General features: G+C 42.3%; 4 protein-coding genes across 4 annotated transcripts; 2 read left to right on the plus strand and 2 right to left on the minus strand.

Annotated features, from left to right (window-relative positions):
• Positions 1–4,135: 4,135 nt before the first annotated feature.
• On the plus strand, positions 4,136–30,416 carry LOC134291561 (cytosolic carboxypeptidase 6-like). The gene is made up of 6 exons (XM_062859481.1): positions 4,136–4,330; positions 4,453–4,518; positions 28,315–28,808; positions 28,865–29,233; positions 29,289–29,604; positions 29,699–30,416. Exons 1-6 carry the CDS (start codon positions 4,270–4,272, stop codon positions 30,286–30,288), a joined length of 1,896 nt encoding a protein of 631 aa, XP_062715465.1. The 5' UTR covers positions 4,136–4,269; the 3' UTR covers positions 30,289–30,416.
• Positions 30,417–31,202: 786 nt separating this feature from the next.
• Positions 31,203–32,666, plus strand: LOC134291559 (uncharacterized). The gene is made up of 3 exons (XM_062859479.1): positions 31,203–31,338; positions 31,909–32,124; positions 32,482–32,666. The coding sequence occupies exons 1-3, from the start codon at positions 31,254–31,256 to the stop codon at positions 32,556–32,558; spliced, it is 378 nt and encodes a 125-aa protein (XP_062715463.1). The 5' UTR covers positions 31,203–31,253; the 3' UTR covers positions 32,559–32,666.
• Positions 32,577–33,678, minus strand: LOC134291558 (RNA transcription, translation and transport factor protein-like). The gene is made up of 3 exons (XM_062859477.1): positions 33,520–33,678; positions 33,120–33,452; positions 32,577–33,063 (listed from the first exon to the last, which is right to left on the minus strand). Exons 1-3 carry the CDS (start codon positions 33,578–33,580, stop codon positions 32,705–32,707), a joined length of 753 nt encoding a protein of 250 aa, XP_062715461.1. The 5' UTR covers positions 33,581–33,678; the 3' UTR covers positions 32,577–32,704.
• Positions 33,679–39,274: 5,596 nt separating this feature from the next.
• On the minus strand, positions 39,275–52,849 carry LOC134291557 (uncharacterized). The gene is made up of 2 exons (XM_062859476.1): positions 52,240–52,849; positions 39,275–39,668 (listed from the first exon to the last, which is right to left on the minus strand). The coding sequence occupies exons 1-2, from the start codon at positions 52,802–52,804 to the stop codon at positions 39,460–39,462; spliced, it is 774 nt and encodes a 257-aa protein (XP_062715460.1). The 5' UTR covers positions 52,805–52,849; the 3' UTR covers positions 39,275–39,459.
• Between the last annotated feature and the right edge of the window lie 18,958 nt (positions 52,850–71,807).

Here is a 71,807-nt window from a genome sequence, read left to right on the forward strand (position 1 = left end):
TGAACACGCGACAGGATCGGAGTACGGGAACCCCCCCATCTGGCAGGCAGCGAATGGGCCCCAACGCGACTACACTTCACACTGTAAGTAGATTGTAACGGTAGGATCTAGCTAGGGAGTCAGGTTGTTAGGGCTGGTTAGGAAACCTTGCAATAAAAGTGCCATCAACTTAATTCTCTGTGGTTTTCCCTCTTATACGCGAATCTCTTCATGGCTAGGAATTGTGCCGACCCTGAGTATTCCTAAAGTCTAGTGCGTATTTAGCGGGCTGTGTAAAACGAAAGTTACACAGTGCTGAATTATTGAATTATCTTATATCACCTTTTTTAAGGGCCCATATAGCCGAAGCGGTAAACGCACGGGTATTCAGCATGACCATGCTGAGGGTGACGGGTTCGATTCCCGGTCGGTCCAGGATCTTTTCGTGATGGAAAATTCCTTGACTTCCTTGGGCATAGAGTATCTTCGTGCCTGTCACACGATATACACATGCAAAATGGTCATTGGCAGAGGAAGCTCTCAGTTAATAACTGTGGAAGTGCTCATAGAACACTAAACTGAGAAGCAGGCTTTGTCCCAGTGAGGACGTTACGCCAAGAAGAGGAGGAGGATATCACCTTTTAATGCACCCTAATGTAAAGAAAAATCTAATGCATCATTACATAGATAATGCCAACCTAAAGGATTATTGCATGACTAGTGTGGAATTACAGCATTTCGCATTGCAAAGGTTGATATTCAGTCTAATTCGTGCAATGATATAATACTTGTGGTTACTTGGGTAGAGCTTGGGACGACTAGCTTACTATTCTCAATGTACACAGTTCGAGAGCTCTTGACTGTAGTAAAGTCAATAACGGCGCCGGCCACGTCCTTGCGGTCATTGAGGATGGAAGGGAATGTTACCCGAGCAAAGGCGGATAACAAAATGATAACAAGTTCTGTTACCTGGTTATCATTCGTTTGATAATTGAGTTTGTTATCATTTAGGTTGAATTAAGAGCCAACATAACAAAAATGATAACTCAAATTTACTCCACGAATACCAAAATGATAAGAAGTTAAGTTATCATTGAGTTCAAGTTGATAACTAATTGTGTTATACAATATTTTATTCAATATTACATTTAGTTATCAACATGAAAAAATACAGCTGATTGATAACAGGTTTTGTTATCATTTAGTTATCATTCCGAGCTATTTTATCGACGAAAATAGTAAAAATCTACTCTACCGACATGGTTAGCAGTTGAAAAAAGTTTCGTATAACTATAACCCGTGTTTTCAACTATTGCGCCCAGTGGGTCTCGAACCCTGATCGAGTGATTATCGGTCGCAGCTGATAGCCCCTATACCAACGGGACTCAGTGAGAGGGAGAGTGGTTGAAGGCTACGCTTTCGTACTGCAGTCGCATTGAAGATGGAAAGCGGAATCTATTTTTAGATTCGAGGTCCGCCAGACCCTCAGTTCTGGGAAAGCTTTGAAATGTGCGTTTGAAACTGATAACATATTTTGTTATTATTTAGTATTTTTATGTTATCGTGATAGACCAAAATTATTGATAACTAAATTTGTTATCATTTGATTATCATCAATTGGAAAAGATGATAACAAAAATAACAAGATGATAATACCGATAACATGCTTTATTATCAAAGTGATATCACTTAGTTATCCGCCTTTGCTCGGGTAGTGAGACAAACGTTGTTATAAAGACCGCGAATCGCTGCATCTTCACGTTTGTCTCAGAAAGGAAGTTTTGTTAGTAGGGTAGGGTACATTGTCAATGTGGGAGTCACCTATGGTTGGTGATTTGATTTGACAATGAATCAATAAACCCTAACTTTCGCGCACAATCGTCCACTTTCTATACCAAAACATATATAATAAAAGAAATCCTGTCGCGCGTCTCCACCCCATCAGGGAGTAGAAACTTTAAGCCCATTTCACGCAGGAATGAACTAAACGCAACAAAGGACACATCAGTAAACCAAAGCATATGCATTCACAACATGGTGCATTGTAAACACTAAACACCCGCGTATCTAATGTTTTCGGTTTCGCGCGAGACCATAGCGAACGCGATCGATTATGCTGAGATACTCACCCCTTACAGGAGCGATGCGTGCACAGCAAAGAACAACACGATACTCTCGACCATTTTTCCTCAACAATCCAGAAATAAAATCTTATCGCGCATCTCCACCCCAATATGAAGTAGAAGCCTTTAGTTCAATCCACACAGGAATGAATTGAACGCGACGCTTAGTTTGGGAAAGAAAGTTTCGTAGGATCATAGTTCACTTAGGTTAAATAACTTTTTGATTTTGAATCATACCGTGAAGACTTTTGCACTATTGTTCACTTCACGCGGAAAGCAAACAATGGATCATGCATGTCAGATGATCGGTCAATGTTTCTTCTCAAAACATAATCAAGTCTGCGAAAAAAAAGAGTCAGTGCCGTTACTTGGCGTGATGGACTATGCGAAGTGTGGTTTAGAAAATACAAAAAAAAAAGTCTACGACTATCTTAATTATGTTATTTTACAACGAATATTCACAATAAAATAATAGCATGAAACGAGCTCACCCATTTATGTGTCTCCATCGCTGGTTGTCTGTGTATCTCGACGTCGAACAAAGCACAAAAGCAAGCGCGCACTAAATTGATTAGCTGCAAAGCTACCGCACAACTCCGATCTTAGGCTACCGTACGATCGAACCACTCCCAACGGAACCAATTTCGTCTCCAACCCACGCGTGCCATATACAAGCTGTATATGTAGGGTATCGCGCCACTTGGGCGGTGGTTCTATATTCGTCTGTTTGCCACCATAACTCAGTCAATTTTGAACCAATTGACTTGAAATGTTGTACACGGGTAGATACTATACCTATCTCACCACATTCCAAAAGTTGTGCCAATCGGTTCAAATTTGACTGAGTTATAGTGGAAAACAGACGAATATAGAACCACCGCCCAAGTGGCGCGATTCCCTAATGTATCCTTATATTTGCACCTACGCGTGTCGACCGGGTGGCTTGACAAAACTGACTTCAGCTGGAGAAGAATGAACACACGCGCGCCGACAGAGTGGCTTTACGAAACTCGTCGAAGCCCAGCAAAGCGAAGAAAGAAAAAAAATTACAAAAATCAAGCAAAGCCAGCGCGCGAGGCTTTGCTGCTGTCAAACTACCGCACACTAAGACTCGTTACGATAACCTATTTAACACACATTCTAGCATAATCTCATCATCAAAATTGTTATCCTAATCTGGTACAAAATCTTCAAACATAATTTAGCACATCATTTTTCACCGATAGAATCGTGATTTTTCTGAACGATTAGATAATAAACTAGTCTTACACTAGGGACCCGTCTATAAACTACCTAGAGTCTTAGGGAGAGGGAAACAGTCGATGTAATACCAGCCTTGAAAGTATACAACGGTATGGAAGTTGTTGAGAACTACTGGTCTAGTTAAACGGAAAGTTCATACTTTTTCAATTGCTGTTTATCCTTTCTACTACGCAGTGGTCCTAAAATGGAAAAGATTAGATACCAAAGCTACTCCATTGCTATGTTAAGACTGGAAACTGAATATGTAACATGTTATTCAAAGGATTACTGTGAATAACACCTACAAAATAGTAAGATGTTACTAGCTTGATGACATGTTTGTTGGTGATGTTATTCAGATTGCAGTGTGAACAAAACATATGCCTCTATATAACAATCACTCTTTTGAGCTAGGATAGAGGTGTACGTTTTTCCTTAGACTGATATGCTATGATTTAAATGGAAATTTTAAAACCAGCACCACATCCATCCATCCAGGACCACTTTACGCCTAGCTCTTCCTTCGGTTTCCTCAACATGATCCAGCTGCCACCGCAATTGAATTCACGTTACGCTAGCTACACAAAACCTCGACATCTAATCAACTGCTACCGGTCGTCGTCGGTGGTGTGGTGCAACAGAATTAAGTACCCTCCTCCGCACACAGTTTTCTCGCCTCTAGAAGAGGTTCCTCAATGATGATGATTTAGCAGGTAGGTACCTAGAACTGCAGCTTAGATGGCGGGGGCCCATATGTGCGGTTACTTGCCATCAGACCGCGATCTGTATCGGTTCGGTTGGATTTGCGATACACGAACACGGAGCGTAGGAATAATCTGATATTTCGGTGCATCCCTTGGAAGACCAATTCGTTGGTCAATCGAGATTGAATCTATTGGTTGTGTGTGGTCAGTAATCTGCGAAAATGTTCAAGGAAGCATGTGATCCGTTGAAGCATACAAGCATGTATCAGAGGGCGGAAGAAGGTCGCGTTTTTTATTATAAATAGTGTATAGGAATGTTATATCTACAAAAAAAAAACTACCCTTTATTCACAATATGTGTTGACAGAAGTACTAATTGAGTGCCCAAATCTGTTTTGTTGCAGACAGTGAGGATAGCGATGGAGAAGGAGGACTTGGTAATGTCAGCCGAGTTATCATTAGGCCTCCAGGTAAGTTTGTATTTCTTTTATTAAGCCACGGATTAAACCCTCTGAGCAACTTGCAAAAATATTGAAAAATAATGTTGTTTAGGGCAAGCTAAAATAAGAAATATGTTAAAACGGAGGCTTAAAAGCGGTCCGTGTATTTAGTTTTTTTATCCCAAAAAAATCGTGACAATACCCAAGTATAGCAAAATTAATTACATAACGTTCTTCAACGTTTTTCAACATTTCTACTTTAAAACAAACTTAGAACTAATTGATCTACATTACTAACCGTTAGCTACAGATACTTAAACGACTACTACGCAGCCATACCGGCTCCCAATTATTCTCGGGAACAAGCTCAGTAGCATAGGACCCATCGAGTTGGGTTTCAGGGACGGTATGCTACTTGGTACGGAGGGACTTCGCGGAAAAACGTCTAAGAAAGTTCACATTTTCAACAATTTACAGGGGATAGACAAAATGATCGGGACAGGCAAAATTTTCACTTTTCAAAAAATGTTCAAATAGCTGTAACTTTTTGAAAAGTGCATCGAAAAATCTGAAATTTTTACTGTAAGTTGATCGATTAGTTGTGTATTGATGGTCCAATTTTGGAAAAGAACGGGCTATTCTTTTTTTTTTTTTTTTAAAAAAAGACACTACACCGTCTTCAACCAGAGGTTGCACAGACTGAACAATCACTAACATTAGGCAACGGACAACACGGAACACCCAGTGGACCAGTGAAGAATTTTTCGTTTGACGAAAAGTTTCCTCCGACTGGAGCGGGAATCGAACCCTCACTCCGTGGCACTCACAATGCGCCTAAACGACTGACGCCGCACGGCCACGAAGCCCACATTCTGTACGAAGCTATAAAGATTCTAGGAAAAGGTATAATGATCCGATAGCCAACTTTGAGCTGTTATATCTCCGGATGCAATAAACCGAATGCAATGAAATTTTGACCATTTATGACTTACATAATGAGCTTTGAAAAACGTTTGACTTAACTTGAAATTATTAACAAGAGACAAAGTTATAGCGATTTCATTTATTTTATGATTTTTCAGAAAATTGGTCTATTTTTAATATGCATCCCATTACTTTTTCAATTCATTACCGGTTATGTTGTTAATTTCCATCAAAACATATTTATATACAAGTCAATTTAAGGGAATTTAATTGAGCTATAATTAGAATCTTAAATTTTGAAACGATGTTGAAGTTTTGGAAAATTTGGTGTTTTATTAGAAAAATAGTCTAATTGTTATAATTTTCTTCCGTGTGAACAATTTTAGGTTATGTAAAAGTTTTTCAAAGCTCATCATATAAGTCATAAACGCTCAAAATTTCATTATATTTGATTCATTGAATCCGGAGATATAACAGTTCAAAGTTAGCTATCGAATATTTTTGATTTTTTCTAGAATCTTTATAGCTTCGTACAGGATAGCCCGATCTTTTCCAAAATTGAACCATCGATACACAACTAATTGATCAACTTACAGTAAAAATTTCAGATTTTTCGATGCACCTTTCAAAAAAGTTACAGCTATTTGAACATTTTTTGAAAAGTGAAAATTTTGCCTGTCCCGATCATTTTGTCTATCCCCTGTATGTTAATTCATGGTCACTACTCGGGCGACGGATTCAGCGGATATTGTTGGGCTAGAACCACTGGCGTAGCTCAGGAAGAGGGGGGTTACGGTTAACTTGACCAATTGAATAGAAATCATTTTGAAAAGAGGCAGTTTCTTGGACGAAGCGCAACTTCAACTCTGCCATTTCGCTGCGAGATCGGCTGGAGAGCAGAAGTGCGCGAATTTAGAAAAAGTTTAGTTCCGTTTAGTTTTTAGTTGGATTTAGGGTTCGCAGTACCGACAACTTTTGGTGAGTACCGGTATTTCGGTACTAAGACTTACAGTACCGGTAGTACCGGTAAAATACCGGTACTGGAAAATTTTCACTAAAATTAAGAGTAATCTACTTTGCACAGTAAGTGTACAATTTACCAGACATTTTTTTTCATCTGTATTAACGAGATTTTTGGCCTTAAGAACCAGACATTTGTGAGTTCCGGTTTTCAGGGATGTTAAAAAATTTAACCAGAAAATCCTCAAATAAACAAAAAATATAGAAAGAAATTACATAGTTGTATGAAACTGTTTTTGAAGCTATTATTTAGATTCTGTCACATTCGTCCGAATCACAAACGCCCGAATTCCAATCGCCCGAAAAGACCATTCGCCCGAAAGACCATTCGCCCGAAAGTCATCCACCGATTCCATGCAATTTCTTTGAACAAGTTTTTTTCCTAGTTTGCCATGATGAAAGTTTGAGGACAGATGCATGGTGTACTTTGTATCCCACCAATCGCAAGAACAGAACTATATTGCTGAAAATGTTTTTAACAGTATACGTCTTATAACAGACTGTGTTCAAAGAAAGCAATATGCGTGAATAACGCCTGAATTGATTTCAGAAAAGTATTTCCTAGATTATTATGGTTTTTGGGCGAATGGTCTTTCGGGTGAATGGTCTTTTCGGGCGAATGGTCTATTCGGGCGAATGACTTTCGGGCGTTTGTTACATTCGGGCGTTTGTCATTCGGGCATTTGGAATTCGGGCGAATGTGACAGAACCATTATTTAGCTTCTGCGCAGTTTCACAGGGTAGTATCGTGGTCAGTCTAAAATAAAACAGCACCAACCTTACATGTACCAAAATCAGATAGATAACTGCTAGGTAAAGTCAGAAGAAGATTTAACTGATTTTTCCTTGATGATGCAATCACTGGATTCTAAAAACTGAAAAAGTAAGCAGAAACTCTGACCAAACAACTTTTATTATTTTCATATTCCATTTCCAAAATCAAAGTTCATTAGACGACCCTTTGCTATTATATCCTGGCCCTGGGGTTGCAGAAGTGGTGCATATTTGAAATGTTTGTATGTCAAAGTACTTGGTTTAATATGTTTTCGTTTATTTCCTTTGAATATCATCTGAAGTAATAATCAACTTTCAGCAATTCGGAAGAAATTTTCTGGTACCGAAAGTACCGGCACCAAGGTACAATCAGTACCGGTATTTCGGTACCAAAAATTGGTCGGTAATACCGGGATTTTCGGTACCGGTATTACCGGTACTACATCCCTAGTTGGATTTGTGTTGTTTTTTTTTTTTTTTGAAATAAAGGTAAAGAGTTTAGTGAGTGAATTTATTTCAAGTAGTGTTAAACGTTTTTGTCCGTTTTTACCCTTGTTACACCCATAAGAAGGGTATAAATACCGCTCGAAAAACCGACTTTCGATCCGAGGCCCGCAGGGCCGAGTCTCATATACCAATCAACTCAGCTCGACGAACTGAGCAAATGTGTGTGTGTATGTATGTGTGTGTGTGTGTGTGTGTGTGTGTTTTTTTTCCTTCTAAACCATAGGGGGATAAATCTGCTCATCAGACACCCTAACAGGAAGGTTAGGGTAGTGTGGGGTTAAGGCCGTCTTCTACAATGCCGGTAGAAGCCAGGACTACTCTCTCCTCGACCCACTAAAACACATTCCTATGGTCGCCAAACCCTACGTCTCTCCGGAACCACCAATAAGGTATTGCTTCAGAGAGGGGCTAGTGCATATCGCACCCTCAAGGTTAGCTGCCGTAGCCTAGCAGCAACGAACATCGATGACTCGCTCTGGAGAGTCCATCACGGTAGCGTGCTGGCGCTTAGCCAGTTTCCCGAGTGGTCCTCGCCACTCCCTTTGTCCTCGAAAGGCCGGCAAGGTCAACCCCGCCCGCGCCCTACTGCTGAGCGGACATCAAGAACTGATGCCCACATGCAACCCGATCTGACCTGCCCGCAAAGGAAGGGTATTACTATCCTTCAGGCCCTATCAGATGCATTCGTAGGTTGCTGACGGCAGGGTCTCCACCTGCCCCGACCCTTGCCGGGGACCCCTTTCCAACCGCGGGCTTGGATCCAACCCAGTAGACCGACGCCACGACAGCACCGCTACCGGGACTTCCTCTCCGCGGCCACTTAATCGCTGTAAGGGTCGATCTCGACCGCAGGGCACCGGTATGACCTACGAAGCCGACTCCGAACCCCTGAACCACCTCTTGTACTGCATCTGGACTAGCCATTCTCCGAGTCCACGCGCCACCGCCTCTGTAGCTCCCCCTACACATCCTCTGGACCAAGTTGTCCGGAGTTGTGTCCTCTCCGCATGTGGCAAGCATGCGGTCACGCATTGTGCGAAAACGCGGGCACACGAACAAAACGTGTTCCGCCGTTTCCTCTAAACCATTGCACACTGGGCATTCGGGAGAATCCGCATGCCCGAAACGGTGTAGATACTGTCGGAAGCAACCATGACCTGTAAGGACCTGTGTCAGGTGGAATGTAACTTCCCCATGGCGCCTATTAATCCAACTATCTACCCTCGGTATCAACCTATGGGTCCACCTTCCTTTGGTGGAACTGTCCCACGCGCGCTGCCATTTGACCATAGAGGCCATCCTGACAGTCTTGCGTATGCCTCTTGTGCCGCGCATTTCGAAGCACTCCTTGTCCTCACTGATAAGAATGCTGATAGGCACCATACCAGTAATGACACAGAGAGCGTCGTGTGACACGGTACGGTACGCGCTTGCAACCCTCAGACACATAAGCCTGTAAGTACTTTCCAGCTTCCGTCGGTAGCATTTAGTACTTAGCGCGGTGCCCCACGCCGGGCCGCCATACCTAAGTATGGACGTAGCAACACTAGCCAGAAGCTTGCGCTTACTGGCGTACACCGCAGAGTTATTGGACATCATCCGGGACAGTGCCGCAATAGCTGTGGAGGCTCTTTTACAGGCATAATCGACGTGGCTACCGAAGGTAAGCTTATCGTCGATCATCACGCCCAAGTGTTTGACGGAGCGCTTTGACAGGATAGTACACTCTCCTACACTGATCTCCGTCTGCTGCTCCGACTTCAGGTTGTTAACAACCGTCACCTCTGTCTTGTGGTGAGCCAGCTCCAGTTTCCTGGACCGCATCCACGCCTCCACAACCTTGATCGAGTGGTTGGTAGTCAACTTTACCTCCTCGATCGTTTCACCGTAGACTTCGAGCGTAATGTCGTCGGCAAATCCGACAATCACCACTCCCACTGGATACTCCAACCTCAACACCTCGTCGTACATGACATTCCATAACACCGGACCCAGGATGGAACCTTGCCGGACTCCTGAGGTTATGTGAAAGCACTTCCGACCCACCTCCGTGTCGTAGACTAGTACACGATTCTGAAAGTAACTTCCGAGAATCTTGTACAGGTACTCCGGTATCCCCAGACGCAAGAGCGCATCGGCAATAGCAGACCAACTGGCGCTATTAAACGCATTCCTTACATCCAGAGTCACTACCGCGCAAAAGCGAATTCCCCTCCTCTTAGGCTCGAGTGCTTTCTCGGCGGTTTTTGTAACCGACAAGATAGCGTCTACGGTGGACCTCCCCTTCCGGAAGCCGTACTGGTTACTCGAAAGACCATTTTCGCCCTCGGTGAACCGCAACATTCTATTGAGGATGATCTTTTCGAGCACCTTCCCCGCCGTGTCAATCAAGCATATTGGTCTATATGCCGACGGGTCTCCGGGTGGTTTCCCCGCCTTTGGCAATAGTACCAGGCTCTGCCTCTTCCAAGCTTCTGGGAAAACTCCCTCGTCCAAGCATTTCTGCATAGCAGACCTGAACATCTCGGGAGCCTCTGCAATAGCTACTTTTAAGGCCAGGTTCGGAACTCCGTCCGGACCTGGGGCCTTACCTACGCTAAGGGACTTAGCTATCCCCGCAAGTTCCACATCGGTGACCCTCTCCTCATCGCCAGCCCCAGTCCCCGGCTGTCCTACGAAAAAAGGCCAAGGACTAGGATCATGACGCGGAAAAAGTCCTCCAATGATCCCCTCCAACATCTCTGGAGATTGCTCTGTAGGAGCCATTACCCCTCTCGTCTTGGCCATAACGATCCTGTAAGCGTCACCCCACGGGTTCGTATTGGCACTCTGACAGAGACCCTCGAAGCAGGCCTTTTTGCTTGCTCTTATCTCGGTCTTGAGCGCGGCTTTTGCAGCGGCGAACACCACCCGCCGTTCGTTTCGCTCTTCCTCTGATCGTGCTCGCTGCATCCGCCGCCTAGCCCGTAGGCAGGCGCGGCGCAGGTCCGCAATCGCGTCGGTCCACCAGTAAGCCGGTGGCCTCCCATTTCTAGGGTGGACTCGCCTAGGCATGGTCGCATCACACGCACGTGAGAGCACCGCTACCAGCTCGTCGCCGTCTAAACCGATTAAGTTTCGCTCACGGCGGAGCGCTTCCCTAAATACCTCTTCGTCGAAGTATGATGTCTTCCACCTACGAGGGCTTGGCCTTGGCCTAGCCGCCTCTTCTTCTATCCGTTGTCTGCTGTTGTTGTAGTCGATACTGTAGCGAACCGCCAGGTGATCGCTGTGAGTGTAGCCATCATCTACTCTCCAGTTCGAACTACTTGTTAGGCCAGGACTACAAAAGGTCACGTCAATAATTGACTCCGCTCCGTTTCGACTAAAGGTACTCTTGGTACCGACATTAGCCAAGTCGACATCTAAGATGGCCAGTGTTTCTAGCAGGATCTGACCCCGCTGGTTCGTGAAACGGCTTCCCCATTCCACGGCCCAGGCATTAAAGTCGCCACCACCGGCCTTCGCCCTGTTAGCACGGTCGTTAATCGGTCCAGCATTTGCGTGAACTGCTCGATCGGCCACCGCGGAGGCGCATAACAGCTGCAGAAGAAGACCCCGTTTACTTTGGCGACCACGAAGCCCTCATAGGTAGTAGACACCAACTCCTGAATGGGGTATTTACCCGTCGTCCATATCGCCGCCATTTTTCTGGTCCCATCCGCGACCCAGTTGCCGTTGCCGGCGGGTACTCGGTATGGGTCCGATATGATGGCGATATCCGTCTCCCACTCAGAAACTGCCTGACAAAGCAGTTGCTGAGCCGCATCACAGTGGTTCAGGTTCAGCTGCGTTACCTGCACTGTGATTTGTTGTTCACTGCGGCTTTCTTGAAGGCCGGGCACCTTGGACCACCCATCGGATGTCTGTTGTTCGAGGATTTCCCGGTACAGATCATGCAGATGGGCGGACTCGTGCAGCTTTGGGCCTTATGACCTTCAGCGCCGCATCGCCTGCACAGTTTGCGCCTGTCGGGGCCTTTGCAGTCCCACGACTTGTGTCCTGGTTCCAGACACCTAAAGCAAACCTCTGGTGGCTCGTGGAATGTCAGAGGACATACGCACCAGCCCACCTTTATCCGCCCTACTTTAACGGACTTTTTAACGTCCGCCACAGGTAGCTGAACCAGAGCTATCTGTGTCCCTGCTGGCCCCTTCCGCAGCCTGATGGCTGTGGCGGCCACCTGAACATCGCACTGTTGCCGCAGTGCCGTGACGAGCTCTCCCGCTTCGGTGATCTCGTCTAGGTCTTTGACCTTCAGAGTCGCCTCATGCGTAAGAGCCCTCACCTCCACTCCATCACCAAGGACCTCTTCTGCCAGCCTCTTGTAGGCGGCGCCCTTGTGATCCTTCTGGCGCTTCAGCTCCAAGATCATTTCGCCCGTACGAGTACGTCTGATACTGCGTACGTCGGCTCCAAGACCCTCAAGCTTGGCGTCGCACCATCGCCTTCAAGACGTCCGAGTATTTCGACTGTTCAGTCTTGATGACGAGCGCGTCACCTTCTCGCGCTTGGCACGTACCCTCCTGCGCCTTGGCTTGGCGTCCTGCTCTTCTACCGGCGGATTCTTCCTCTTCTTCTTCTTCCGCTCTACCTTTGTCCAAGGAGGGTCCTCTCCTGGGATCGCCCTGTTCTGTGGCTGCTGAGGGCCCACCAATGGTCGCAACCCCTTGTTCCCATCGTTCCGGGACGGGCCAGCCTTTTCGGGCCCACCCTTCCCAGCTTTCCGGGAACCCTGGCTGGGATCCGACTTTCCGGCATTATTACCGACTTTCGGGGTTATTATACGCCTGGCCTTGCGGGCACCGCCAGACAGCTCCTCACCTGACGGCTGCCTCGCCCGCTTCTGCGAATGCTTGTCACGTTTGTCACGAGCATTCGCTTCCACTCTCTTCGGACTACCTGCGAAGGAGAAGGCCTCCGTTTGGGTAAACTTCGGCACTTTCTCATTTGCAGGCTCCGCTGCTGCAACAGTCAGCAACGCGAGTGCCGCGTGCTCCTGCTTGGCATCGTCGATCGACGCCCTAAGTCGAAGCAAGGCCGTTTTCAGGTCCTTGCTTATGTTCGACTTAGTGGACGCAAAGTCGATGATTTTGCCAAGCTGCTGCTCAGCCACTTCTATTGCGGACCGTCCTTTGGATTTTCGGTTGACGGCCCTCATCAACCACGCTCCATCCATAACCTCCACCGGCTGGCTTGCCGGGAAGTGGACTGGAGCACCCACGCTTGAGCTGCGTACGCAACTCCCAGCGCCTATCTCCTCACTTCTCCTTGTCGGAGATCTCATCAACCCGCTTCTTGCCAGAGCTATCTGTGTCCCTGCTGGCCCCTTCCGCAGCCTGATGGCTGTGGCGGCCACCTGAACATCGCACTGTTGCCGCAGTGCCGTGACGAGCTCTCCCGCTTCGGTGATCCCGTCTAGGTCTTTGACCTTCAGAGTCGCCTCATGCGTAAGAGCCCTCACCTCCACTCCATCACCAAGGACCTCTTCTGCCAGCCTCTTGTAGGCGGCGCCCTTGTGATCCTTCTGGCGCTTCAGCTCCAAGATCATTTCGCCCGTACGAGTACGTCTGATACTGCGTACGTCGGCTCCAAGACCCTCAAGCTTGGCGTCGCACCATCGCCTTCAAGACGTCCGAGTATTTCGACTGTTCAGTCTTGATGACGAGCGCGTCACCTTCTCGCGGTTGGCACGTACCCTCCTGCGCCTTGGCTTGGCGTCCTGCTCTTCTACCGGCGGATTCTTCCTCTTCTTCTTCTTCCGCTCTACCTTTGTCCAAGGAGGGTCCTCTCCTTGGATCGCCCTGTTCTGTGGCTGCTGAGGGCCCACCAATGGTCGCAACCCCTTGTTCCCATCGTTCCGGGACGGGCCAGCCTTTTCGGGCCCACCCTTCCCAGCTTTCCGGGAACCCTGGCTGGGATCCGACTTTCCGGCATTATTACCGACTTTCGGGGTTATTATACGCCTGGCCTTGCGGGCACCGCCAGACAGCTCCTCACCTGACGACTGCCTCGCCCGCTTCTGCGAATGCTTGTCACGTTTGTCACGAGCATTCGCTTCCACTCTCTTCGGACTACCTGCGAAGGAGAAGGCCTCCGTTTGGGTAAACTTCGGCACTTTCTCATTTGCAGGCTCCGCTGCTGCAACAGTCAGCAACGCGAGTGCCGCGTGCTCCTGCTTGGCATCGTCGATCGACGCCCTAAGTCGAAGCAAGGCCATTTTCAGGTCCTTGCTTATGTTCGACTTAGTGGACGCAAAGTCGATGATTTTGCCAAGCTGCTGCTCAGCCACTTCTATTGCGGACCGTCCTTTGGATTTTCGGTTGACGGCCCTCAACAACCACGCTCCATCCATAACCTCCACCGGCTGGCTTGCCGGGAAGTGGACTGGAGCACCCACGCTTGAGCTGCGTACGCAACTCCCAGCGCCTATCTCCTCACTTCTCCTTGTCGGAGATCTCATCAACCCGCTTCTTGCGAAGGGGTTGATCCCACCACTACTTCCACCTAGATATTGATTTTGTTTATTTGACTTCATGATTAAATCCCACGAGTAGCACGGGAAAGAATGTCCACCACGCCAGAGCCCTGCATTAACGCGGTAAGGGACAGCTTACTGTGGGGGGTGCCCAGGTACCCCACAGGCTCCGTTAAAGATCGATCATCTTTTTCGCCCCCTCGATCACTCATTCCTCAGCACGGGTCGCTTGACACCTTGAATTGGGGTTAGTAGTCCTATTCTTAGCCGGGGACTACGCGGCTGACTCGCAAGCGGGGGGGTGCGTCAGGCCCCAGGACTTTCGTCCCTGCTTTTTTTTTTTTTTTCCTCCCAACCTCCCAAGCAGAGAAAACCGATTGGAAAAACTCTGCTACACCTTGACGCCTCGATCCCCCTGGTACCACTGATATGCGACTGCTTCAGGGGGGGCAATGCGCTCATGCGCTCTTCTGCTCTTGTGCTCATGCACTTTTTGTCGCTTCTAAATTTGTTATTCTAGTCGTTCTCGTTTTCGTACCTAACCTATCGCCATTCAGCGACACAGTTAGTACAAACATACACCAAATTTGCTATTCTAAAATTAAATTTGTTATTCTAGTCGTTCTCGTGTTCGTACCTAACCTATCGCCATTCAGCGACACAGTTAGCACAAACATACACCAAATTTGTTATTCTAATACCACCAGCAAGTACTTCGGATCATACTGAGTTTCTCCGAGGAACGGTGCCGTTTTAGCACTCCAGTTTTTCGCGCACGACTCGGATAGTCCCCGACGGTGGATCTACCCTACGCCGACAAAGACTTCCCCGGCAGTGGAACATCTTCCGAAACCGTTTCTTCCCGGACAGGTGCCGAGGTCTCTCCTGCGAATCCGGTTGGAGACTGGCTTCCGGTTCACAGGCGCCCCGACGACCAAGTTCCGGTGCTTCTCCGCGATATACTCGGTCTAGTCCCCGGCGGTGGACGGACCTAGCCTACTCCGACAGAGAAAGACCCCGACGGTGGAAGTTCTCTCGACACCGATGTTTTCATCCCGACCAGTAAGGTGCCGAAGTCGGCCCGGCGATTCCGGTTGGTGGTAGACTTCCGGTTCACCGGCGCTCCGACGACCAAAAACCGGTACTACGCAACGGACGACTCAGTCATGTCCCCGGCGGTGGATCAAGCCTACTCCGATCGCGTTCCGGCGCTCTCTGGTCTTCGCGCCACTTCCTTTGCAGCGCGGACAGCATCCTCGTTACTGCTCTGTCGACAGCGTTCCACGTAGCTTCGTCGCGACACATTTCTTCGACAATGTTGTCGACTGTCAGGCCGCGCATATCCCTGCGCATCTCCGAGAACCTAGGGCATTCGAAGACGACGTGCGCCGGTGTTTCCTCCACGTTCACACACTCCGGACACAGAGGGGAAGACGCGTGACCGAATCGAAACAGGTACTTCCGGAAACAGCCGTGCCCGGACAGAAACTGCGTCAGATGAAAGTTCACCTCCCCATGCTTCCTGTTCACCCACGCCGACACATTTGGGATCAGTCGGTGGGTCCACCTTCCGTTCGCCGCATTGTCCCACTCTTGTTGCCACTTCACCAGCGAGTCCATTCTAGCAGCTGCTCTCGCATTCCTTACGTTACTCCGCCGATAGCACTCGACGTCTTCCTCTAGGGTGATGCAGATGGGCATCATCCCAGCGATAACGCATACAGCCTCCGACGAGATTGTTCTGTAGGCACTCGCGACTCTCATAGCCATGAGCCGGAACACACTGCCCAGCCTTCCACGGTTTCTCCTCGTTTTTAGCGCCGGAGCCCAGGCTGGCACTCCATACCTAAGTATTGAGGTTGCAACATTTGCCAAGAGGCGCCTCCTACTGCTTCTTGGACCGCCCGCGTTTGGCATAATCCTCGCTACTGTGTTAACCGCCTTCGCCGCCTTTTCGCAGGCGTAGTCAACGTGCGCGTTAAAGTTTAAGCGGTCGTCGACCATCACGCCCAGGTGCTTCAACGCGCGCTGCGATGAAATTCTCTCCTCTCCGATCGTGATCTCCAACCTTTGCACTGCTTTGCGGTTACTGACTACGAGCACTTCTGTCTTGTGATGGGCTATCTGCAGCTTCACTCCATTCATCCATCTTTCCACTGTGTCGATTGCCTCCGATACCAGCACTTCGACTTCATCGATTGATTCGCCAGATACCGCTAATACAACGTCGTCTGCGAACCCCACGATAATGACACCTGCCGGAAGCTTCAGTGTTAACACACCGTTGTACATTGCGTTCCAGAGCGTAGGGCCAAGTATTGACCCTTGTGGAACACCTGCTGTCACTCTAAACGACCTCTGCCCTACGTTGGTTTCGTACACAAGGACTCTATTCTGGAAGTAGTTCCTTATAATCCTACACAGATAGTCGGGGACCCGCATATTATGCAGGGCTACGGCGATAGCTTCCCAACTGGCGCTGTTAAACGCGTTTTTAACGTCTATCGTTACCACGGCGCAGTAGCGATCTCCTCTCCGCTTTTGTAAGGATGCTTTTTCCGCCATCTCAACGACGGTCCGAATTGCGTCAACCGTCGATTTTCCCTTGCGGAAGCCGAACTGCATCGTGGACAGCCCTCTAACACTTTCGGTATACTCGGTCAGCCTGTTAAGGATAATCCTCTCCAGGAGTTTTCCGAGCGTATCCAACAGACAGATGCTGTATCTCCCGGCTGCTTTCCTGTTTTTGGCAGCAGCACTAGTTTTTGGACCTTCCATATATCCGGAAAGATGCCTTCCTCCAGGCATTTCTGCAACACTGACCTGAACATATCGGGATACTCCAGGATCGCTGCTTTCAACGCCACGTTGGGGATTCCATCCGGACCGGGAGCCTTCTTCACCTTCAATGCTTTCGCCACGGCAACGAGCTCGTCGTTGGAGACCAGTCGGTTTACGTCAAATTCCGCATCGCCCTCGCTGTACGGCGTAGGTGGCCACGTTGTTGTATCGTGTTTTGGAAACAAACCCTCCACGATACCCTTCAGTTTGTCTGGGCACATTACGACTGGCGTCATTGGGCCCTTCAGCTTTGCCATTATGATGCGGTAGGCATTTCCCCAGGGGTTAGCGTCGGCTTCCTGACATAGCTCCTTGTAACAGTTCGCCTTGCTCTGCTTGATAGCTCGTTTGAAGGCAGCTCTAGCTTCACGGAACGCAACCTTGCGCTCTTCTCTATCGGCCGCAGTTCTTGCCCTCTGAACTCGTCTCCTAGTTCGGAGGCAAGTCGCACGAAGGGTGCTGAGCGTCGCATTCCACCAGTACGCTGGGCGTCTAGCGTTCCTAGGTTCAATCTTCCTCGGCATTGCTGCATCACATGCCGTTGCTAGCGCTTCCGTCAACCACCCTGGGTCGAGGTTTGCCGCATCGCTATTTGGCCGACGTGCCTCGATAAAAGTCTCCTTGTCGAAGTCCTTCGTCTTCCACTTCCGCTCATAAGTTCTAGTTCTCTGTATGGACGTAGGAGCTCTCTGGCCTATCTTGTAGAGGATCGCCTGGTGGTCGCTGTGCGAGTACTCCTCACTCACCCTCCAGTCCATGTCTTCCATCAACGATGGACTACAAAATGTAATGTCGATGATGGATTCACGACCGTCTTTGCGGAATGTGCTGACTGTTCCTACATTGCACAGCTTTACGTCCAGCTTCGCCAGAGCTTCAAGTAGACTATATCCTCTTGCATTGGTTTGCCGGCTGCCCCACTCAACGGCCCAGGCGTTGAAATCACCGCCGATGACTACTGGCCTACGTCCTACCAGCGTGTCAGTGAGTGCATCCAACATCCGTTTGTATTGCTCCTCGGTCCATCTTGGAGGCGCATAGCAGCATACGAAGACACCGTTAACTTTGGCGATCACGAAACCTTCGTAAGAGTTTTCCACCACTTCCTCTATAGGGAATCTGCCCATAACTTGTATAGCTGCCAATCCTGCTATATCCGCTACCCAATTGCCGTTCTCAGGAGGAACCCGATACGGCTCTGCGATGATCGCAACATCGCACTTCGTCTCTGTTGTCGACTGCCACAACAGTTGCTGTGCGATGTCGCAATGATTCAGATTAATTTGCGTTATCTGCATCATTGTTGGCCTGCCTTCGCCTTTTTGTAGGCCGGGCATTTATAGCCTCCCGTCCGGTGGCCATTTCCTTCCTCCGACTTGCACAGCATGCACTTGGGTTGCTTCGTGCAGTCTCGAGCAACGTGTCCGTTTTCGCCGCAGTTCCAGCACCGTTTGGACCTATCTGGACCCTTGCAGTGTCTTGACTGGTGACCAAATTCCATGCACCTGAAACACCTCTCCATTTTCTTGGTGACTCGGGGAGCCAGTCGCAGCGGGCACACCGCCCATCCGACCTTGATCTTGCCGGCTACCGCAATCTTGTTGGCCGCATCTACTGGTAGTCGGATTGCCGCCGTCTGGGTACCTGCAAACGATCTCCTGATTCGGATTGTCACCGGTACAGTCATACCTCGATATAACGTAACTGCAATTTTATTTTCGTTACGTTATATCGAAGTTACGTTATATCGAAGCAAAAAATTTTTTTTCACGAATTTCGTTTTAAATACATATTTTGAAAAGAAAATTACCAAAAAGATTATATTAATCACCCAACAGTGATTTCCAGCCTTTCTTGTGTATTTTTTTTATCATTGAATTTTACATATTTTTAAAAGTTTGTAAGATCATACATAAGTCGAATACTTAGCATGTCTCTTTATATTTAACTATTTAAGCCAATGTCACATAAATCAGGATTCTTCTCCTTTTTCGCATCTAGAACTGGTCAAACGTCAAGCGTTATCTATTGGTGTGATTATAAGTAAGAAATCTATGTGACGCATGCAAAATTATAATCCAATGATGCCTCCAGGAATTCCTCTTGGGATTCCTCTAGAAATAATTCGGGAACTCACCCAGGAGTTCCTGGTTGAGTGCCTCATAAAATACCTCATGTGATTCTAAAGATATTTATCCAAGGATCCTTCAACCTTCTATGATTTCTCCATAAATTCTAACTGAGTTTTATATCTGCTATGATATCTTTAGGAACGCCTCCCTTAATTGCTCCAGATGTTCTTGATATGATTCCTCCACGAATTTTCCCTGTGGTTTCTCAAGGAGTTTCTGTAGGATTCCTTAAAGAGATTTGCTTTTCAAGATTTATACTGTCCAAGATTTTTCCAAGGTTTAATTCTGTCGTTCCTCTTAAAATTCCTACTAGGATTTCTTCAGTCACTCCTGCAAGGATCCTCCAAAAAGTTCCAATATTTCAACAATTCCTGTTCGAAGAGTCCAAAGTAACACATTTGTCGCAGAAGACTCACGGCGGCGCAGGTTTTGTTGCACAGGAGTCACTGTGACTTACTTCTAACAAATGAAATTTACTTCCTAAAAGTAAATCGCAGTGACTTCTGCGTCATGAAAACCTGCGCCACTGTGACTCTTCTATGACAAGTGTGTTACTTGGGGTATTTGCCAAGATTCACTCAGGTATTCTTGCTGCAACTCATCCAGCATAATTTGATGGAGTTTCCAAAAGATTTCCTCTTCAGATTCAGCTAGAAAAACCTCTGTGATTTCTCCAGAAGTTTCTCCAGAGATTCCTTGGAAATTTCTTTCTGAGATACAAAAGTAATTCTTTAAAAAAAATATTGTAAGGATTTCTCCAAGAATAACAGATAGAATTCCACTAGAAATTTCTTCAAAGATTCCTCCAGATATTTCTTATTTGATTTTTCCAGGAATTCTTCCTAGAATGCATCCAGGATTTTTGTAAATTACTTCAGGAATTTTGATGATGATGATAATGGTCCCGCCACATACCCCTACAAAGGTTTGAGCTAGACTATATATCTTTGAGAAAATTATTAATTATGATCAATGAAATCAGATTTGCAAGCTAAATACGGTCTAATTCTTTTCACAGATATAAACAACATTATAATTTGTCATACTGTACAGCAAAAACATAAATTTCGAAATACTGCTGCTCTCATCTACAGATGTTTGCAAGCGTTACTAGTGATCATGAAAGACCAGAAAAACAAAAATATTGCGAGGATTGATAACGTTCGCGCGATGTCAAAACAGTCGGCAATATTCTCAACAGGTCTGAGTTTTTTTTTATGGATTCTCGCTGTGACCCTTCTTGAAAATCCAACTAGGATTCCACCAGTGCACGAATTTCTTTAGAAGTTCCTGCTGAGATTTATACAGAAGTTCCTTATGTAATTAAAGAGTGCCCCTGAATGTTACCTGGAATAACTGTGTTTATTCCGCTAGAAATTCCTCCGAGGATAAAGCACGATTTTTTTTCCAGGCATTCCTCCAGGAGTTCCTTCAACAGTTCTTCTGAGGATTTCTTCGCGAATTTCTCCAGTGATTTCTCAAGAAGTTCCTCCAGGGATTTATCAGAGAATTTCTCTAGTGATTTTCTGCAAAATTTACTCTAAGACAAAGCGAACCGTTACTGGCGTTCTTACTTCCAGTATCACACGAAATCGAGTTCACTTCCAATGCTGTACTGTCATCTCCTTTGGAGTTAAAAGGCTATGTTCCAGTAGGGATGTAATGCCAATAAGGATTAGAAGATGTAATATTTGTTCTGTGAAGAGCTATATAACATTTCTTATCAACTGTGACACCGAAAACTCTTATAAAACTTTGAAATTGGTATAACCCATAACTGGATAGCAGGCTTGGTTCCAGGAGGGGTGTAATATCATATAGAAAATTTTATAAATCACTCTTATTATTTAAATAGTGAAAAGTTGGACCAAAAAAAAAAGTTACGTTATATCGAGGTAAAAGTTACGTTATATCGAGTTACGTTATATCGAGGTTACGTTATATCGAGGTTACGTTATATCGAGGTATGACTGTACTTCCAAGTTACACTGCTCGGTCAATGCGACTCTCAGCTCTTCCTCAGTTGTGACCTCGTCCAAATCCTTGACCTCGAGCACTGCCTCCTGTGAAAGTGCTCTCACGGTGGCCTCGCTGCCTACGGATTTCGCAATGAGCTCCCGGTACTCTGAGCTCTTAATCGCCGGATCTTTCTTGAGCTCGAACAGCATCTCTCCTTTCTGGGTGCGCCTGGTCTTTACCACGTTTTCACCCAACTCTTTTAGCTCCGGGTCCTCCCTCACTTTCCTGAGGAGCGCAGCGTACGTCGTCTTGTCCTTCGCCTCGACGATCAGTGCATCACCCTTCTTCCTCTGCCTAGGGGGCCGGCGATTTTCTTTCTTCTCCTGTTCCTTCCTCTTTTCTTCCTTTTTCTGTTCTTTCTTCTCCTTTCGCTTCTTCTTCTTCGCCTGCTGACTCTCCACAGTGCGCCATCCATCATCTCTCCGATTGCTGGCGCGCTCCCGTTCACTTCTTTGTTTCTTCGGGACTTCCTCTTCTCCTGGCGTATCTCTGCCTCTTTTCTCCGAGCGAGTATTCCGATGGTTCTTCGGCGTCTCCATATTTTCGACCGTGGCCCGTTGCTGCTGCCGCTGCGTAGCTGCTGCAAGATCGTGTTTAGTCGCTGCTAATGCGCTCTCTGCCTCATCCGCTCTCTGCATCACGCTGTGCCATTCTTTCACAGCAGCTCCGAGAGCCCTCCTAATCTTCAACACCAATTCCTTGATGTCCTTGTGCACGTTGTGCTTTTTGTCGACGAACTCGTGTAGGTCATCCGTCAAGTTCTTCGCCGCAACTACCTTCGGCTGTTGTTGAGGCACGCTCCATCCACTATTCGTCGGCAGCTGCTGCTGCTCCGAGTGTACCGCACTTTGTTGTAAAGCCGCTTCTTGCCGCGGTTCTGCACCTTCTGTTTGCTGAGGCGGAGACCTCAGCAATCCTCCTCTGGCGAACGGATTCGCCACCTTTCCGCTGTTACTTCCGTTTTCTCCTTCCATGTTATTGGGTCCCCCCTCCGGACCGCTATCTCCACCCGCTGTACGTAGTCGCTTTCGTGATCTCTTGGTTGTCTATGAAACAGGGAGGCCAAGCGAGGGTTGAACACGAACCTTCATGGGGTTCGTGTCCAGAGCCAGATCAGCGTAAGTCGGGAATTTTACATCCGAGCCTAGTACCCATCAAAATTGACGGACAAGTGAAGAACGTTTCCGAAGGCCTGCCAAGGTTTTACCGGGACGGAGGCAGACGCACCATTAGCCCACTCGCCGTTTCAAGAAGGTGTCACCCTTCTTTACTCAGGAAGCAGAATGGCACGAATGTCAGCCCATCGTCGTCATCCGATCCGTAGTCCGTTGTCGTTTGCGTTGACCAGTATACCATAATCAGGATGTTACTGGCATCAATCCTGATGTGCCGGTTGGCACTCCGGGTGTTTGGGCTAAGGCACTTTGAAAGCGGTACCAAGTCGCTTGTACGGAGTTGCTTGCAGATGTGTGGCTTTTTATGAGGATCCAACAGAGCCCACTGTTGAACCCCCGCCACATCCTAGGCATCCTCCTCTTGAGCTGTCTGGAGACCAGAAGCCCGGTCACTCCCCGAAGGAAGCGCCAAAGGTGGTAATTCACACGGGTGTGTGAACGGTTTTCGCTTCGGGAAGACTCCCAAGCTTCCACCCGACTCGCAGAAGGGGGGGTTCGTCAGGCCCCTGGACTCCTGTCCCTGCTGCCCTAGTGTGTGTGTGTGTGTGTGTATGTGTGTGTGTGTGTGTGTGTGTGTGTGTGTGTGTGTGTGTGTGTGTGTGTGTGTGTGTGTGGGTGTTTTTTTTTTTTTAAATTCTAGGAGTCCAAAAATCTTCTAAAGACGCTGTGTGGGATTCGAATGTGCGCCTACCCACTAAAAACACTCTCCTAGTTTACCTCCACCTTAAATTCCCCTCCGTGTGTGTGTGTGTGTGTGTGTGTGTGTGTGTGTGTGTGTGTGTGTGTGTGTGTGTGTGTGTGTGTGTGTGTGTGTGTGTGTGTGTGTGTGTGTGTGTGTGTGTGTGTGTGTGTGTGTGCGTGTGTGTGTGTGTGCGTATGTTACAAAAAAAAGTCACGCACGTTTCTCAGCCGTCTGATATCCGATTTGGATTCTCTTAGTTGCAAATGAAAGCTACAACATCCTAGTAGAACCCTATTGAATTTTATTACGATCGGACATTAGGGCCCATATAGCCGAGGCGGTAAACGCACGGGTATTCAGCATGACCATGCTGAGGGTGACGGGTTCGATTCCCGGTCGGTCCAGGATCTTTTCGTAAAGGAAATTTCCTTGACTTCCTTGGGCATAGAGTATCTTCGTGCCTGCCACATGATATACACATGCAAAATGGTCATTGGCAGAGGAAGCTCTCAGTTAATAACTGTGGAAGTGCTCATAGAACACTAAGCTGAGAAGCAGGCTTTGTCCCAGTGAGGACGTTACGCCAAGAAGAGGAGGACGATCGGACATTTGGTTACCGAGATATCTTTCGAAGAGTACTTTAAAGTAATATTGGTTAGCTTTTTGAGAGATTTTTAACATTAACATATTGATGAATATCTCAGCCGTCTGTCAACCGATTTGAGTTCTCTTGGCAGCAAATGAAAGCTACAACATCCTAGTAGAACGCTCTGAAATTTTATTTCGATCGGACATTTGGTTACTGAGATATCTTTCGAAGAGTACTTAGGAGTTATACAACTAAACTTTTCGAGATTTTTAACAAAGGGTATCATACTGAATATCTCAGCCGTGTGTCAATCGATTTGGGTTCTCTTGGCACCAAATGAAAGCGACAACATCCTAGTAGATTGCTCAGAAATTTTTATTAGGATTGGACATTTGGTTACAGAGATATCTTTCGAAGTGTACTTAGGATTGATTCAACTAAACTTTTTGACATTTTTGACCAAGTGTATCATAATAAATATCTCAACCGTTTGTCAACCGATTTCGGTTCTCCTGGCACCAAATGAAAGCTATAACATCCTAGTAGAACCCTATAAAATTTCATTAGGATTGGACATTTGGTTATCGAGATATCTTTTAAAGAGTACTTGGGAGTAATACAGGTTAACCTTTTGAGAGATTTTTGACCAAGTGTATCATAATAAATATCTCAGCCGTCTGTCAACCGATTTAGGATCTCTTAGTACCAAATGAAAGCTACAGTATCCTTGTAAAAGGCCCTGGAATTTTATTTCGATTGGACATTTGGTTACTGAGATATCTTACGAAGAGTATTTCAATAAATTCCGTTTTTTATTATTATCATATCGTTTGTTATCTTGCATGAGCTTTTGACCAGTCTATGGAAAATTATTGTTCAATCAATAATGCTGACCTCATATAAAGTGTATACTAGCAGGTTATTGTTTTCAATAAAATTATAAATAACAAATTACAAATAAACAGGAATTCTATGAAAACTAACAATATATTAAATGAAAGTTTTGAATTTATGTATTGTGGGAAATATGCATGAACTGGACAGCCAAAATAACTAGCTAGTTCCAAAACTGATTAGCATAGTAGATATATTATTTTTGTCCTTTTTACACCATAACCATGAATACCAAGTACTTCGGAGCTAATTTATTCGACTGATTAAGAGATATTAGACAAAGTGTATCTCGCTGATTTTCTTATCAATTTGTTAATCGATTCAAGATCTTTTGGCAGTTAACAAAAGATACAATATTCCAGAATAAGCTATTTTTTAAAAATTTCACACAAGATTCTAGAAGGTGTCTGGCATTTCTGGTAGTTTAGTCCATGGTCCATGATGCTATTTTGGAAACCAATCCACTAGATGCCAAATCCACAATATTTTCTAGAACTTTTGATCCATCACACAAAATAAATATGTTAAATACAAATAATCATGCAAATAATACAACAATAGTTTTAATAAGTGTAAGAAGGGTTCTGTTCACCATAGGTGGATTAAATCGGGTTTTTTATTTATTTGTACATAGTGGACTGAGGTCCGTTTTTATTCGCAAATTCTGCCAGTATTTAGTATTTTTAGTAAAGACGAAAAAAGGTAATTATAAATAATAAGAGGTGATTGAATTTTAAGTTTTTAATGTGATTTCGCGTTGAACATTCCAGCGCAGTAGCGCTTTTTTCGCACGGCTGGTTTTCGTACGTTTTCTTCGGTGGAGTAACCGTCGAATTGGGAATCCGTTGGCGGAGCGAACCGCCATTTCCGTCAGTGAACCCGTGTGCCCAGTAGTGTGGGTCATCGGAACCGTTTTCTCAGATCAAAGCTTTTTTGGTTCCGTTTCGGGTCCTGAGTATCTGTACAAAATTTGAGCAGATCGGTGGCGTCTACACTTTGCGCATTGCAATTGAAATTTGTATGGGATTTTGTATGGGAAAACATACTTTTTTGCATTTTTGTCATAAGTTGAATAAGTTTGTCTGAAACGTTTTAACCGATACTGTAAAATGATAGCCTAGGATGTTCTGAAAAACTTTGTGGAAGACCGCAAAGCGATCCGATGCTTGTGAAAATAGTTATAACCAACGAACCGCATGCATGTGTTTATGTTTTAACATGTAAAGGAATAACAATAGCAACAAAATCATGATGTTGCACCAAGCAATGCCAACGCTATAACTTTTTTTATAAGCATCAGATCACTTCGCGGTCTTCGACAAAGTTTTTCAGGACACCCTAGGCTATGTTTTTACTCCATCGGTTACATGGTTTTAGAGAAATTCGAGCTTGTTATAAGAGAAATGCAAAATAGTGTGTTTTCCCATGTAAAACCCCATACAAACTTCAAACGTGATGCGCAAAACGTAGACATAACCGATCGTGCCCAAATTTTGCACACTTATTTGGGTCCTGAAATGGGATCAAAAAAGCTTTGATCTGATGGGATACCATTGAATTTTTCATTCTTCCATATAAACGATGACCCACTCTAGTGCCCAGCTAAGGCCCGCCTCTCGCAGGTAGTAAAACGGAGGGTAGTGCAGTCTCTACAGAATCTGTGCAGCGAATTCTCCCATCGGTCGCCAATAGCCGATGGTAAGGTCCCGTCCGTCAATTCCCGTGGACCGGAGTCAAGAGAGTTGGTTCACCGTAGCGTGTAGCCAATCGCACGCCGTGAATCAGGTCCGAATTTGGAAGATAGGAGACGTGGCATTCCCCGCTCGGCCTAGCAGGAATCTTAGTACACGAAGCCGGGTCGCTGGGCTCTGTTGCGTCCCTATTGACCAGAGGAGGACCATCCTGGGAACTCTCTAACGTGAAATCGGAAGCTTCCGTTCAGCCGCCACTCCCTCCGCACCGCTTTTCGGCCATTACGCACACGGGTCCAGTAAGTTGTCGCTGGACACGCCGATGGCCGCCTACAAGCCGTCGCCATCATCGAAGACTGCCTGCCGCCATCGAGGATCATCGCATCTTCAAGAAAAACCTGCGCAGGTACGTCATTTTGTGTTCATGGCCATGAAACTTTTCCTTTCCGTACGTTTTTTGTATGTGTCCAACCCGAATGAATGTTTATAGTTTCTTTTAAATAAATTGTGTAATTTTAAAGTATAATTAGGTTTGAATTCCATTGCGTTTACTTCAGTTTTTTTTAAATAAATTTACTCACTGTTTTATTACGTGTATTCCGTTTAGTTTGGTTGTTTTTATTCCGTTTTCCCTAAGATTTTGTGGCATTTTGATAGAGATTGAGTTTGGGTTTCGTCTTTTAAGAAGTTCTACCGATTTTCCGTAAACCATTACAAAATCCTCTGAGATACTAGTCTCTTGCAAAAGTCGGGCAAATCAAACACGACCGGTGGTCTCTCTTTGAGAGTGGCGCGTAAGCCGCCGAGTATTAATAAATCTCTAGAGAAAATTAGCTAACGGTTACAAAATTCCTGGAGGAATCCCTAGAGGAATTGCTAACAAACTTTATGAAGGATATCCTGGGGGTAATTCCTGGAGGAGTTCCTGGAGAAATTCCTGAATAAAATCCTTGAATTGCTGGAGGAATCCATGAAAAATTCATGGAGGATGCTTGAGAAAGTCTTGAAAAAAATTACTGTATAAGTTTCTGGAAAAATCTCCAGAGGAATTATGAGAGATTTTTCTATTTCTGAAAAAAATCCGTTGAGAAAATTTTGGAGGAATTTCTGGCGAAATTTTTGGAGGAATTCCTGGAGAAATCATCGAAGGAATCCTTGAAGAAATTCCTAGAGGAATCCCTGAAAAATTACTGAAGGTATTTCTGGAGATTTTACTGGAAGAATCTCTGAAGAAACCCCTAGAGGATTTGCTGGAAAACTCCTTAGAGCAACTTCTGGAGGATTTCCTGGAGGAATCTTCGAAGGATTTCCTAGAGGAATCCCTGGAAAAATTCCTGGAGAAATTCGAGGAGAACTCCCTGGAGGAATTTCTGAAGCGATGAAGAGAAATTCCTTAAAAAATGCCTGGAGAAATCCCCGAAAAATTCCTGAGGGTATTCCTGGAGAATTTCCTGGAAGAATTTCTGAAAAAATCCTGGAGGAATATCTGGTGGAATTCCTGGAGGAATCGCTGAAACAGTATCTGGTAGAAATCTCTGCAGGAATAATTCCTGAAAAAATCACAGGTGGAATTCTTGGAGAAATTCTGGAGGAATCCTTAGAAATGTTCCTGAAGAAACTCTAAAAGGAATCCCGAAAGCAATTTAAAGAGGAATTCTTAGGGAATTCCTAAACAGTTCCTGGAGGAAGTAATGAGTTCCCTAAAAAATTTAAGCAGGAATACCTGAAGAAATCTAAAGAAGAGCTCATGGGAGAATCTTTGTAGCAATTTTTAAAATATCAAGATATCTTTCAAAATTACATATTTTACTTTTCTTATAGAAATTTTCAGGAGTTCCTCCGGAAATTCCTCCAAGAACTCCGGAAGTTTATCAGTAATCCTTCCGGATTTTTTTTTTTCGAGTGAAGGTACCGTTCATAGCGAAATTAACTACTATAACAACTGTAGATGCAAAGCACTAACCGAGTTTATGTACTCCAAGTTAGTCTGCCTGATCTGGGTTACGGACCCTAACTTCCGCAATGGTCAATACTGAATTCCCTCTTCTATTTTATTTCCAGGCCACAGCGGCAAAGCAAAACGAGGCCATCTCTGCTTCGACGCAGCCTTTGAAACAGGTAACCTCGGCCGAGTGGACCTGGTTGGAGAATTTGAGTACGACCTGTTTCTCCGTCCCGATACGTGCAATCCACGGTATCGGTTTTGGTTCAACTTCACCGTAGACAACGTCAAACAAGATCAACGGGTGATTTTCAACATCGTTAACATCAACAAGAATAGGAACCTTTTCAAGGATGGGATGACCCCCTTGGTCAAGTCCAGCAGCCGTCCCAAATGGCAACGGATACCACGGTGCGAAGTGTTCTACTACAAGTCGGTTATCCACCAGAACCACTACGTACTGAGTTTTGCATTTGGGTTCGACAAGGAAGACGAGGTGTACCAGTTCGCGTTAACGTTCCCGTACTCGTACTCCAAGCTGCAGGCGTACCTGAATGCGTTGGAATCTAAGTTTCCGGAATCGTTCGAGCGGACCACGCTGGGGATGACTGTGGTAAGTTGGGAGCGTGACGAAATTCTGAGAAACGTTTTGAACATTTCTGTTTTTAGCAAAACCGAAAACTTGAGCTGATCACATTTGACGACGTCAAGAAGCCGGATAAGGTCGACCAGAAGAACATAATCCACATGGTGGTGGTTTTTGCGAGGATCCATCCAGGTGAATCGCCAGCATCGTACGTTGTGCAGGGACTAATAGAATACCTGGCGGCAGCCAATCAGCCCATATCGAAGGCATTGCGCGAAAATGTTGTGTTCAAAATCATACCGATGCTCAATCCGGATGGGGTGTTCCTGGGCAACAACCGTTGCAACGTGATCGGGCACGATCTGAACAGATCGTGGAACAAGATGTCACAGTACACCCATCCGACGCTGGCCGCGGCCATGAAGATGCTGAAGGAGTACGACAACTCGAGTGTGAGTTCTGAGGAAGTTGTTTGAGAGGTTTTGTTATTAACTTTCTACTTCTCAGTGTTACCAGGTTGACTTTGTGATAGACATCCACGCCCATTCGAGTTTGACGGGGACCTTCATCTACGGTAGCACCTACGACAATGTATACCGATACGAGCGGCATCTAGTGTTTCCGAAATTGTTCGCGTCGAAGTGCGAAGACTTCTGCCAGGAACATATGATGTTCAACGCGGACGATCGGAAGTCGGGAACTGCCCGAAGGTATTTCGTCGAGGCGCTTAGTGACAATGTCAATACCTATACGCTGGAGGTGTCCATGTGCGGATACTACTTGAACGATACCAATGTGTTGACGCAGTATACCGAAGATGGATGTAAGGATGTTATGGAAAGATTATTTTGTTAAATTCTGTTTACAGGTGGAGGCCAACGGAGGTGAAATAGTTCATGAATCTCTTTTTTTTTCAGACATGCGAATAGGTCGCAATTTGGCGCGAACTTTCCTAGAGTACTATCGCTTTACAAACATCCTGCCAATTCCGCCGGTGGACGAGTTGCGACCTCGTAAAGGCCGACCACGGACGCATCGCCCACGGGCACGATCCCGCACCCGAAGTGAGGTTCGTCTACGCCCGAAAACCGTCCGCACTTACGCTCCCATAAGCTATACGGATCTATCGATCTGCTACGATACCGACACCTCGAACGAAGGCTCGCCCATCCGGTACATGTACTCCAACTACGGAGGCTTTCGGATGCGCGCGCTCGGACCTCCGGATCAGTATTCGCTGTCCAATATTCAGACGGCTCGGTTCAGCAATCTGGACTTTAGCAGTGACTACCGGTTCAAGGTGACGCCCAAGCCCAAAACGGCTCCGGAGCACAAGATGCCCCCAATCGAGATATTGACCGTTCCGCCAAAGCCCTGCCTTACCATTATAGACTTTAATCAGCTCACGCGCGGTGGCCTGGATGAAGCCACTTCCGGACGAAAGCTTGATAGGGAAAAGGAAAAAATTCGTCGCCACACGTTCAAGAGCAGTTCAAGAAAGGCGTAGAGTTGTTTTTGTTTGACTTAGGATATCTTGTTTATTATCAAAATTTATGAACATCTCTTACATTCAACCGTGTTAAACAATTTTCTACAAGCTTCGTGAAACATTCTGTCCCACAGATTAGGACCTGAACTGAATCCTGCTGACCAGATCTATGCAATAAATTCTCTATGTCAATTTCCTCCAGTCTGTGATTAAAGATCCTCTCGCTGTACTTTACTTTCGATGACAGGCATGAACATCTCCTGGTAGTCTTTCCATCGCAGGAACAAACTTCCCAAGATAGATAAACAGTTGCGTTGAAGTTCCAAAAAGCACCCATTTTCAACAGTTCGTCTCTCATCAGGATGCCTTCGACATCTCGACAGCAATAAACCAACTCCATTCTTGTTTCGTCCTCCTCATCACCCAAGATGGCCGCTAAAATTGAATATATCGGAGCTAGCCCTACGCCCTGCGCAAAACAGAGCAGGCTCTTTCGGGCATTCCGTTCCCATAGAAACCCGGTGTAAGTTCCCTTCCATTCCGTCACATCTCCCGCGTGCAAAGTCTGCAGATATTCGGACATCTCCCCGCATACTTCCAACCTTATCAGCACCTCGAACTCACACGCGTTCGAATCTACTCGAATAGGAGTGTACGGTCGGCTGAAGTACAAATCGCGCTCACTTTGATCGTACTTTTCAGCGGGCTTTTTGGCGCCAATGCCGCCATTTTGGACACGTGCTTCTTCCATCGATTGCGTTCGCCATGGCGTGAATACTGCGTTGACGGGTCGATTGGTTTGGCGCCAATCTCTCGGAGCTCGCAGCATCAAATGGCTTCCCGGGGGAATGTGAAGCTCGTTACTAGCCGCTTCGGTGGATTCCATCAGTGAGGGCTGATGTTGAAACCGGAAACGGAACGTATTGGATGAGCATTGCGAAATTTTAGTGCAGAGGAATGGTTTATAGACGCCACCGTCCAGAATGCTTGTCCGCGAGGAGGGAAGCTTTCGGAATTTAGTTTTGCGATCAAGAACACAGTTGGTACAACCGGATCCGCAGCACTCGGGTAAGTCATCTTCGGAAGTCATTGGTGTTTAAAATTAAGAAAATTTAGCTTATAAAATTATCACAGATTTGCTTTGTTTACAAAATTTGCAACTACCTAAACGACGTAACGCAGCGGGGCAGCGCGGACGTCAACCACGAATAGATGTGCCGTAGTCCACAGGGGCTGTTCATAAACCACGTAGACTTTTTGGGGGGAGGGGGGGGGTCTGGCCAAAGTCTACGCTCCATACAAATTTCAAAAATTTTGTAAGGACAAAAGTCTACGAGGGGGGAGGGGGGGTCTGAGATGGCCAAAATTTGGTCTACGTGGTTTATGAACAGCCCCACATGAATTTGACATGTTACACGACAACGCGGAGATAGCAAATAAATCAGTAAGAAATTGTGTAATGCATCAATTTGCAGCACAAACAATTTTGAACGTGTTTTTGTTGTGAGCTACGGGGATTTTGCCTTTCGCTGGCCCCCTGACGTAACGCGTGCGCTTTGGCGTTACTCTTGTAACGTACACATTATTATATATAATGCACTAAACGAACCCTTCGTTTTGTTTACAAACAGATTGCAGGCAGATTTCGTAGAAAACGTGAGTCCAATTTGAATGTTCCTCAATCATCCAGGTCCAGAATGACCGAATCCGTGGTGGCGAGTCGGCACAAGGATTGCCTGCCGTGCCGCATTGTCAGTGGAACCGGCGTACTTGGCATGGGCGTGTACGTCTGGGTGCAGGCCAAGAAGCGACCGCAGGCGGTTGGCAGATATGCTATGTATGGCGTAGCGGCAGGTAAGTTTTTCAAAAATTTCTATAAATCGCAGCAGTCATTACGTTGGGTTGGGACAAGCTGTCAAGGCTATCAACCATCAACAGAAGTAATCACAGTGGAAATAAACGGAAATAAGACTACCTCGGAAACTTTAAACATTCAATGAAGGTTAATTATAATTGTCTGCATTTGCGACGGATAGCATCTGATAAAATAAAAAGACGGAAATGCCTTAGCGGTGGATGAAAATTTTACCAGTGAATTTTCGTTTCAAAACCTTCAAATACCTGAAGGGTCGAACACCACGCATGAAGAAAATTTCGATTGTTTGTCTAGCGATGAATCCGAGCCACAATAACTGTATTATTCACTTTCAGTGGCCGGATCAGTCGGAATAGCGCGGCTCCTAGATGTCTATCCTTTCGGAAAGCCAGAGAGTAAATCAAAAGAATAAATACACCGTTGTTCCATGTTGGATGTTAAACTAATGTTTTATTCACTTGAAATGAAAAAAAAATATGTAAATTTAAGTTAAATTAAATGGAATTCAATCCACAAGAGACAGCAATCGCTTCCTTCAATCCGAAACATTCCGGGATTTTATTTCATCCCCACCTTTCCCAGGGTGGTGTCGGTCCTCGGATCAGCTGTGATGTTCTGGACGGACACAATCGTCTCATTGATGGCGGTCTGCAACTTTCGCAGACTTTGAATCTGCAAAAGCCGCAGGATTCGTGCCGCCCGCTCCAGATCCGGTTCCTTGTTGAATCCCATTCCAATTCCCGCGTCGATGGGGAACGGCTTTCCGGTGATGATTGGCTCCTTGAGGGTCTCTTTGTTGAACATGGTGGAAATGACTCGGCCGGCCGCCCTCAACGACACCAGGTGATCTGGATGGTAGGCAATGCCAAGCTTTTCCGCCAGTTTCCGGGATCCCTCCTCAAACTCGGTGCTATGGACTGGTAGTTTATGTTTTAAATGGAGTTATTTCATGATTTGATAACAAGGAACTTACAGTCCAGATTGTCAAACGGATTGGTTGACTTAATCTCGGGTGCGGCCGTAGCCCTCTTTTCATCCTCCAACTTCCGAGCAGCGGTCACCCCACGATACCGATCGGCGTTATCGGAGTACTCCAACTTGATGGCATACAGGAATAGCCATGTTAGCTCTTCGGATTTCGACTTCAGATCGGTGGGGAACTTCAAATCCCGCTTGAATTGCTCATAGGCGGGATCCCACTCGGCAGCGTTGTTCACCTTACGCAGATTGGCCCGATCCTCGATTGTGTAGTGGCGTATCTTCTGGTCCTCCAGCCAGAGGATAATGTTGCGAAATTCCTTGGGGTCTGCGGGGGTTGGAAACATAATCATTGTATTTAGTTCTTGCTATCAACCCATTAACCCAGATCTTACCATCAATATTGATGCCCCCTTGGGCGGGGTACTCCAAAGCGGCCAAGTATCGCTCAAACATGGCTAAATTTTAGGAGATATTCGAAAATATTGAATAAACCGGGTGGGTGACGAATGGTCAAGCTAGCTGATGGTGGAAATTTTGTTTATGCTTCTCAAATGTCAAACGGCGCGTTACGTTAAATTGACAAAACATCAAAAGTAACGTGCATAACGGGTGGTAACAAGAGTTTTTTAGGGGCGTTGTTCCTTGTTCCGAACCTGGTAGGGTCTTGCCTCATGTGGTCTTGTTGCACCACTCGCTTCTATTGAATCCACTGCAATACCACAGACAAACAGACGTATTGCTCTAGTTGCTTCCCATCGTTCCTCTTTTTAGCGGTTAAGTTAAAAGTTAAAAGGGCTATTTGCAGTTCAGAAGGAATTTTTTGGCCTATCTTGATGCATGGGAAATTCCTTGCCTGAATCGCCCAAGAAACCATTTTTTTTTTTCGATCCCAGTACGCAGTTGTGAAGGAATGACAATTCAAATGGCAGTCACTGTAGAAATTTTCTGACAGGAATCGGTCAAGAACTTTCTTAAGCGATTCCTTTTGAACGCGAAACTGGGCTTAATCGAAGACGGCTAATAACAAGACAGACAGCTCCCACCCTATCGCAGGCGACAAGGTTGAAACGCCCTCAGCGATTCACAGGAACATTAAACATGATTGTGTGCGTGTACATGCAAATACGTATACGGAAGCTGTAGCATCTCACGCACACTTATTCATAATGTTGTTCCCGGGAGTCGTTCGCGGCGCTAGTGTGCTTGAAGTTCTCAGAGTATATGGAGCAAGAGGGTAGATGTCTGTCTTGTTATTAGCCGTCTTCGGCTTAATTCAAATAGGTAATATGTAGTTCATGATGTACTCTCAGAAATAAAAGCGTCCACTTATCCGCGAGCGGTAATGGCGGCGGCGGGCACAATTAACCGATTCGAATTTTGACGTTTCTTGGGGATCGCAATCGGTTGGCGCCACTAAACCACCGACGAACCGACGTGACAGCTAGAACAAATAAATTCAAATTTGTTGTCCCCGCCGCCATGATGAAAAATAGCCAAACACTAGCGCCACCCCTATAACGGTTCGCGATGGTTCGATAGCAGGATCCCAAACCCCCGTGTGTTCATATAGGGAAAGGTTCGCGTCTGCACTGATTTGACAGAAGCGTTCGCTCGCTTTGCTGGTCGACCGTTAAATTTGAGGGGGACAGTAGAGTCAGTCTAGTTAGAGTCTGGCGGACTGTCACTTTCGATCGGAGCCAATCGAGCATGACGTCACGATGTAGCATTTATCGGTGAGGACACTATGACGTCATGCTCGATTGGCTCCGATCGAAAGTGACAGTCCGCCAGACTCTAATTATAGGGACTCTAGGGGACAGTTTTGAAACACCACTGTCACGTCGGTTCGTCGGTGACTAAACGGTGGGTGAAGGGGTGAGGAAAAGAATGAAACTGTTTTGACTTTCCCCCATGAAACGTCAAAATCTGAACCGGTAGGATATGCCCGCCGCCGCCATTACCGCTCGCGGATAAGTGGATACACCTAATAACTATTATTTATGCATTTTGTATCCGCATCTCTCTCATTTTGTTCACATGGTGATGTACAAAATACAACAGATCACTAGAGGGTTGATCATAATAATATATAAGCTATCGCGTTAACCGATTATTAATGTATATATATGTAATAATATATATGTAATAATGTCCCATCATATCATCCAGATCACGAAAGGAATCGACAGCGAATAATATTCATTCAATTTATCTACAAATTGATACCATATCTCATTTTGCTACATTTTACATCATTACATTTTATTTCATTTATTTTAGTTGATTGATCATATCTTATTAGAATAATATATCTAATTATAATGAACTGAAACATGGAATATATAACTATATGGGGTTGGGAGGGTGCATCATTATATACATTATATACATATACATATACATATGATACATGATATACATTATATTTCATTATTATTTATTTATTGAATAACATTGCATCATTATATTTCATCATATTGAATTATACTACATATACTACATACTATAAAAATATATAACTATATGATTGTATAACTATATAACTATATAACTATATGATTTTATAACTGTATAACTATATAACTATGTAACTATATGACTATATGGGATCGGGAGGGAGCATCAGGGCATCATTGTAGTTGTAACTGTACGACGGAGTGGATTGCTAGCCGAAGTGAGGTGAGAAGATACTATAACATCCTTGTAGATGGGTTCTTCTATCCCAACAGTTGCGATGGATTTGACGCGCCCTTCTTGTGACAAACCATCCCGTAGAAAGCTTGACAAGTGATGTTAATCTCATTATTCACCCTGTTGGATCATACTGTTGGAAGGAGATTCTTAGAAACCCGCGGATTTCGCGTAAGTGTCTCTACTTACGGGTCCGCCACACTCCCTTTTGGCCCTTCATACAGCGGTATGTTGAATTCAGAGCGTAAATGAAATTTATTCTTCACTGTTAAGCTTAGTTTCTTGTTGCCAAGTAGAGCACTCAAGTAAAATTCCACCTTTTTCCGCAAGTAATTTTGACAACTGATCCAGTATGGGGAGAAACGTCACTTTTCCTTACGGAATAATACCGTCTACCCCCGTTGGTTTGAACGACACCTCATGCAAACCAACGGGGTTCATTTTTTAATTTGAACTTCTAGTAACCCTGTGGACATCGAAAAACACACTGGTGGCAACCCTTTTTGCTGTTTTGTTTTGATTCTGCGATTCGTTTCACCCCGTTCCATAAGCAGAATGACGTTTGAACCATTTTTAGTTTGAATATTGTGCAGATTAGAGGGGGTCAAATTAAAAAGTGTTCAAATTAGATGAGGTCAAACCAACGGGGGTAGACGGTAGCGCGGACCATTTTTTCGCAAGGAAAAGTGACAGCTCCATTTGATTCGCACGGGAGGCGTTACGAGTGTTACACTTTTTTCCTTATGCCTGGTTTAGACAGTGCAAGTGACTGGATTCAAGTCAATGGAAAATGCCCAATTGAATGCGAATTGAACGTGTAAACACCACCATTCACTCACATGAGCAACTCACTTGACTTGAACGAAAGTTGAACATGTTGAACTTTTTCATTCAAGTCAAACGAAATCGTCTCACTTGCCCCGTCTAAACTCGCGATTCATGTGAGCTGAATTCAAGTCATCTGTCAGTGAGATGAATTCAATTCAGTTTGCTTACGCTCCGCACGAGTTGAACAATGTAAACCCTTGTTTCAACTGAGATGCTTTCAAGAGCATTCAAGTGAACACTCAAGTCATTTGCTCAGTCTAAACACATCATTACTTGCCATCTGCGAACTGCACAAGTAATTTTGAAGCGGAATCATTACTTTTGACCATTACTTCTGGAGCTCGATTTAAAAAGGTCGTAAGTGCTTTTGTCGATATAAAATTCGATCAGTTTATTTTAGTCATTGTAGCAATATGGCAGATATTTTGCAAACTTTTAATGATGGAATAGAAAGCCTGTTTTGTGAGGAATCTGCTGTATGTATCAACTTTGCTCAATTTCAACTGTTTTCGCTATAATAAGCGAATCCAACTGATCGAATTTTTAATCGACAAAAGCACATACGACCTATTCAAATCGAGCTCCAGACTTGTCCTATCTTTTTGCACAGTACGTACGAGGTGGAAACTAGCCATTAAGTGGAACTGCATGCAGAGCAAGACTCAAGCTAGGATCACAGACAAACAGACGTAACACTCTGATAATTCCCATCGCACACCGATTTAACGGCCTTTTTCAAAATTTGATAGTTGGCCAACTGCCCAACCGTGGCGCTCGCATCGTTTTTTTTTTCGAGTGTGACGTTTGCTCACTACCGCCATCTAGTTGGTGGTCGGCCAAACATAGGCCTTTTAGCATTGGGCGAATACGTTTCCGTGACTATGATTTGAATCGAAAAATGTTCGAAGTGTTACGTCTGTTTGTCTGTGCTAGGATGGTGGCTACCTACATAATTGAAAAAAATAATGTTTATTGAACGACAGTTAAGATTAACAATAAAATTGTGATTTTAAGGTATTTAGATACACTATCCATCAAAGCTGCCATGTTTTAAACACCATCACACGATTTTTCAAAAGTCTGTGTCCCCCTCAAAATGTTAAATTCCGACAAAAAATTTCCGAAGGGAGGGGGGTGACATTAGAGAAAATCGAAATTTATGTCAGCCTTATCGGAATTTTTAATTACTTAATTTTCTTCATCGAGGAATATTCTAGAGATTTCAAATGGATATACACCATGCAGATGTTAGTGTTTCAGTCAAAAAATTTTCATTGAAGTTCTGTATGGATTTCTCGAAGTTTCATATCAAATTTTATAAACTTCTTCGAAGTTTTAAAATACTTTTTTGTAGCTTCCTTTAAAATTTAAGATATTTTCTATAGAATATTAAAGTCTTAATCTTAGCAGCATGATTAAGTTTCGGCTATACTCTATGCATTTTTCAAAAGTTGTTGTAATTCTTGTTTTTGTAAGAATCTAAGAAATATAATCTTATCTCAACAAAAATCTAAGAAAAAATTACATTAACTTAACAAAACAATCAGACAACCATAAATTGCACAAACATTCTAAAACACATCGTCTTCAACCAGATGTTGCACAGACTGAGCAATCACTAACATTAGGCGATGGACATCACAAGAAACAACATTAATGATCCAGTGGAGAATTTTCCGTTTGACGATAATAACTCACACTCCCAACAAACACTAAGCTCAATAGGAAGCAATCAGTGAAGTACTAGATTGAAAGTAGTGAGCTGGATTTTTGTATGGTGAGATGATCAATTCTCCGTTTCTGCAAAGAAATGCTGCAAACAGCGTGGGTTATATGATTTCTTGCCTAATTTGATGCTGTTTGAGCAAAAGTTTGGGTAACTGTGTTGTTGTATTATTTATTTCTTGCAACTTCAACAACACAGTTACCCAAAGTTTTGCTCAAACAGCATCAAATTAGGCAAGAAATCATATAACCCACGCTGTTTGCAGCATTTCTTTGCAGAAACGGAGAATTGATCATCTCACCATACAAAAATCCAGCTCACTACTTTCAATCTAGTACTTCACTGATTGCTTCCTATTAAAAACAATGTTGAAAACTTAAGGTACCTATTTTGTGCCTCTTTGGGAAAGTCTTTAAAAGGAAGTCACAGCTATAGAATATGTGTAATTCATAAAGTTGATAACAAGGCAATGTTTATGAAGAAAAATAAACATTATTGAAAAAAAACTTTTAAAATCAAAAATATTTAAGAAATATAAAAAAAAATATTTTTTTTCGGATGCCCACGTGGAAAGGGGGTAGGGGTCAATGAAAAGTCCACGCTTGTCCACGGGGAGGGGGGAGGGGGTCAAAAACCATGACTTTTCTGTCCACGTGGTATATGGACGGCCCCTTTGCTTTTCAGCTGCCAAGCCAAAACTTCTTGGATGACCTTAAAACGTTCTTAATCATCAAATAAACATTGATGACCTCAATTTCTACCGACAAATACCACACAACATCAGGGATGATTGGCCTATTGCGTTGATCTGAAGTACCGTGGGACAAGTGCCCTCGAGGACGTGTCACGAGCGAGCCGCTAATTGCTATCTTTTATTTCAGACAAAAGTTCCACTTCAATAATTTCCTTTCGAGCTTTTATCTTCGGCGTTTATTTAACGATAACAGTTCTACTAACTAATTCAAGCACTTATACTGTACATCTATTTTGACCAGCGTAGTGACTAGAAAACAATTTGTTCTTCTAATAAGCCGCGACCACACGAACGAACGTCGTCGTCGACGCCGCGTTAGTCTTGTTTGTTCAATCAATCCGTCTCGATAAGGTTGTCCTCTTCCGGGATGTCGTCGAAGATCCAATTGAGCGAACGCGGACTGGAGGTACAGTAACTGTACGATGCAGCCAATCGGGAGTCGTTCGCTTCGTAGATACCAATATCGGAGCAGGTGCGGAAGTTTTCCTGAGGTCCGCAGCCCATCCGGCCGGTGCCGTCACTGCAGTAGCCCCAGTTGTTTCCTGGTGGGATAAAAAAAAAACAATCGTTAGAGCGTCAGGCCTGATAATGAATCACTATTTAGAGACTTGGACACTATTTTCGTGTAATTAATTTCGTGTAACAAGTGATATGTAGGCACGTTGTATTCGCGGCATTTCTGCAACACCTGGCGAATGGTGAACATCTGGTCCGTTGTAGCGCGTTTACCCCAACCCCCTGAAGAAAGCGTTAGTTCTTGAAGCCGACGCCTTTGGTGGGGCGCCACGGGTTTGTTTACGAAATTTCAGTCTGCTGGCCAATCTGCTACGTGCGGATGCGAACTTTGTCGTACGAAGATAAATTCGTAATCGAGAAGCGATTATTTACACATATTGTTTGATGCATTTAGTGAACTTTGTTAAATTTACAAGACACACAAGTATGAAAATACGTTTAGCCCATGTAAAACAACGCTAAAGTCAATTGAATGTGAATGTCGCGCCTGCTCCAACAGAAAAAATCACTATGTTTTCAGCTTTATGCAACCGCCCATTCAAATTAGCACCACGTCCAGCACCAAATTTTTGGCTTCATTCCAGTTGTATGTGGATGACAGCCGTTTCATGGGGTTGGTTTACCCATGAATCCTTCCTGCCTGCACGAACTTTCTTGCAATCGGTAATAGATGGCGACATAGAATTTGATAGAGTATTGAGTTGTCCAAAAAAGTCTCACGAAACCTTCTGCAAGCCTATCCATATACGTGAGAACAAAAGATGTTTACAAAGTTCTTACAGATAGATTAACACGGGAAATCTGAACACAAACCACTACCACACAGGAATTTGGATTGGTCAATTTGGTAGACAGTGCTTAGTAGTGTAAGTGTGTGGTAGTTCCCGCAATCCAACTTGACGTCCTTTTTGTAGATGAGACACACGATACCCTCCGTCCATCCCTCCGGTAATACTTCCTCTACCCAAATCTTGGTAATGACCGAGTGTAGTGCTTCTCCACCGTATTTAAGAAGCTCGCTTTGTTCCAGTAGCTTTGTTGTTTTTCAACCGGCTAACCTCCTCCTCAATCTTTTGGAGGTTAGGGGCTGGAAATCTTGCATCCTGCGCACGTACTCATAGATCTGTTTCCACGCCACCTTCGATGCTTGTAACGTTGCCATTGAGGTGCTTGGGCTGCAAAACGGTGAGTCGATAAGGAGAGCGTCCACCATAGCTCTGGTCCTCACCAGTTCCTATGTACCTCATGTTTCCACGGGTCAAGCATTAGCAATGAGCATGAGATGACCGCACAATTCGTGATTGACCCGGAGCGGAGCAATCGAAATTGCACAGGGAACCACTGAACAGGGCTTGCGGCTACCTTCAACTCATTTGCGCCAGCTCAGTTTTCAACCGATTGAGCTGAATCTTTTACAGATTGTTCTTCTCATCTAAAGGCACGATTCTAGAGGGTGCCCCGCAACACCATAACCATGAATACCAAGTACTTCGGAGTTAATTTATTCGACTGATTAAGAGATATTAGACAAAGTGTATCTCGCTGATTTTCTTATCCATTTGTTAAGCGATTCAAGATCTTTTGGCAGTTAACAAAAGATACAATATTCCAGAATATCCTCTCCTCTTCTTGGCGTAACGTCCTCACTGGGACAAAGCCTGCTTCTCAGCTTAGTGTTCTATGAGCACTTCCACAGTTTTTAACTGAGAGCTTCCTCTGCCAATGACCATTTTGCATGTGTATATCGTGTGGCAGACACGAAGATGCCCAAGGAAGTCAAAGAAATTTCCTTTACGAAAAGATCCTGGACCGACCGGGAATCGAACCCGTCACCCTCAGCATGGTCATGCTGAATACCCGTGCGTTTACCGCCTCGAATATATGGGCCCTTCAGCTAGATAGTTAGTGAGTGTTATATTGTATTTTGGGTGAAAAAACATAGGACAGTGGTAGTGTATAAATGATAGTACACTGAGACGAGACTCGCGAAGAGGAAAAAAAGCAACGTCAAGTGCAGCCCAACTGAGCTGTCAGTTGTAGCCCGTTTGATTACGTTACCTAAAATGAGGAAAGTATTGCTATCCGAGATAAATTCTGAAGCCAAAATTCACTCCAAGCAGCATTTTCTTCTCCTGTACTGTCAAAAATAAATTGAAAACAAAATATTCCAATGATTACTTTGCTTGGCGATTGTTGGCGATGCAAAATTTCACCTCAACATGATTTTGTGCGTGAATGGGATTCAGTCACACCGCATGTGAGGTGATGCGGTCACGTACGTGTTTGAACCACCAGCCCAAAACATAATGTCAACACAGATAGGAAGAAGAAAAAAATAACAAAGTGGAGAAAAAGAAGACCGTCTTCGCGAGTCTCGTCTCAGATAGTACATATTAGATTATCAAACCGACCTTTCAACAATAAAACATAGACAGCACTACAGGCTGAATGTTTTTCGACAACTACAATATTTTTTTATCCCTGAAGAATATCCAAATTATAGGATCGAAACGTTGGAGCCAGAATAATACATTCGTAGGCCAACTTATTAAAACTGCAAGCCAAACCAAAGTTAATCCGAAAGGCTTCCCGAGCAGGGAATGAGAACAAACCTATAACAAATTGATAACTCATTTTGTTATTGATAACAAAATGAAATAAAAATAAGTTTTCTTTCCGAATTGTTTTTATTTAATATCAAATTGAGATATCATTTTGTTATCATTTCAAAAACTCGATGATAACAAGATTTGATTTCAAAAATCCAAAAAAAGTTTAATATGCTTTATTAATATTAATTATATTCACAAAATATTTCTTAACTCTACCAGAGTATTTTACTTACATATTGACACAAAATTTATAATTTGCTGATTCTGGGTAATGGTCATGCTATTGATTTAAATTGGCTTGAACTTTAGTAAGTCTTTTTAGGGTGACTGGATATTATCGACAGGTTTGTTCTCTTCGTTATGAGGGGGTATTCTTCGGCCAAGTTGCCTGAAACTTGGTTGCATAGCTTGGTTGGGAAAGATTTGACTCTTTTGAGGCTAACTTTGAATTCAACAGGTTTCAAAAAGCCTTCCATGACGAAGAGAACAAAACTACCCAGAATACAAAAGTTCCCAGATATCAGTTATTTCAATCTAAACATATTGCCAAATATTTTTAAATTTTTAAATTCTATATTAAAGGCAAATGAAGTTAGATATGGCCAACCGAAGTAATTCACGGTCATTCTACTGTTGAAGGTCACATATTTTACCTTTATAAAGTATTCTCGCGCGAAAAAGGATTCATTGTAGCTCCGTACCAAAATGATGAATCTCGTGATGTTTGAAGTTTTGGAAATAACACAGATATTTATCATACATGAAAATGATGAATGCCATTTCACTTATTGTTATGCCAAACGGCCATTTTACCAATCGACTATTATGCCAGATTATGCCATTTGGCCATTATGCCAAAAGACTATAGAATTATTGTAGTAAAATATTTTTCCTATCGGATGCCTTATTTTTTCAATGTCATCATTTTCCCCGGGTAACGAGAGAAAAAGCTGAGAAGCCGAATGCGACTCAATTCGTTGCTCGATGTCATTCAATTTGAGTCCAGATGCCTGTGGCTCTGGGATGTCGTGAACATCTCCCACATTTGTTTTGCTGCAGTACATATAATCAGAAGCAGGGATGAGAAATGTACGGGAAAAAACGGTTACCGGCTGTACATTTGACATTTTTCCACACGAACATCACAGGCCCAGCCAAACTCAAACTGTTCGAAAAATAAATGTCATAACATTTTTTTTTCCAGCAGCCTTCTTCCTCGAAACGGGTTTCAAGCGCGAGAGCGCCGGTACTCGAGCACAATGACGACAACAATTTCTGTCTCTCCCATTTTCGCACTTTTCTGCGTTTCAAACCGCTTCTAGACAAACTTCTTTATATGCATCACAAAGCTAGGAGTGTGCTCTAGCTATTTGTGCAAACAGATTCAAATTATTCACTAAAACAAGGGAGTTATTAGCAGTTGAACATATTTGACATTTTTCGCAATCACCCGCCTCGGCATGACTGCTCATAAATATTTTTGTGGGGAAGCGAAAACTATCAAGCGCCAGCATGACTGCCGACGGCGCGGCTGCTGATAGTATTGGTGCTGCCGTTGTTTTGTTTTTATTTTACTGTCGGTATCGATGAACGGAAAAGAGAAAAAAGTATTTTTGCCATCCCTGATCAGAAGGAAAAACTGAAATATAATTATACAAAAATATTACGTACAGTTGTCCCTAGTTGTCCTTTGACTTCAAATTTACTTTTCTTTGTCACTTCAATGTACATCGTCCATAATGTTTTAGTTGAATCATGGTATAGCTATGCTGCGTCTATGAAGATATCATATCCGATTTCCATACAATTTTTCTTCGTGTATAGGGTAATTGTTCCCATCGTTGCGGTAGTACCTATTGTTGCGGTAATGGCAATTGAGCACTTTTTCGACTGAAATGTTACCAAAAGGTATTTTTAATAGATGTATGGTGCTTAAATTATCAGATTGCACCATTTGTTTGCTTAAGATTTGCCCAAAAACTTATTTAAAAATTTTTTTTTCATAAATGTGTTTGCTGCTGTGTTCCTATTGTTGCGGTAGTGTTCCTAATGTTGCGGTATCCCATATGATTTCAATGGGATACCGCAACAATAGGAACAAAATACCGCAACATTAGGAACACATACCGCAACATTAGGAACACAATGATCTTTCACATAAAAACGAATAAAATGCTCATAACAACATCAAAGTGGCAATATTTCGTTATTTTCCCGTAGATTAAGGATCGATTTTATTATTTTCAATTCAATCCATGTAAAAAGTTTGCTTGGGGCGATACAATTGTGGTTTAAACATGAACCCAGCGCTTAACTCCTCCATGATCGGATCAATTACCCTACTCCAAGTTAGAAATGACAGATGATGAAATGTTTATTTTTTTTTTATTTTAATTATCGACACTTTACACATAAGGTGCATTCGTGTCCAATTGAAAATTCAATAAATATAACAATTCAAATTACACGGTGAATCTGACATACAAGCAATTGATTAAATGTTTATGTTACAATCGATAATATTACGCCATTAATAGGGGTCATATTTTGATGATATCGTACCAAACAAAACAAGTTTTCAATCACGAGATTCTTCTGAATTTAAATAAAATTTCATTTAATTTTTTACTTATTCATGTAAAATAATGCCTAATAAAATATCAAAATGAATACTAAATTTGTTATTAATTCTTAGTTATTACCCTATAGATTTGATAACTCCCTGAGAATTGCGTATGATATCAGGTCGTAAAATGTGGATAACAAAATGAGATATCAATTTGTTATCAATGAGAACTCATTCTGTTTTCAATTAGATATTCCAGTACATTATTTTGTTATCATTTTTGTTATGTTAACACTTAAGTCATACAAAATGAAAACTCACTTTGTTATCAAAATTCGTGATATCTAAATAACTCAATTTGTTTTCAATTAGTTCTCATTCCCTGCTCGGGTTAAGCTCGAAAGCCATTTTAGCTTGAAAGTCAAGTTTTCAGCTTAGCGTCCATTATTAATATCTCATTATTGTTAAGAAGGTTGTCTGCCGTGTGCGGCATAGTTGTTCCATGGTTATACACTGAAAGACGGCTTTCGGTTGAAATTACTATTCTGAGGGTCAATTTAAATACACAACGCCACTAAATTTGTGCAGATTGAATTTCGTTTCATTTCAACAGGTTAATGTTTTCAATTATACCATGGACCCGATTTACAATTTAAAAAAGTTCCTATTGGCAACCGGATTCGAACCAAGAACCTTGCCATCACCAGGCTCGCACGCTACCACTCGACTATCGAACCGGTTGATCGCAGTGAAGAGAATTGTCAGACAAAAGAGGCACAAAACAAGCAACAAAGAAGACGCTGCGAATACTCTCTATCCCAACTGGTAACAGATAATGACATGATCTCGAAATTTTTTGTTGCAGACAAAACGGAAACTGAATTTGTTTGCGTACTTTTCAACTCGTGAATAACCAATTACAGTGGGGACCCGATTTTGTCAGGTTTTTGACCCGATTTTGTCAGCCTTTTTTGAAGTAAAATATATATGTGTTTTTTATTCAGAATTTCAATTTAATAATCAATATTAAGGCCCCTTAGCGTGTCAGCTCAAATTTTGCTCTTCTTATTTGGTTCTTATTCCAAACAGTCATCAAGCACGATAGTAGTTGTGTAGCCTTTCCATACCAATTCCATAAACAACCAAACAAAAATAGCACCTCTTTGTCTCGGTACCTCCGATGTAAACATTTCGAGAATATGAATGATTTGAAAGCAACTCAAGCAGTAAACCACTCTACTTCAATGAATAACAAGGAAACATATCCAAATGTCACGAAAAATGTTAGATTTTTTATGTAACAAGCTTGAAATGATCGAATTATTTTGGTACGCTCTCCCACTGTTTATGTTTGCTGCAACAGCAGTGCTGGCGGACCGCTTGGTAAAGATTTCGTAAATTATAATGCTTTGCTTATTTCACTAACAATTGTGGTAAAAAAATTAAAAAATAATCACCCCAAAATTTTTTTTTTGATTTTATGACGCATAACCAATGTGTTTGACTGCATTTTTTAATTGATTTCGATCAATTTCATTGATGCTTTGGCCAGCAGGATCGACATCACTGCGTGCAATGATCGATGATTGTGCGCGCCAAAAGACATCACCGCATTGCCGTCGTCGTCGTTGGTACTGCGTTGGGTGGTAAACATCAGAGAAGTTGTTATAGAGATGCGCGAAGACTGAAACCAAAGGTTCCAATTGAACCGTCAAACACGGTCCCAATCGAGCAAATTCAAGGAAATAGAAAAACATGGAAAACAAAGCGCAACATCAAAGCACATGAAAGTGTGTTAGTGCAAAGCATGACGTCACTTGTATGCTTGACATCTTATGGGCAGATCAAACTAACACGCAAGCGAAAATATAATTTTGTTCACCGCAAAAATTGATTGTTATTGAGCGTGATGTAAATAAACATAGCCTAAATCCTCTTCGCGCTTCTCTATAACAACTTCTCTGGTAAACATCGCCAACCACATTTTTAGTGCGGTCGAAACAAATCGGTAAAAATTTCTACTTTCGAGTGAAATAATGCTTAGTAATCGTGATTACTTGGAAAGAGGCTTGTATTTGAAGTAGTGTGAATACATTTTTATGCCGAATATCTCGCGTGAAATTGATTATTTTATAGAATAAGATAAGTGTCGATTTTTTACAAATATGTATTGGTGCAATGTTGTGTAAAGTTGATTTCGGTCAATGATTTTGAAGAAGCCATTTTGCGATGACACGCTAAGGGGCCTTAATGCAGTTGATGTCTTTGGGCGTCATAGAAAAATTACGCAATGAACAAAACTCGTGTAACTTTTGAAAACGGCCAAACTTTTTTGCAAACTAACACATTTATGCCGTTTTAGCACCCAACCGTAGCCAATGTTTTAAACCAATGTTGTTTTAAATGGCTAAAAGATTCCAACTCTTTTTCTTGTTGGCGTAACGTTCCAACTGGGACACAGCCTGCTCCTCAGCTTAGTATTTTATGAGAACTTTTAAAAAATTTAACTGAGATCCCCCACAGCCAATGTTTATTTTGCATGTGTATATCGTGTGTGAAGATATTTTATACACAAGGGAGTTAAGTAAATGTTGATTATGAAACGGATTCTGGGTTTACCGGGAATCAAACTCGTCACCCTCAGAATGGTTATGCTGATTGCACGTGTGCTTGATGTGGCTATATGGGCTTAACTGTTTTGCTAGTTTGGCCGCAACCTCGCTGGTATCGAACAAGTTTTTTATGATCGATTTCAACGCTAGGGTCATATACATGATGTCTAACCGGCTCCAAAGGGTTAAAGACTATTCTTCTTAATTTGCTCTGGAACAGAACAAACAATAAACGTTGCCTGTTGTTGTGATTACAAGTCAACCAATTTATTTCATCTTTCTGGCATCTCTGGAATTCCTCCATGTTTACTTGCTAGGATTGCTCCAGATGTTTTTTATGAGATTTGTGTTGTAGATTTCCTGCTTGGATTGCTTCAAAAATTGCTGTCGGATTTCTTCCAGCGATTTATGCATTAGAAACCCTTAAGCAAACAGAAACAGACGCAACACTTTGAACAAATTTCATTAAAAAAAAACATCGCTACAACTAGTTGGTGGTATTGAGCAAACATCAAACAGAAGTAAAAACGATGCCTGCTCCGCGAGTGGCCAATTGACCACTTATTGAATATTTGAATCAACCGTTAACAAGCTGATCGATGGGAAGCGTGCAGAGTGTGACGTCTGTTTCTCTGTGCCTTAAGGAATTTTAGGTGGGATTCCCCCAAAAATTCTTGCGACGATTCCTTCAAGAATTTTTGCTTGTAAGTATTTTGCTGGTGTATCTACAAGAATCGCAAGAAGTTTTTTAATGAATGCGTTCGGGGAATTTATAACGATTCATTCAGATGTGTCTCTTCAAGATTTTTCCAGGCATGCCTCCTGTGATTCCTCTAGAAGCTTTTCTTAAGATTCCTTCAGGAACTCCTGCTAGGATTCCCCCAAAAAAAATTGCTGATATTCCTGCAGGACTTTTTCCAAAAAATTCTGCATGAACTCCTACAGCGATGTATCCAGGGGTTTCTCTAAGGATTTCTCCAATTTGATATGTGGATTTATCCAGGGGGTTTCTAAGCGATTCTTGTAAGTCATCCCGCTGAGATTTCTCCACACATATTTTTCCGGAAATTTCTATTAGAACCCTTCCAGATATTTCCCTAAGAATCCCTATGATATCCTCAGGGATTCCTTCAGGAACTCCTGTTGAGGTTCCTCCAGAAATTCTTGCTGGTGTTCCTGTAGGACTTTATCTAGTAATTTCTACAGGAATTCCTCTAGTGATGTATACAAAGAATTCTGTTGAAATTTCTACAATAATGCCTATATGAATTGCTCCGTGCATCAGTCCATGAATAAATTCACGGAAGGCACGAATTTCCCAAACGGTAGAGAACGTATCCCAACCTACTGATGAATAAATCTATCGATTTTCTTAGGGATTTTTTTAAGAATTTCTCTTAGGATTCTTTCAGGGATTCTTCCAGGAATTCCTTAAAACGATCCTCTATTAATGCCTTCAGTTATTACACATGTAGGAATTCCTCTAGAGATTTCACTATGATTCCTCTGTTAGATTTTCAAATTGGGCATCCTCTATGGATTTCCCGGTGGTCCCTCTTGAGATTTTTCCATGGTTACCTCTAGGTATTCCTACACGAAACTCTCTTGGTATTGCTTCTGAAATTCATTAAGAAAATCTCGTTGGAAATTCTTGCTAGAACTAAACATCGTATTGAGTGTTTCGTTCCGTAATTTCTCGGGTGGTTTCTCCAGAAATTCCCCCAAATATTCATTCAAAGATTTCTCCAGAGATTGTTTAGAGATTAGGCTCTGGAAATTAAAGTGGAAAGGCAGCGGAAAAGTAGCTAATTCGGGCAGTATGAGTGTCTATATGTCAATCAGATGTATATTAATTTTCATTTGTTGACAGGTAAAGTTAGATGTTATGATTTAAGCTGTGCTAACCAGTGACAACTGTCTTCTGTAGACCACAATTGCTATAAGCAAGGAGAAGACTGTGTTCCAGTAGGGATGTTATGGCAAGAAGAAAAAGAAATAAAAGATTTTCTGCTGTAAAAAGCACTGAATGTTAACCACAAAAAGCTCGTTCAAATATTACGTAACGCAAAATTTGGCAAAATTTAGACTCTATCCGCTATCCCTCTCCCGCGTAACTATTTTTTCAAAGAGAAATTTTGAAATTTTGTATGAAGCGTAACACAGCGCTGGATCCCCCTGCCCTCATTGGCGTTACGTAATATCTGAACGAACCCAAAGCAGACCCTCCACACCTACCTCCGTCTCTGGCGTACTCAGAACAATTTTTCATAAATAAAAAAGTCATTTTAAAAAATGTCCCGATTTTGTCAGGTACCCGATTTTGTCAGCCCAAAATGCTACCAGGGGCTGACAAAATCGGGTCCTTACTGTATTACTAACCCAAAATCGAAACTTTTTGATGATACATCTTCAGCAGCGTTGCAGTGTTTACCAACTCGGAGTTACCGCTCGAAAATCACAATGCAAGGCTTACAAATCTCTAAACTCGTGGTGCATGATCTTTGTTCTATTCTGTTCAAGTTGGGACAAACCTATGTCGCATTGGGTAGAATTCAAATTCAGGTTGCGACATTGTCGTTATTGTTATGCGATTGTTGAATTTTGATTCACTGGTTGATCGTATAGTCGGCTTGCGGTAATGACCAGCACAAAAATGTTTTCAAATTTACCATGGAAAACATGATCATCAACCAACAAACGCTTTATGTTCGTTTTGTTTTCTCCTATATCAACCATTCAACCGGTTCGATAGCCGAGTGGTAGCGTGCGAGCCTGGAGATCGCAAGAATTCTTGGTTCGAATCCAGTTGCCAATAGGAACTTTTTTTTAATTGTAAATCGGGTCCATGGTATAATTGAAAACATTAATTTGTTGAAATGAAACGAAATTCAGTCTGCCCAAATTTAGTGGCGTTGTGTATTAAATTGACCCTCAGAATAGTAATTTCAACCGCAAGCCGTCTTTCAGTGTAGGGATTCCCATAGAACATGGGACAACTATGCTGCACACGGCAGTTGTTGTTTCAATTGATAATGTTGACAACAGGTTTGAACTACTTCAACTTTCTACAGACAATGGATCATTGAAGCTGACTTTTCCGCTATTTATCGCATCAAAACAAAAGCGCCACCGTATATGGACGTTAACACAGTGACAGCAGTCGAGTTACGTCAAACACACAAGGCTACGGTAGCGCTATCTGTTCATTTCATAGCGGCCGTTTTAATTAGTGATCCATTGCCATTCTGTTCACCAATGGCTTTCCTTTCGCATGGAAATGTTTGTGGTGACCAAGCTCTTCAAAATTGGACAATATTTATTAAACTTTTTTCAGCTCAATACACTAATTTTCACGTGATAGACAACTAGATTAACTGCGTCGATATACGAATTCCATTGATTTAAGGAGGCTTGCCCTCCAACTACGTCACAATTAGTTAGTTTTTCATCCTTTTCATTTATTCGGTGGCTAAACTACCCAATAACTTCTACCTAGCAAAGGCTGCTGTTTCGCATTGTAATGTAGTTTATTAACCAAGTGCCGCCAACTTTATAGAAGAGTTGCTCTTCTTTTAAAAACAAGTTGTTCCTGCAAATTACAGAATTCACTGACGGTGAAACTGCTTATTGGATTGTTGGAATGTTTTACTTATTTTAAGAATAGGTTACTTTTTTTTCATTTACAATACAATAGTACTATTTGGCGACCAAAAAGCCCAAAAGTTTTTCATATCCCTTTCGGGACGGAGCACAAAAAAGGGAAATCTCCATAGAAAATGCTAAACTTTGGCCCTCCAGAACTCTTAGAATTTCTACCAAAACAACACTTTTTCTTCCCTATTTGGAAGAACTACTCTTCATCTTTCGATTTCTAGCTTTACCAACCTAGAAAAATCAGAAATAAAAAAAATAACAAAGGATGAAACTTTTCCATGCTTTATGGATTATTTTCACTTTTTGTTTACATTGTTGTGGCAAATCTAACATGCAACATAAACAAAAGTTTGTTTGCACACATACAACAAGTAATGGCTCAATTATTAAAACAATTTACATCACATTAAACAAGGATTTTACAGATGAAACAAATATACACAACTGTTGTTGCTCAACAGCACAATTGTGCTGGTTCGTCACGAAAGGGATATGAGATTTCTTTCGAGGGCTTTTAGCTCATCGGTTCAATAGCTGTTGCCCAGCCTGACGACCGAAGACCCCAACGATCCAGTATCATCTACTATTATTTTCTTCTTTTTGTGTTGAAAAAAAAGCAAAAAGGGGCTGTCCATAAACCACGTGGTCATTGGGGGGGGGGGGGGGGGGGTTTCGGCCAATGATCATTTTGTATGGACCAATAAAAAATTTGTATGGACTAATGACCACGCGGGGGGGGGGGGGGTTGAAAAGTTCCAAAAAAAATGACCACGTGGTTTATGGACAGCCCCAAAGCAATGAGTTTATGAAATTGGAGGCAGTACAACGTTTTCCGGGTCAGCTAGTTACCGAAAAATACATGCTTTTTAAGTGTATGATAATCTCTTCATTTGTCATACCTAAAACCGTCAGTTAATCATCTTTTATCCACGTCTTATTTATTTACCCCGCATTGCAAAAATTCACTCGAATTCGTAACCCCCATATCCTGTTCGCGGTAAAACTCGCGTCAATTTCATGAACGGATATCAAACAGTTTATGGAAGCTTTACTCACACTAAAATGACTCTCCTTCTTTGGTCTGAATCATTGAACCCGAAACACACAAATTGCACATTATCGTTTCACCACCGCAAATTCAAACATTACTCACCGGCAACGTAAGTCCACTGCAGAACGCAATGTTCGCACACCAAATCCGTCGGCAAACGCAACTCCACGACGTACTGTGTGGCAGCCGTCGAGTTCATGTACCACTTCCGTCGTCCTTGGACGTCCACCAGCTCGTACTGTTCGTAGCATTCTTCCGTCTCCTGGCCACCGGTCGCGTCCAGGTTGCACAAATTGAACTCGAAGTGCCCCATATGGTTGGCGGTGATCTGTGCCTTGGCCTGAATCACCGCCCCTTTGGTGTAGTTCCGTACGATTTCGCCCTGCCCGAAAGGACCTCCGAGTTCGTGCAGCCGGGGTCGCGGGTTTTCGTAGCTATCTCCGCAGAAACCACACTTGCCACCGTTTTGGTTCCACTGAACAAAGTAACCACCGCAGAATAGGCCATTGTCATCGTAGTTGGCCGGTGCACCCGAGTTGCAACGCCACCGAGAGCCACGTGCTATCGGATCGAGCAGCATGCCATGACCTTGCACTGGTGATGGCAGCAGCACCAGGACTAGGGTCGACACTGTTGCCAGAAACACGATTGACGATATGGTGCACATTTTTTCACTTTCACGATCGGATTGGAACTGGCAGTGAAATGGTAGGACAGTTTTATATACGGGACCACTCGAAGGGATCGCTATTATCAGTGCCATCAGCAGGCCAGGAAGAAGACGAGTCACGCGTTCCCATTGTGATGGCAGGTAAAAGGGGATAATCTGTTTTCTTCGCACGGCCGCTGGTTGTGTGCGAACTTCCACTTCAAGTCAGTTCGTTCATGACCGTCTAGATTCGCAAATTATTTATTAGTTTAGAGCAAACAGAAACCGCGATTATATGTGCGGGGGTGCGTTTTTGGGGGATTGTTTTATGATTGTAGATATTTACCCAACCGTGTGTCGCTCCAAGCGAGGTAGGCTGAGAAAGTGAGCTGTTATCACTACTGGAGTGTCATCGCTATGGCAATCTAGACAGCTCAATTTGTTGAATGGGAAGTTTTTTTGTTTGCTGTATTTTGCACAACAAAGTTGTTCCGAAAGGAAGTAAAATCATTTTAAAATAGTTGCTACCAACCCATGGACTAATGCACGAAATCGCTAATCTGACTTTTAAGCATACCATTGTTTACGAAAAATCAACACGTTTCACAAATCTTCTGACGTTTGTGTCAGATTTCTAGATGGCTCAAACGTCAAATAATAGGCCTAAAAGAAGCCTAATAGAATGCAGTAATTTACAGCGTCTCAATCCTAATGCAGATATAATGCTAATATGATAACAGAAACGACAAAATAGCGTGTTGTTCTTTTACAATGGAATAATTAAAGCACAAAGTGCGACTGTCGGTCCTAACAATTTATACTACTAGCTTACTTACTTACAAACATAGGCGCCAACTTATGGTTTTGCAATGGTCAAATGCACGAATTTATTCTGGCCTACTTACTCTCACAGAAAATTTGACGTTTGAGAGGTGTCGACACCGCTCAAACGTCAAATTTCGTGTGAGAGTAAGCAGGCCAGAATGAATTCGTGCAGTAATCCATGTGCATTTTCAAAGATTCAGAACTTTATATTGTCAGCACCGGCCACGTCCTTACGGTCATCGAGGATGGGAAAGAATGTTAGTGTGACATTCGTGTGTACCTCCACCCACACATATCCACGGTTGTCACAACAAGGAAGTTTTTTAGTGGGAAAAGGGTAGTTACATATACATACCTAGACCAGGATTCATATTGATAAGTGATCGCTCTAGGTCACAGGCTACTATGTAGTGCTTGTTAACTGCTTGCATGCATAGCTGAATTGCATTCGTATACTTCAGGATAAAGTTTCTCTAAACCAAAAATAAAAATGCCTCAACGGCAAATTTGTTCCGTCATCACGACGAACTGAAGAAAAATACGATATCGCTGCAAGGGGAATTGTTTGGCAGTTTTATTGAGGAAGTGCAGTAAAATGTTGATTTGTATCCCGACTGAAATGAAAACAAGGTCAAAGGCACCAGTAGAACCATGCTTGAAACACATTTAAGTGGGTATCTGTATCTAGGCTAATTTTCGAACTGCGCTTATTTAGAACGGTAAGTAGGTGTGAGTGTGAACCATGGGAAGTCAAGGTCCCTACTGGAGAAAAATCTGCAAGACCGCGGAGGATTTCAGTCGGATCAATGGGGCAATTTTCTGAAGTGATTCCATTGTAAACTATGCAGCACTACGACGACCACCTAAATGGCGCAGAGAGCGCAGACATGTAGGACCAATGCAGCTAGAGAAAAGACTATACGTCAGTACAACTGCGAGCAACGCGTCAACTCCCACGTTGAGGGAAGTTGAGGATGCTATCCAGTATTTCAAGACCAATAAGTCAGCTTATAAGGATGGTATCGGAGAAGAACTCATCAAGATGGGTCCGGAAAAGTTAGCTTCCTGCATGCACCGGTTAATAGTTTGGATTTGAACAGCTACCGCAGTGGAAGGAAGAGGTCATTTGCCCCATCTTTAAGAAAAGTGACAACTTCCAAGCGATCACAATGCTGTCTACAAAGTGCTATCCCAGATAATTTTCCGTCGTCTTTCACCCATTGCAAATGAGTTTGTCGGAAGTTACCAAGCCAGATTCGTCAACGGATTAGACAAAGAGCTTAGTATGAAAAATCATGGACGGAAACGGCTTCTCCGGAAAGCTCACTAGACTGATAAAAGCGACGATGGACCGGAACGGGAATCGAACCCGCCGTCTCCGGATTGATTATTCATAGCCTTAACCACTAACAAATATTACTATCATACTATCAGCCATAATATCAAAATAATAACGAAATTTACCATCTTTTTAAAATATGTTAAATAGTTTGACATTTTTTCTGCTATTATTTTTTTATTACAATGTCAATATCAGTAATAAGCTATTTTACGAGACGTTCTACCGGTGGGCCGCTCATTGTTATTGTTTACATTTGATGTTTTTGTTTTCGCGAAAAGTAGCATAACATGTGATGAGCGCCAATCAGGTTTTTGCTGGCAGAGATGTTTCGGTTTCTAATGTGGCATGTATCAATCCGTCGAGCTGCATAATGTCACTAGCAGATGAAAAAACTAGGGGTGGGTAATGTCTGAGACATAACCGCAATGTTGACGTAGGACAAAGGCGGGAATGAGGTTCCGACTTTTATATATTTAAATGTGCCCTTTCATTTCGCGCCCTTAATGCTAGAGCTAGGTAACTCGTTTTGGAAAGTGCGGATAAAGATGGCTGGTAAAACTCATCCTGGTATAAAACAAACTCTTTGTTGGTCTAAAATGTTGAATTAATATGTGTTTTCGGATTTTCAATTGACAAACTTGTGTTTATTGTGGTATACGTTCAGATATAAACAAATTTCTTGCGATTTCGCAAAACCAGTTACCTAGTTCTAGCATTAAGGGGACGATTTGAAGTCTTAAATCAGCTGATTTTTTCGGTTCATTGTTGTCCGACCTTCGTAAATAAATGCATAACGGACCTATCACATAAAAGGCCTATACAATGTATGCTGGCAAAATTCAAATCGGCGGAGTGATGTGTTGATTAAAGTTGTTATTTGATCCATTTCACTGAACGCATTCATAAGATGTTAATTAGTTTAACCTTCCGTGACTCGCGCGGCCATCACTTGAGGGTTGAGCATTATTTCATTTTGAAGATAAATGTTCAACCGTTGTTTGAAAGAATTTTCGTCGAAAGGATAAAATGATTATAATATAGAAAGGCGTTAAGCCATAGCTTCCCAAACATCATATTGCGATCGCAACAATCATTAAAACAACTATAATTGCCGCTATGAAATGAACAGATAGCGCCACCGTAGCCATGTCTATTTGACACAACTCAATTGCTGTTAACGAAATTTTAGATAATTTTGATTGGAATTTCGTGAAATATTCTAGATTTGGCAATAATTTGAATAATTTTCACTGATCCTGAAAGAAACTTTTAAATAACAGAAGATTTCGGCAAGATAATTGAAAATTATCCACACTGAATGCTGGAAGCCATTGAAAACGGTCACCGCTTACTGCCGTGAATGAGATTCCTGGTTCTATCAGCTAAATAGCCGAGAGTCGTCGCAGGATAGGTGCGCAGCTGTGGAGGTGACATCCACTCCATTTGTTTGACTGAACCAATGAAAATGACGGAAGAAAACAGTGGTCACTGCTTTTATTCCCCAAGATTAGCAGATTAGGCTCCTCCCATTTGGCTGGCTTTCCAGGTTATTTCATTTGCATGACCCTCCCCGAATGCTCCAGATGCATCCATCAACTAATCAACCGAGAAATGATAAAATTGCCATTGAACGGATAGAGTAACCAAAATATTGGATAATTTCGATCAGTTTAATTCCAAAAATGTTTAAACCTAATTTTAGTCCGGATAGAATAATGCGTTGTTAAATTCTGGGTGGAACCATTAGGCCATTAGTGACCGGCTACATCATTATTGCTGGGCCACCAAGTATTCAATCTTTCACTTTTTAGTTGCACCACACTTTTCTCGTTCAATGGAATTAAATTAGCTGATTCACAAACTCTTAAGAAATAAATTACAGTGGTCCTGAACAAGCCCGTTTGATTAATTGACGATTTTAGAAACGAAATGGCATGAATTCACCATGTCACGCAATGCGTGTTGGTTTTCTCCGTGCTGAATGATAAACGCCACCGAAAACTGGACCGCCGCTTGCTGCCGTGGATTAGAATAATGACCAGTTTCACTATTGCTGGCAACGATGCTCTGTCTTTTGCTTTTTGGTTGTACTACATCTCGATCGATGTAGGAAATTATCCAATTAACTCTTGAGGAATCATTTTCGATGGTCCTGAAAAGGACCGGTTTGAATAATGGACGATTTTGATGCATTCACCATGCCATGCAATGCGTGTTTTCTCTGCGGCGTGCGGAGAATGCTGGACGCCGTCGAAAATTTGCCCACTGCTCCGCTGCCACGGATGCGATTCCAGGCGCCTTCATCAGCACGATAGCCGAGAGTAGTCGCTGGATTGTTGTGCTGCTGCCTTGCTGGAGGTGACATCCACCTCCAACCTCCTTGACTGATCCAACGAAAATGACGAAAGAAAACAGAGAACACTGCTTTTATACCCCTAGATTAGCAGATGAAGCTCCTCCCATTTGGCTGGCTTTGCAGTTTATTCCGTTTGCATGACCCGCCCCGCATGCTCCAGACGCTTCGAACGATTAATCAACCAAGAAATGAGAAAATTTTCATCCACCTCCACCCTCCTTGATTGATCCAACGAAAATGACGTAAGAAAACAGAGGGCACAGCTTTTATACCTGTAGATTAGCAGATGAAGCTCCTTCCATTTGGCTGGCTTCCAGTTTATTTCGTTTGCATGCCCCGCCTACATGCACCCAGACGCTTCAAACGATTAATCAACCCAGAAACGAGTAAATTTTCATCGAAAAGAGCACCAAGCATTCATTCTTTCACTTTTTGGTTGCATCACGGTTTTCCTGACCGATGGAATGAAACCTGTTTAAGGAATCTGGACGATTTAACAAAGAAAACTACATTAATTCACCATTTCACGCAATGTGTGTTGGATTTCTCCGCTCTGAATGCCGGATACCGTCGAAAATTGCCCCATCGCTTGCTACCGTGGATAAGATTTAGTAACCGGCTTCACTGTTGCTTAGGCACGAGTATTCAATCTGTACTATTTGGTTCCACTACATCTTTACTATTTGGTTTCTCGATCGATTGATGAAAATTATCCGCTCATGAGTTATCATTTTCGGTGGTCCTGATAAGGATCGTTTGGTTATGAATTCACCATGCCAAGCAATGCGTGTTGGTTTTCTCCGCGCTTAATGCTGGGCCACCGAAAACTGACCTGCTGCTTACTGCCGTGGATAAAATTAGTAGTCGACTTCACTCTTGCTGACAAACGGAGCTGTCTTCCACTTTTCGGTTACAACACTGTTCTCGATCGATGGAGGTATAATTATTCTTAACTCTTTTGGAAAGACTTTCTGTGGTCCTGAAAAGGACCGTTGGAATAATGGACAATTTTGATGAATTCACCATGCCACGCAATGCGTGTTGGTTTTCTTCGCGCTCAATGCTAGGTGCCTCCGAAAACTAGTCTGCCGCTTGCTGCTGTGCTCAGTGGATGAGATTCCTGGTACTAACAGCCGAGATTTGACGCAGTTGATGTGCAGCTGCCAGCTGTGGAAGTGACATCCACCTCCATCCTCCTTGATTGATCCAACGAAACTGACGAAAGAAAACAGAGGGCAAAGCTTTTATACCCCTAGATTAGCAGATGAAGCTCCTCCCATTTGGCTGGCTCTCCAGTTTATTTCGTTTGCATGCCCCGCCTGCACGCACTCAGACGCACCAAACGATTAATCAACCCAGAAATGAGTAAATTTTCTTTGAACGGATAAAGTTACCGAAATATTAATTCGAAAAATGTTAGAATTAAACAATTTTTCACTCAAAATGGTCTTAATAGGAAAATGCGTTGCTAAATTCCAGGTGGAATCATTAGTGACCGGCTTCGTAACTGTTGCTGAGCCATGAAGCATTCAATCTTTCACTTTTTGGTTGCACCACACTTTTCTCGATCAATGGAGGAAAATTATCCGAATCATAACTCTTATGGAAATAGTTTCGAAAATCCTGAAAAGGACCGGGACGTATGATGGGCAAATAATTTGCATTATTTCACTCCGCCACGCAATGCTTGTGGGATTTATCTGCGCTGAATGCTAGACGCCGTCGCGAATAGGCCCGCCGCTTGCTGCCGTAGCTGAGATTTATGACCGGCTTCACCGTAGCTGAACAACCACCAAGCATTCAATTTATCACTATTTGCTTTCACTTTCACTGGAGGAAATTTATCTAATTAACTCTCTAGGAATCATTTTCGATGGTCCTGAAAAGAACCGTTTGAATAATGGACGATTTTAGGAAGGAAATGAAATGAATTCACCATGCCACGCACGGTATTCTCCGCGCTGAATGCTGGATGCCGTCGAAAACTGGCCCGCCGCTTGTTGCCCTGGATGCGATTCCTGGTGCTATCGATAGTCGAGCGTCGTCGCTGGGTTGATGTGTCGCTGCTCAGCTGGAGGTGACATTCACCTTTGTTGGTTGTTCCAACGAAATCAACGAACTGCGAACTGCTCTCTCCTCGAGCTCCACCGCACGATGTGCACCAATCAGAGAGCGTTGGTAGACTGAACGAGAAAATTTGTCCGCTACCCATATTTATAGATTTCAGCGATTTCAATGTCTGACTTTAAAACAACTTTTCAACTATTTATCAATGATTTTTAGGTTCACCGAATATTACTAATTGAACGCGGGAGTTTCATCTCTCGGATAACGGGATTTGTTTATCATTTCGTTCAGTGGGAAAGATACAGTGAGCGTTTAAAATCTTTCACTCAAACGTAACGCTCTTGGGTTCATAAATTTTGAAATGACACCGGGTATAGAAAACAGAGACGTAGTCCTACGTCAATATTGGAAGATTTAGATTATTTTAATTCGAAAAATGGTTAAATTAAACAATGTTTCACGAAAAATGGTCTGGATAGGATAAAACGTTGCTAAATTCCTGGTGGAATCATTAGTGGCCGGCATCATTATTGTTGCGGGGCCACCAAGCATACAATTTTTCACTTTTCGGTTGCACCACACTTCTACCGAGCGATGGAATGAAATAATTATCTGATTCACAACTCTTGAGGAATAATTTTCTATGGTCCTGAAAAGAACCGTTTGAATATTGGACGATTTCAGGCAGAAAATTGACATGAATAAATTATGCCACGCAATGCGTGTTAGATTTCCCCGTGCTGAATGCTGAACGCCGTCGAAAATTGGCCCGCCGCTGGCTGCCGTGGATGAGATTAGTAATCGCCTTCACTGTTGCTGAACCACCACCAAGAATTCAATCTTTCACTATTTGTTTTCACTACACTTTCTCGGTCGATGGAGGAAATTTATCCAATTAACTCTCTAGGAAGCATTTTCGATGGTCCTGAAAAGAACCGTTTGAATTATGGACGGTTTTAGGAAGAAATTGAAATCAATTCATCATGCCACGCAATGCGTGTTGGATTTCTCCGTGCTGTTTGCTGGAAGCCGTCGAAAATTGGCCCGCCACTTGCTGCCGTGCCCGCCGGATTTTGCTGCTGCCTCTGCCACCACCGTCGATCAATCCGATGTTCAAACACTTCCTTGGTCTGCCACGTTAGACGGTTAGAAGGTGGATGTGCAACAGCACCCTTGCCGAAAACCACCGCCACCGAGCCGACACGGCCGTCAAAGAAGAATGAGCGAAAACGCAAACGAAGAAAGTAGGCAGCTCTCGTTCGATGCGTTCACCTCGAGACGACAAAGGCAAATGAGGGAAGATGCGAAGAAGCAGTAGCTTTTATATTCGATGGGAGCATCCAAAATGTGCTCGATCGTGATTGGCTGGAATAAACATGGGTTCACTTTTCCCAATTTTTCAATAGTTTGTTATTGAAAATCAGCAAATGGTAATATTGGACATAATTGGTGTAAAGATTTCCAATCGATTGGAGCCAAAATTTTGAAAATTCAACGAGAAATGGCTGAGTTATTAACGCTCAAAATCTCCACTTCAAACGTAACGCGGCCGATTTCTGAAAATTTAGAATGACACCCGGTATAGAAAAGAGAGACGTAGTCCTACGTCAAAACATCCCTACGGTCTACGGATATTGATTATAGTGGGCGGATTGACGCATTTTTGCAGATAAATAAACTCCGTTTATTGGATGGGCCTGCATCACATGTTATGCTAGCAAAAATGTAAATAAATGGGCCCACCGGTTGGAATTCAAAACTGGTAAACATTCAAAAAAACAGCTGATTTGAAACGTCTCATAAAATGCCTTATTCTTTAGTTGTTACTGCAGAGAAATTTAGTTATTATTTTTGTTATTTTAACTCTTATTTCAAACAAACTACATAATAGCAAATTTTGCCATTCAAACATTGTATTATGGATCACTGCACGAATGCATGCTGGCCTGCTTACTCGCAAAACGAAATTTGACGTTTGAGAGGTGTCGGCACCGCTCAAACGTCAAATTTTCTGTGAGAGTAAGCAGGCCAGCGTAAGTTCGTGCAGTGGACCATAATGGTAAAATTTGCCCTTCATTTGCCATTTCGCTCTACCCGGGTTTTTAGCAGAGTTGCTCTCTGTCACTATCAATGCGTTGCGTTGCGTTGCGTTGTAACGGAGTAATTCGTAGATTGCATACTGAAAGTTGTCATGTTAAAACTTTAATACTCCTATTCTAATTGCTTATGGAATGCTATTTGGGAAGGAACAGCTATCCAACTAGAGGTTGAAGTAAAAAGACATGAGAACTTCCATTGCCGGCCACGCCCATCTTCTCCGTTACGAGGAAAGGAAAGGATGTGATGATATGACACCTACTTTATGAAAGGCCAGCGACTCACCGGCGCCCCCATAGGTGTCAAGGAGTTGGATATTTGGAATGGGTTGATTGGGGATTCACTATAAGCGAGTGATGCGGCAAGATTCAGATTGTGTAAGTGTATTTGAGTTGATCATGTAGATGTGTTGATGTGAGTGTAAGTGATTTTTTTAACGCCAACGTTGGGAGTGACATAGCTAAGAAATTTGTCACTCCATGGGCCTTTTTGCTTCCGGGATGGGGCACAGGCATTTGGACCATGTGTCCTGGCTAACAAGCCTAGGCTTAAGCGCCATTGATCGCTCTCTGAAACGATAAGAAACACGTTATGTGGATGGGAAGGGATAATAGGGAAGGGATGATATCTATTTATCGAGATGCCAGCGACTCACCGACGCTCTCGTAAATAGAAAGGAGAAGGGATTTTGGTACGGGAAAGGTCGGGTATGATTAAGTTATGGGACTGGATTGTTATGAAAGTTTTATACCAAATGTTTTATAATATCAAAAAAGCATCATATCATAGTTTTCCCTCATAACTTACCTATTTTTCTCGTTCACGAATGGAAACATTCAATAAGTATACGAAAACTAAGACCCATCTTTTTTTTACACAAAAAGCAAGCATAACAACATAAGCAGGAACGAACTCACCGGTAATAATATATGAAATGCCAACATAGTTCCTTTCCGTACAACTAAATTATTTTCATTGATTTGCAAATTAAGCCAATTAGAAATCTTGTTTAAGCACGTTTTTATTGGAAACGCAAAAAATACTTAGTCGTTCAAAGTTGTGGGAAGGAATGTGTTACACAGATCATGTGATAATGAGTTCCCGATCAGAATGACAGGACTTCGAATAAAAACTTTTGCAGATTAGACTACTAACATATAATCTTGATGGGTAATGGGCAAGATGTCGAAACGTCACAAAGTTTATTGTGGTGAAAATTATGAGGGCAACTTTGAGTTCAACAGGATTTAAAAATATGTCATGATGAACACCCTTAAAACTCAAGCCAATATTCAGGAACTGAGTTCACTCGAAAGCATAGGTAAAAGAATTGTATCGAATTGAATTCTAAATATTGTTTTGTTTTAGTTTGGGCTGAGAACGCACTCTTTGAAAAATATTAATACAACATAAAAAAGAAAGATCTGACCTTAATGGCGACCTATGTCACCTAACTGCTGGCTTGCACGGCATACTACTTCGTTACAACTCGCTGGACGTAGACTCCGGACTCGATTGGGCTACCTTGGAAGTCGTCCGGCGGGTATCACCGACACTTGCCGATGGATCAGTTGCTCTCTGGCACTATCAATGGTAGGTAAACTGCCGATTTTGATAGGCTGACTGCGATCCAAGTCAGCGTGTGCTCTGTTGAGTCACCGCGTCACCGTCACTTTTCTTTTCCCATCACAACTGGGCTGATTGCGATGGCGGGTAGATATCACTGATAGACCATCTTTAGGGGAGACTGGGGAGACTTGATCCCTTTTTCTTAATTTACCTGAAACTTTGAGAAAAACACAAAACTAGATCCGATTTCCGTATAAAATGGCAGGTAAACATCCATTGCAAGTTTATACACAACAGAAAGCCTTTAAATTATTGTTAAAGTTTTCAAAACTGTGTTTTTATGGAGGCATGTTTTATGATGTATTTTTCAAAAATGGGTGACACTTGATCCCCCTTTGTGAACATAATTTATTTGAAGGGAAAATAATTCCAGAGTCTTCCTATTCATTTTGTTTTCGAGTTTTCTTGTATTTTCCATGAATATGGAGTGTTTGAAATTATAAGATTTCCTTAAATTTTTAAGGATATGCCGTATTTTCAAAATGGGGAGACTCGATCCCCATTTTCTTGGTTTGTACTAAAGTTATAATTATCTGACACATTTTATCGTTGAATATACTAGAATTCCAAGTAAATAGAGGCTTCCGAATAGAATTTTATTTTTCACATGTATAATGTGTGTGTAATCCTCGAGGGATCAAGTCTCCCCATGTCACTGTTGTGTATACTAAGCTGAATTAATTAAAATATGTTAACAACAGCCTTATTTGGATAAATAAGTTTGAAAGTATTTTATTCAAACTATGTGCTGTGAAATTTTGACACGATTTGGTTCAATTTTCACAAAGTTATTGAGATTTTTCGGAATCGCCTTAAAGATTTCTGAAGGACTGAAAACAAACCATCAGCCGTTAAAAAATAATGCAATGTACAATCGAAATCACTTGTAGCCAAAACATAGTCGTTTGTCCAGGAGTAGTTTTGGAAAAATTATGCTACAAGAAAAATGTTTTTGATTCCGAGCAAATATGGGGGGAACAAGTCTCCCCAGGGATCAAGTCTCCTCAGTCTCCCCTAAAATTCGTTTAAAAATTAAAATAAACACATAAAGTGATGAAATTTAAATATGTACAGAATAAAAAGTTTCGTAAAATCGCAAAAATATCAGTTCAGTTGCTATGATAGTTCTCTGGAGTGTGGGTCAGTATCAAGTCGTTGCCGGTCACTATCGTTTTGATATTGATTGGCCTACAGTGATAGTGACGATGGTGCAAAATCAGTAGTCAACTGACATGACTGATATTTGGCAGCTCTGGTTTGTAGACCCTGAACCTTTTTGCGGAGTTTCTGAGTGTGCTTTACGGATGAAACTAAAAACTAAATGTCCATGGATACATTTCACCCACGGATACACCCAAGCAAGCGAAAAAAGGATTATATTTAATCTAAGCAACAGAGATCTCAGAGTAATTATTGGTCGCATGACTGGCCGCCACTACCCGAGCAAATATCATCTAACCAAGATTGGAAAAATCCAAGTGCAACTACTCCTATACTACTTTTCAGCACTCTTGAGCTACTAAACAAAGTAAAGAAAATCAGTCAGATTGAAAAGTGCAATCATATGCCGCAGGACTTATGAAATATGAAATCATTAGAAGTATCCGTGGGTGACACATTCTACCTTGACGTTACAATGTTTAGACGCATTCATAGTCAGATTTGCCACTATAACTCATGACAACGGTTGTAACCCTCAACATATTTTTCATATTCGGATTCCTTGTGAAATTTCCAATATATTGGACCTATTGAATATTTTGTTTTTATGAGAAAAACTTGTTTGAAATGCCTATTAGTAGCGTGACGTTACAACGCGCTAGAGTTCGACCGCCTCTACCGCACTACCAACATCTTTAAAAATCTGCTCGTTAGAATTAGAATAATCAGCCAAATTTGCACGAATTTGTGAATTTATTACTGCATTATCGTGACGTGAGTTTCGACTGGAAATTTGTTGAATATTTTAAATGGCTTTCTCAGTCTGGGGAAATTCAAAACGACTAGTTTTGTATTGCCCGACGTTTCGGCCTTGTTTATTTGGCCTTTTTCAAGGGTAAACTAAAATAGAGTACAATTTTGGTGTTACAACATAGAACAGAAAACATAACATAAAACTACACCTACACTGTCTGTCGTTCTTCGTTACATTTATATATGTCGCAATTTTCATTTTGGGCTTCTTGTATGCCTGGATTTTGTAAATAACTCTTATTGAGGACATTTAACATTGTTTACCATGTTTAAAAACTTACTAGTCGTTTTGAATTTTCCAGACTGAGAAAGCCAGTTAAAATATTACTGCATTATCTTCACTTCCTTAAGAGGAACTTAATTGCTATGAAAATCCGTTTTGAGATAAAGGGCTGGAAGGCCAAGTTATTGTTATTAACAGCATGAAATACTTCTTCAGCACCCATCATCGGGCTAGTACGACCCATATTTATGTCATTTTGTCTTAAAGACTAGGGATGTGTGCCGTCGAGGTTTATTACTTCGTGGTGGATATTTTGATTTTCCGTAGCACCGCCAGGCCAGCTCCAAACTCATCGAGCCGTCGAACTAAAAATTACCTCAATAACACTGCTCGACAAAATTTTACAAAATTTGGTGTTATGGGATGAGAAAAAAAGAACAGGGGTTTGTGTCCCTTGAAGTGTCATAGTGAAAGAATTTTTGAAAAATATTGGAACGGGCTCTCTCTCTCTCTTCTTGGCGTAACGTCCTCATTGGGACATAGCCTGCTTCTCAGCTTAGTGTTCTATGAGCACTTCCACAGTTATTAACTGAGAGCTTCCTCTGCCAATGACCATTTTGCATGCGTATATCGTGTGGCAGACACGAAGATATTCTATGCCCAAGGAAGTCAAGGAAATTTCCTTTACGAAAAGATCCTGGACCGACCGGGAATCGAACCCGTCACCCTCAGCATGGTCATGCTGAATACCCGTGCGTTTACCGCCTCGGCTATATGGGCCTTTACAGTTTAACCCCTTCGGGACGACTTTTTTCACCAACCTCGCCGCTGTAGAACGCGTCAGCGAGGTGCAAATGACCCAACCTTTTTTTTTAGTTTTTATTAATGTGTATTTTAACTTAAATGCTAATTCTACACTCAAATGACCCAACCGTCCTGAAAGGGTTAAAACCGAAGTTTGTATGGAGATGTTCAATTGATTGTTGTATTGTTTGTATTGTTGGGGTGTTTAATTGATATGTGCATTTGGCATGGTATGTGAATTATGTAACGCTAAAACAAACGACTTCGGACTCCCTCCTCTCCCTTGTAAGGCTTTTTGTATGAAAACCAAAAAAATATTTTGTATAGCTCGTAACGGTAAGCTAGACTCTCAACCCCCCCCCCCCTCCCTCCGCCCTATAGCGTTACGTAATTTATGTACGATGCCTTAGAAGGTTACTGTCTAACGCCTAAATATATGAACAGCGCGTTCTAATGCACATATCAATAATTGTTGAACACCCCAAGTTCTCCATACAAACTTCGGTTTTGAACTGTGAAGGCCCGGTCCAATATTTTTTTTAAATTCTTTTTTATGACACTTCTATGGTCCCAAACCCCTGTTCTTTTTTTTTTCTCATCCCATAACAAAATTGAGTGTTGAACGGTGTAATCTTTACATTTACGATTTAAGTTAAAACGCTTTAAAATATATGCAACCATTCGATGAACCAAAGGCATACCAGATGATCTTTAAATCGCTTGAGGGTATCAATCTCTGTCATATCAGAGACAAGTAGACCTCACACTGACAAAAAAAATCATCCCTCGATTATTTAAAGAATTGGCACAGAGAAACAGACGTCACACAGACTCACTTCCCATCGATTACCTTTTTTACGGTTGATTTAAATATTCGGTAGTTGGCCAATTGACCAGTCGCGGCGCTGGCACCGTTTTTGCTTCTGTTTGACCTTTGCTCACTACCGCCATCTATGTGGTGGCTTGGCCAAACACGGCATGATTAGCATTGGGTGATTACGATTTCGTGACGATGCTTTTTAATATAGTTTATTCTCAGTGTTACGTCTGTTTCTCTGTGGAATTGGTGACTTTCACAAAGTTGTTTGGTAAGAACTTTCAGTTAATTTACCATTAGATGCGCGATTCCGCCCTTGGGCGACGGTAATTACAAATTTACAATAGTTTGCAAACTATTTTTCTTCTTCTTCTACTTCTTTTTCTTCTTGTGGCTTTGCATTCCCACTGAAACTTGGCCTGCCTCTCTTCAACTTGGTATTCTTTGAACACTTCCACAGTTATTAATTAGATGGCTTTCTTTGCCTGTCATCGCATGAATTTGTATATTGTGAGGCAAGAACAATGATACACTATGCCAGAAGAAGTCAAGAAAAGTTCCCGACCGGAACGGCAATCGAACTCACCGTGTCCAGATTGGTGTTCCATATCCTTACCACAAGGCTTCCTGGAGACTCCAAACGATTAGAATTTCTCAAAAAGTTTTCAGTAAAAAAACTGGATGCCTACATAAAAAGTTACAACTTGTTGAATATTTCTAGATAATAATAAAAATTAGCATGCTTTAGCAAAATTGTAACTATAGCACCATTAGGCAGCACAAACTTGAACCAAGTGGCTTTTAAACGGTAAGTCCTTGACAAGTCTCCTTAATTCGCCAAATATATCAACACTCTATGTAATCAGGTTCCTAAGATATATAAGTTATATACTCGTTAGTTTTACGTCTGTTTGCATGTGATTCCTTTGATATCGAAGACAGACGTAACACTGACGAAATCTCCATTCCATATATATCGAGATACCGATTATTTAGAGAGTTGATGTCCTCGGCCATATTGTTCGGCTGGTCAGGATTTACAAATAATGGGCCGTTTGATTTCAAATTCTACCACAAGGAACAGCTAGAGGGCATACAAATTATTAGTTTTGTTTATCTCAGGATCCTGATTAATTAGAAAGATGTTTGGTAGATCAAGGACTATCAGTATAGTAGCCGTTTGGGTTGAGTTTCTGTTACATCGCGGTGCTAGTTGCAGACTTACAAAAGCATGTTAATCTTATCAATTATCTAGAAAATATTCAACAAGCTTTTACTTTATATGGAGTAGACCAAAAAATCTCAAATTTTGACAGATAGTTCCCCAACTAATAGCCATGATAGGTACAAAATCGGGCTTGATTGGTTAACTCATCGAGAATATGAAGCGTTCCAAGTAGAATACTTCTAATTTGACTGTCGTTGAAATAAACTAGTATATCTTAAGAGTGAACCTCATCAAACAAAATTCAGAACATTTATATATCGGCCTTTGATTACACTTTGATTCGAAAAACATATATTCAAAGGGAAAACAATTCCAGCTTGTTAAAACCTTTTTGAGAAGATTTAATCACTTTCAAGCTATTTCCAAAATGAAACTGGCGTCGCCAAGTGGTAGAATCTCGCATCTAATGGATAATCATCTATAAGCTCTTAGCTTACCGAACAACTTTGCCGAAGAAACCATCTTTCTAAGTAATTCTGAGATAGGTATATGAAATATAAAATCTGTAAGTTCTCTTGCTCCGCCTGTTGGTAGAATTTTGAACCATACTATCCATCAACTGTAAGTCCTTGGCCAGCCTAACCATTTTGCTGAAGACACCAACTCTCCAAGTAATCAATATACAGTGATATACAGGACCGGATTTACAAATCTGGGGGCCCGGGGCCACAGTATTGCGGGGGGCCTTTATAGAGAGTATATTTTTTTGCCCATATAACATGAAAAAAAACTAAAAAATCTTTTTTTCTAAAAGGTCATGAAGGTATTAATGTCGTAAAGAAAGAATTCGAATCAAGAACAATAGACAAAGCTAGTAATAATGTTGATATCCACTAAATTTATTCATAACAGATTTGGAACTCTAGCGTAGAATTTATACATGCTTTTCGCGAGTGTATTCGCGTCATCTGATCCCATATTTAGTAGAAATTCATTCTAGAATTCAGGAATAATTTATAGCTGGTATTTTCAAATAATTTCTGGCACAATCGGAGTTGTCTTTTTCCGAAGAGAATTTATAATGAATCCCTGCTGCAATCTCTGGAGAAGTTGCAGGTCGATCACCATGAAGAAAGAACACTTAGCAAAAACTTGTTCTAATGCGACTGCTACGGGAAGTTCTGGCAACCTCCCAAAAGAATTTTCCACAAAACTCAAAGAGGAAATTATAAAACAAAACACTGAAATTTTTTAGAGGGAACCCATGATAAGTTTTTGATGGAATTCCTTACTTAATTTCTAATTGAATTTGCTGTTGAATTTCTCAAAAACATTAAGCGCAAAACCCGGATAAATTTTCAGCCAATTTCTTCACAATTTTTTTCTGATATTTTCTCCAGAAATCTCTGGATTTTATTAGGAGTTCGCCATAGATTCATCCTGATTTTAGCTCTTTACTAAAAAAAATCGGACAGAAACTCTTCGAAATAATCTGCCTTGGTTTAATGCTAGATTTTCTCTAAAAAAAATGTTTCAACAGTTTTGGTGCTCTCCGATTTGACTAAGTCGTGAGCTGTCTAAGTAAAATCAAAATCAAAAGTTTCAAAAACTCCTCTAAATTTCGAAACAAAAATCCTTTAATTCTTTCAAGTACTCTATAGAAAATGCTTCAAAATATTTGCAAAACATGAAACAAAAAAAAAACAAACAAATTTAGCAGGAGTTTTTTGACTCTGAGTTTTTGAGCTCCTCTAGAATTCATTCGAGGATTTTCTTCAGGACTTCCGGTAATTTTTCATAAACAATTGCACAAAAAAAGTAAATGTTAATGAGTTTTGGAGAAAAAATTTCATAAATTGCTGAACAAATAGTTGAAATCTTTCTAAAAAGAATCACAACATATCACCAAATATAATAAATTAAAAATTACTAATTAAATTAATTACTTAAAAATCTTTGATATCACATACATCCTGCCAATAGACAGTAATTTGAACTTCTTATGACAAAAATCAAATCAAGTGAAGTTTCTTGCACTACTTTTGACTTGCTTATTTTTTTTCTCGAAGTGAAGTTTTGTGGGGGCCCCTAAATCCAGCCCTGGTGATATATGAGGTGGTAATTTTGTCAGTTTTACATATGTTCGGCTCTGATGTCGCAGCTATTGTCGGTTTGTTTTGAGTGGCATTTGATAACGATCTAACCAATTTATAAGATCGCAGTTCAATTAGTATTTACAAAAAAAAATTGTATGGAGCGTAGACTTTGCCTAAACATCATTTACCTTTCCCCACTTCCCAGCCCCCAAGAGTCTACGAAGTTTATGAATGATTTCTAATGATACACAATGCATCAATGAAACAAAATAGCGTCTACACAGCAGGATGGGAATCGTTTTGAATATAGAACTACGTTTGTATACTGCAGAAGCCGATCAAAGCTAGAAATATCTGGTATTTCCACAGAGCTTTGTTTCGTGACTTTACAACGCAAACTTCAATCAGGTGAAACTCAGGCTTCAGTGAACCGTTTTTTTTTCTTTTAGTCTCATTTGAAAGATATTTTTGAGTAAAAAGACTATTCAATATTTCATATTTGTAACTTTTTCCATATTTGAATAAAATTCAAAAATGTTTATTTTCCGTGACGTTACAACGCAATAAAAACCCATGCTTTGACCAGCCACATCTCAGAGTTGTAAAGTTTTACCACAGACAAACAGACGTTTCACTCTACTCACTTCCCATCGTTTCTCTTTTTAACGGATCATTCAAATACTCCATAGTTCGCAAATCGCGCGCTCATGGCGCTCGCATCGTTTTTACTCCTGTTTGACGTTTGCTCACTACCGCCATCTACTCAGTGGATTTGCGTACCATAGCGTAATTAGCATTGGGCGATTATGTTTGCGTGACGATGATTTTTATCGCATTTTGTTCCAAGTGATACGTCTGTTTGTCTGTGGTTTTACGGTTAGTTGCAGTGATATTGACTTAAGTGCTGTTTGGTTATCTAGGTGACTGTGGGAACAATATTCAGTAAACACGACAGCACTGAAATGTCAAATGCATCGATCCAAGCGTCTCGTACAATCGAACTGCTTCGGAAGATAAAAAATATAATTATCAAGGTACAAGATATCTTGTTACAGACTAATAAATAAATGCCTCATTTTTACGTTGATAACGTCTCTTGGCACTCAATGTTAAACAACATAATTCTATTCTGTTTTATTTTATGAGATTCGTTTAAAATATTGGTTCTTTAATAACTTGGTTGTCTAAACAGTTTTAGCCATGATTTATCCCATAATCCGAACAAAGTTCCGAGTCAAACTATGACGGGCTGAAGGCGTTTATTTGATAAGTGAAAAGCATATTGTTCAGGAGCATATGCTTATCAAAACATCAGCTTAATAAGATGCAGAAAAATGTTTTGTTAAACTCTTTTGTTAAGGAATCAATGCTTGTCGAATAAATTTCTTGTTAAACTTTTGAAAAGTGTTTTAATTTATCATTGTTGATACCGATGAGGAAAGTCGAGCATTACTTCTCAATTGAAAAATCATTTAAACAGTGATGTGTAGAGCATAATTTTAGTTCAGCTATCATTATCATTATTAGGCAACAATTCAGCAAGCTTGCTTGTTTGTGACTTGCAATTGTTAGTTGGGTTGGTCTCTTGGCTAGGATAAATTTCCAACTTTATGGAAGCAGTCG

Source organism: Aedes albopictus, chromosome 3 (genome assembly GCF_035046485.1).
Source record: "Aedes albopictus strain Foshan chromosome 3, AalbF5, whole genome shotgun sequence".
Lineage (NCBI taxonomy): Eukaryota > Metazoa > Arthropoda > Insecta > Diptera > Culicidae > Aedes > Aedes albopictus.

What these genes read in the sequence shown, in the direction of transcription:
- LOC134291561 (XM_062859481.1), top strand. Translation starts at nt 4,270, where the DNA reads ATGTTCAAGGAAGCATGTGATCCGTTGAAGCATACAAGCATGTATCAG. An exon ending in GTATCAGAGGGCGGAAGAAG is followed by an intron (nt 4,331 to 4,452) that starts GTCGCGTTTTTT and finishes GTTTTGTTGCAG; the next exon opens with ACAGTGAGGATAGCGATGGA. An exon ending in CCACGCTGGGGATGACTGTG is followed by an intron (nt 28,809 to 28,864) that starts GTAAGTTGGGAG and finishes TTCTGTTTTTAG; the next exon opens with CAAAACCGAAAACTTGAGCT.
- LOC134291559 (XM_062859479.1), top strand. Translation starts at nt 31,254, where the DNA reads ATGCTTGTCCGCGAGGAGGGAAGCTTTCGGAATTTAGTTTTGCGATCA. An exon ending in ACCGGATCCGCAGCACTCGG is followed by an intron (nt 31,339 to 31,908) that starts GTAAGTCATCTT and finishes AACAGATTGCAG; the next exon opens with GCAGATTTCGTAGAAAACGT. An exon ending in TATGTATGGCGTAGCGGCAG is followed by an intron (nt 32,125 to 32,481) that starts GTAAGTTTTTCA and finishes ATTCACTTTCAG; the next exon opens with TGGCCGGATCAGTCGGAATA.
- LOC134291558 (XM_062859477.1), bottom strand. Translation starts at nt 33,580, where the DNA reads ATGTTTGAGCGATACTTGGCCGCTTTGGAGTACCCCGCCCAAGGGGGC. An exon ending in AGGGGGCATCAATATTGATG is followed by an intron (nt 33,453 to 33,519) that starts GTAAGATCTGGG and finishes CAACCCCCGCAG; the next exon opens with ACCCCAAGGAATTTCGCAAC. An exon ending in TCCGTTTGACAATCTGGACT is followed by an intron (nt 33,064 to 33,119) that starts GTAAGTTCCTTG and finishes ATAAACTACCAG; the next exon opens with TCCATAGCACCGAGTTTGAG.
- LOC134291557 (XM_062859476.1), bottom strand. Translation starts at nt 52,804, where the DNA reads ATGTGCACCATATCGTCAATCGTGTTTCTGGCAACAGTGTCGACCCTA. An exon ending in GCAGTGGACTTACGTTGCCG is followed by an intron (nt 39,669 to 52,239) that starts GTGAGTAATGTT and finishes TTATCCCACCAG; the next exon opens with GAAACAACTGGGGCTACTGC.